The sequence below is a fragment of the Xiphophorus couchianus genome, chromosome 9 (genome assembly GCF_001444195.1).
Source record: "Xiphophorus couchianus chromosome 9, X_couchianus-1.0, whole genome shotgun sequence".
In the NCBI taxonomy this organism is placed as follows: domain Eukaryota; kingdom Metazoa; phylum Chordata; class Actinopteri; order Cyprinodontiformes; family Poeciliidae; genus Xiphophorus; species Xiphophorus couchianus.
The window spans coordinates 10,567,622-10,639,710 of record NC_040236.1 but is presented as its reverse complement, the minus strand read 5'-3'; the positions used below and the strand labels follow the sequence as shown (position 1 = coordinate 10,639,710).

Genomic DNA, 72,089 nt, shown 5'->3' with positions numbered 1-72,089 from the left:
AAAATAATAACATGATTAAAAACATAACATATTAAACAAGTATGAAACTAGCAACAAACATTACATTTTGTCAAATGCCATCATGAAGAATAATCATCATCAAATATAAAATATATTAATAGATGTTCCAATTATTAAATGAGGTTTTAGGCTTGATTTAAAGGAACTCAACGTTGTGGCTGGTATGCAGTTTTCTGGAGGTTTGCTCCAGATTTGTGGTCATCAAAAGGGAATGCTGATTCTCCATATTTAGTTTCGACTGTAGGAACACAGAGTAGACTTCATCCAGAAGAGTTGAGTCGTCTGAAAGGTTGACACAATGACAATCGATCTTTAGTGCATTTTGGTTCTAAACCATTCAGTGATTTATAAACAAAATATTACTTTCAAGTCTATTCTCTGAGCTACAAGTTACCAGTGGAAGGACTTATTTATATCTATGTGTGTGACATAAGGCAATATTTAAGGGGTTTTGCTCAATTTTGGATTAATGAACCAATTCACACATCCATGAGGAGCATTTCTCCCTGACATAAAATCTGATTACCAAACGTATACTTTCATAGAAAGCAAACTGCAATGTTTTGAATATGTACTTTCTATTAAAGATCCACACGCCGGGATGCGGCGGTGGTGCAGAGGTAAAGCGTCATGGCCTCAGTCACAGGTCCGAGTCTTGACCTATTGACCTTTGCCGCATGTCTTCCCCTTCTCTCACAACCCACTTTCCTGTCAATTCACTGTCAAAGGTCACAAGAGCCCGTAAAAAACATTTGCTGAAAAGAATGCTACGTTTTATTGTACATTATCATTCAATGCATTACATGCGAATATAAAAAATAGATTTTTTTACATTCTCTGAGGCAACCTTACAGCACCCAATTTTGCCATGATTAATAAAAAAGAAACGCCGATCACCTGCTCTTTTGAAGGGTGATCGGCACCCTTCAAAAGACTTAAAACACCCCAAACATTTTTCATAGAATAAAAAGTTAGGGTTATGGGAAGCCTTTATGCTTTTATTTTAAAAGATCAATTGCTTCAAGGTTGAAGACCATATCCTCTCCTTGAACTAATACTTTTTCACTGAATCTTTTTTTCTAAGAACAAACACGGTGTTTTAGAAATAGACAAAATGAGCCTGGCCTCAAGTAAAAATGAGATTCATGTTCCATAAGAGAACACAACAAGGGCTTGCATTTTTTTAATCGTCAGGTGGACTAATACTATTCAAGGCAGTAGAAATGGCAAGGTCACAAATATTATATGTGTTTTACCCAGAGAGTATAAAAAGAAAAAAAAAAATCCAATTCTGGGTCCTGAGCTGAACGAAGGGGGAAAAAACAAACAAAAAAAAGAAACGTGATAAAGCACCCTGACAATCCTGCTCTCTTTAAACACATAAATACATCAAGTAAGGAAAGAAAGCAACTAAATAAATAAAAAAAACTAAGAACAAAACAAGTGGCATTGTTTGCTTATGCATTTCCATTTTTCTAAATGCCCGCCCTCCTGTTGGTTGTGAGGGGCCGGGGCTCTTTGACCACCACCATAGCTGCAATTCCTCCCACACAGGAGAGAATGGAATGACATTTACCAGAGCTGCAAGGCGGTAATACATTTTTTGTGAAATGGCACGACTGAAATATGCAGGACTGAAAGGCCCCATGCTGGGCTTCACTGGGACTCCTTCACACTAGCCTGCTAAGCTCATTCAGATGGGAGCTGTAATTACAAGCATGGAGGCAAGGCTGAACTAATTCATGAAAGGTGTAAAACTCCGGCAGGCCAAACATTGGTGAGTTTTACTGTTAGAACCTCCTTTATTTATTTAACTGCAGGCAGCATGGCTCTGATCTTTGCAACAGCTTCAATAAGTTACTGGAACCGCAAATCATGTCTTTGTTTCAAATGATCAGTCTCAGTTGGACTTCACTGAGACGGAACTAATTTGGGAAAAATATACATGCACAAAAAATACAGATCACTGGGGGTTTTGATAAAAAAAAGGAGAAAAAAAAGCATAGACAGCCCATAATTCTCTGTGTGTATTTATAAGTTTTTCCATCGAAATGAAGGCTGGGAACATGAAACTATGTTTTTCACAGTTTCAGTGGTTTGTCTTCATTCTTTTTAAACTAGAGTATAGCAACATTCAAAAATATTTTCCCTAATTTTCTGTCTGCTTGTGTTGCCAAGGGAACATTTATGTAAGCATCTTTTGGGAAATATGATTATCTCAGTCATAAAAATGTATATACAAAGGTTCATAAATGTTCTCAAAATCAAGTCGATGGGTGGCAGGTTCCTACATTTTTTAAATGTGTTTAGTTTGACAGATTTCATTTGAAAAAATGCAGTTTTTCTGCAAAACTGAAAACAAAGCCATTAATGATTAGCACCATAATTTTAAGTGACTTGGCACACATTATCAACTTTTAAGTAATAATGTTATTAGAATGTCCCATTCCATCACATCCTAAAGGCACTCTCTTTGATTCAAACCCACTGGAAAATCAACACTTCATGTTTAGCAGTAATTTTCAAGCAACTCAACCCTCTTGGTTGACTTACCACAAATTTTGGTTGAAGAATGGAAGGTCAGGCTGTTTTGTTTGTGTTCAGTTCTGTCATGCATTGCTAAGACCCTGCTTACGAAATGAATAAACTGCTAATTTGCCCGTATGCCTTCAACCATCCAGTCTAGTAAATACCACCAAACACGAGTTCTTACCAATGTTGTCACAGTTTTATGCATGAAATAAATAGACTTTGTAACCACAACTAAGTGATCACCTCATCGCAAAGATTTGTGTCTATCTTTAATATGGCTGCTCTGGACTCTACCTCTGCTATCTGTCAGCTGTGTTTCCCTTGTAGTTCATTGTTTTACATTGATATTTTGTGTGTGCAGTTCTAAGTTTAGTCTTGTATGTCTAATCCTGTATGTGCTAGGTGTTAACATCATTCTGCAACTGGACAAGATGTTGGAAGGAGGCTGGAATATTTACAAATATCTGTGTATCAGTTCACTGATTTGCACTGTCCCTGTTTTAAATAAATACATCTCAATCTGAAAAATACTTTTGTGCAATGTTTAGCTTGAGATGATTTGAGATATGTGAACTGATTCATCATTCTGCTGGCAACCACCATCAGAATGAATACACTTTGATCATAAAGTATTCAGCAACAATATTCATGAAAGCTAGCCCATAAAAAATGCAACAATATTTTGGTATGTTGAAAAGTTACTCCACACCATTACACCACTACCACCACCAGCCTAAACCTTGGAGCCATGCTTTCATGGATTGATACAAAATTCTGACTCTGGATTGACACAAAATTCTGACCTTAACAACTGAATGTTTCAGCTGAACTTGCATTTTTCAGCTTGAATTGTAACTTCAGTTTGCTGTTCAAAACTTACAGAGTTTCACAAGATGTGATGTTCGGTTGCTGTAGCCCATTAGCTTCAAGGCTTGATGTGTTGTGTATGCTCACCTGTCTATTATCTTCAAAGTGTCTACCCATTCTTCACTGACCTCTGATATTAACAAGGTGTTTTCAACCATATTACTGTCCTTTTTCGGAACATTGTTTATAAGCCCAAGAGATGATTGTCCATAAAATTCCCAGCAGATCAACAGTTTCTGAAATAGTCAGAGCAGCCTGTGTGGCACGAAGGAACATGCCATTTTTCAAAATCCCTGAAATCTTTTAACCCCATCTTGAGACTCAGTTTGGGCCATGTTTTTCTGCCTACACACACTGTATTGCTGCTATATGATTGGCTAAATAAATGCATGTATTAAGGAGCAATATAACACATATAGCTAATAAAGTGGCTGATGAAGGGTTACATTATTATCTGTTAGCATTCCCAATATGCCTAGCAGAAACACCTAACAGTGAGAAATGTAGATTTGCATGGATTCAGACTCCTATCATTATTGGGAGGCACATACACATACATACAGACACACACACACACATAAAGTGAAGTATATTTATTTCGATCTAAAGACATTTGTCCATGAAAATATTGTTAGCAGAACACCAGTGGGAACAGTAACCTCCAACTCAAAGGCCATATTTTCTGATTTTAATTGGATGTCTTCACAGTAGCATTGAGGCAAGTCTCTGTTGCATTACAAAGGCAAAAACTAAGAACACCACTGCCCTTTCATTACTCCCATAAACACTCCAATTGCTCTACTGTGACATTTTTTATGTAAACTCTGTATACATACAATAGAAGGCCTTTTCATCTCGAGCTTCAATTGAAAGGTAACTAATCATGGACTTAGTTTAACTTCTTTGTTTGCTCTCTGGAGTTCCAGCCCGTCTGTCAGTTTATATTGTTGTTAAAGCAATTTCAAATATCAAAAACATAATCTCGGTAGGGTGGCAGTGAAGCAGTCACAATCAAAATCACATCACAGCATCTCTGATATGAAAGCTGACCCCCCTGTGAACATGGAAATCAATCTCTTTGACTGGCACAGGGATGCTTTCACACCCACCCCAATTACATCAGTGCAAAAACATTGCTCTATTTTCCCAGGGGCTCCTTTTTCTTTCTCATCCATTTTTCTTTAAATGAACCATGAGAACTATTTAAAATGTGTTTATGTCTGTGACCAGTGTATATTTGTTCTTTTTCAGATAAAGTTTTGTGCAGTCAATCTTTGATCAATAGTCAAAGTTTTTTTTGAAGGATTTAACAGCTGCAGATAATGTTTTTTTTTTTTTTTTTCATGAACAGAATGGGCAGCTTTCTGATTTATTAGGACCAATGACCAGAGGTGGGTAGTAAATGGTTAAATTAGCTCAGTTACATTTACTTCAGTAACTTTATGGATAAAAATACTTTTACTTTTACTCAATCGTCTTTGTGTATTTTAGTTTAAAATTAACACCACCTTGAGAAACATCAGTAAATTGTTCAGATGTCGCCAACGTGCCCAGTGGTCTGCTTACCACAAAAATGAGACAATGTCAAGATTATTTCCCAGGATAGCAATGCTTTAAAGTATTTTTCCAATCCCTACAACTCCAGCACCATTCCACCTTGAGCTCATTCTTTATACTAATGGCAGAAGTCAAGCATTTAGGCATTTGTGTGAAACAAAGCATGAGAAGAAATAAAATTATCCAAACGAACACTAAGAAGAGAGACATGTCAATATAAATCATGGCATGTGGATATAATATACCTGAAACAATAATTTTCCACTTTAATGAAATTGAAGTGTCATGCTGTGCTAGATGGAAAAAGTCTGAATGTGTTAACTTTATTGTAACTTTGTTCAAAGCATCAGAACTATAATTTTAAACTCCTTTGTTATAATAAAAGAGTTCTCTAAGATTTATGAACTAGATACTTCATTCGGCCAATCAGTAGTAACAAAGTTCACCCACCTGCTTTCTCTCCTTTGGAATATAGAATAGAATAATGTTTGATTTCTCTCTCTGTGGGGGACATATTTAAAGTTGTACAATATACTGAAAGATATATAGCCTAATCATGCTATTTGATTCATTTGTAAAAGTAGGGATATATATGTTAGGATCCCGAGGTGATGAGTTGTTTTGAAGTTTGACTTGATTTTAGTTTCATTATTGTTCTGTGTTAGTCTTAGTGATTCCAGTTTATTTCTTTTGTCTAATTATTTTTAGTGTTATATTTAATTTTTAGTCCCCTGTATATTCTCTCTCTCTCATCCCCTGTACCACTTTTTCTCCATCTCTCCCTCTCCTCAGTCTGTCTTCTGCTCTCACCCCTCACACCTACAATCAATTAGCTCATCAGCCCAGGACTTCTGTTCATCATTCAACCTCCCAGCACTTCAGGACCTTATGCTCTGTAGTTCTTGCTGGTTCCTCCTGTTTCTTCATATTTATTTCCATGTTTCTACGCCATGTTCTCCTCCTGTTACTGTGCTGTTTTTCCCATTGGATTTATTGTTTGTGTTCTGGCCTGGCTCCCTGTGATTTTTGTAAGTTTCTTTATTTGTTCATTAATTAACAAAACATCTACTCAACATTTCCTCTTGGCTAACATGCAACATGATAATGTTCAAGAGTATAGAGGACTTAAGACGAGAAGAACAGACAAACTTAACTGTAAATTATGTTATATGGTTTATCCAGTTAATGTCACAAACAGTTGCATGGAAGTTAAAAAACTATCTTGCTTGTATCTGCTTAGGATTAAAACTAAACTTTCAGAAAAGTGGTTCATTGAAAATATTGTGCTGTTAAAAAAACACCAATGTTTTATGCTTTCTTTTTTTGATAGTGTAGAATACAGTAGGAGTTGTAAATAGCTCCTTAACTTTTATGACAATAAACTAGGATTTCTCAATACCAAGACTTTTGAGCAAAAGTATTCGCTGATACCAAGTCCTAGTCCAAAATTTCAATCAAATCAATGGCATGAGAAACTCAATAACTGCAAACATGCAATAAATTAACACAATATATCAGAATTGTAATTCTGCAACTTAACATTAATGCTATGGGTGCTTCAGTATCCATTTTTAATGAGGCAAAATGTATTTTACCAAAGCATGTTATCTCTAGGGGCTATTGGGCAAAAGGTAGTCCATCACAGGGCATCAAAGAGGCACACAGGACAGACAACCATGTACACACACAAACACACATCTAAAGACAATTTAGAATAACCACTTAACTAAATAGTCATGTTTTTTTGGAACATAGGAGGAAGTCAGAGTACATATTGAGAGCTATAATTTGAGTTCATTTATATGTGGCCAGTTGGCAAAGATTTCAAGTTTGAGAGTCCAAGGCTCAAAAACATCAGACTTCAGACTTGACTAAGGCAAAGGCATTACAAGGACTCCTCTAGCTGGAAATATCTAAATAAAATCACTTCTGGTCTTGTTCTTTTAGACCACTTTGAATTTCTACATTTTGCATCATGTTCATTCATTATGTTGTAAATTCTACTGCACATTTAAACACTTTTACTAATTAAGAGCAAGCATTATTTATTTGGATACAGAAAGTATGAAGTGGTTTCTCAATATTAGTAAAAAGTGTCTAGAATGAGGAGAAGAAAACAAACCTAACCAACAGTGATGCAGGGTTCTAGGTGCAGTAAATGCCATGGATTTAAAGTGAAGATATTTTTTCAGTCATTGTAACCTTGACTCTCACTGGGAGCAAAAGACCTTGGACTTGACTTGGACCTCAGTGACTCTGGACATGACATGAAAATATTGACTTCTCTGCCAATTACTAAACAGATTAATCATCAAGCTATGTTAAAAGAAACTAAAAAAAACTAACATGTCCACTTCAGATACCACGTTATTTAATTCAGCTCACTCCATGTTCAGTTTGTATCAATACAGTTAATTCAAATCCATCCATCAAAATTAGGCCCAATTACACAAGATCCAATTTGACCCTAAGTGTAATATTTTAGAGTTAAATTCATCTCATTATATATTTTGCCAGTTGATGTGAAGTTTTTAGGAATACTCAGTCCAATGTGTCGAGCCATTGTCTTAATTTGTCGTTTAAATCTGTTAAAATTTGATAACATGTTATGGGAAAGATTTAATCATCAAAAGATGTTGGATGACAGAAAGTGATGCCCCTGCTAATCCAGTTTGTGAAAACACAGATGGAAAAGTCCAATTTGTTCAGAGCAGCAGTTTAATATGATTATTTTAAGATTTTTCTACTTTAATAAAAGAGAAGTTCACAGTTACCTCATTGTAAGATAATTCTGTCCTCTCTTCTATTTAAAAAGTTAGCATTATTAGTTAGCAGAACTACTTAAAAAGTAATGGGCAGATTTTGTGCACATTTATACAAAAGGTGGCCTCACTTGGAATTTATTTCTACTTATGTGAATATAAAACTGGATGCTATTTGGCTTTTTATCAATAATTATCTTGAGTATAAAATGTAGGTATGGCAACTCTTAGGGGTGATTGTCTGAGTGGAAATCCTGTTTAGGAATTGTCTACTTTAATACAGAAACTGAATTATATCTATATCTAACTCTGACACTGATCCTATGCTGACAAATATAATCCTATCAAGTTCGTCAGTGGAGTTGTTGTCCATGCTAAGTTATATGCTTAATGGATATGGTATTAAGTTTCAGGTTCCTGTGGCTGCAGAGGTTGGAGGCCCTTAAAAGCCACCACAAGCTAGTTATTCAGCACTGATCTCCTTCCTGGCTGTAATTAATCTTACCATGGGGTTTCTGAGGAAAGTAACTCAAAGACTGACAGGTTCAGAAGGAGGAAGGACAAAAGGTCTTTAAGTAAAATGCATTAAAGCATGTTGTTAATTTGGACTGCCCAGAATTGACAAATGTAGTTGATGCATTACTGTGTCCCATCTTTTATTTTTGCTGTATTTGCCACATTTAAATGTTTCATACGATCAAACAATTAACAAGAAGTATAGCCTGCATAAATTAAAAATGTAGTTTTTAAATGGTGATGCAATTTATCAAGTGGGAAAACTATCTATAAAAATCAGCCTGGCCCAGTCTGAAAACGTAGCTGTATCCTAAACATAACTTTTGATAATATTGGCTGCAACAGCTGCCAAATAGTATTTGCAGTAACTCGGATTATGTTTTTTTCCATAATGGTGAAAAAAATCCTGCACAAATTTCTTAGTGCGGTTTTTTTTTTTTCAGATTTCTTTTTAACAAAATCTGTGTTAAGACCACAGCATGTCAATATTTTTAAAGTCCAGAATTTGACCTGTGAAGTCAAGAACCTCTGTCTTCCTTTTATTGATTGTGCTTCAGATCCTTGTCTTTTTGCAAATTGATTGCATTTTCCAATAAAGTGTAACTAGTCCCCTTGTGAAACGATTCCCCCGAATTTTGAGAAATTCCTAAAAAGTGGCCATAGCCAAGAGACACTAAAGAAAACGGTCAAGATTGGGAACGAGCAGAGCGGGTTAAGTGGAGCTGTGGTTGAGAGAAGCACAGTTGCCAACTTATCCACTTAATTGGTTTATTTTGCAACTTTAACAACTGTTGACTAAACTAGTGACTTTCTTCTGTGTTATTGGAAACTTTTATGGTGATGTGAAAGTGCTGCCATTAACCCGTTCAACGTCCTATTGCATAGCATGTATGTTGTATGTGTTACTGCCTCTTGGCCACGACTTCCTTGGAAAAAGAGGTTTTTAATTTTTATGTGTTTTTTATCATAGTAAAATAAAGGTTAAGAAAAAAAGTATTGCAGTCAGTCTTACATAGTCATCTGTCCTGAAGCATAAAGCTAGTAGTTTATGAATCAATGCTTGTCATGCTCGTTATTCCGAGTTGTGATTTGCCACTTGTTTTTTAGTTTTCTGGAAATTTGCATCCTGGATCAGCTGCAGATGTCTCATTGATTTTTGCATAGACACAGAAATATAAAGGTGGAACCCTCATTAATCTATTTAGACAGTTTATCAGTTGAGGGTTACTTACACTTTAATTTTCCATGTCTCAAAGCACCGAAGATGCCCCAGACAATCACAATCACCACAATCATGGACACAGATCTTAACTAATCTGAAATATTTTCTAAACTCTAAAATGAGCCGTTAAGGTGCTCTTGGAGTATTTTTGATAGCCTCATCATTCTAAGTAAGCTTCCCCACTGCTCCATGTTTTCTCAAACTGATTCTCACTGTGATTTGCAGAAGTCTAGAAGCCTTAGAAATGGATTTGTTACACTTACCATGCAAATAACTTTTTCTTACTTGTTCTTGCGTTTCTTTATTCCTCTCAATTATCTGTATTGTACCCAAACATCAGTAATTAGCTTATTTTTGTTTCTGCAAAAAACTTTCACATGAAATACTGACATAGAATCAAGTATAATAAGCTGTAAAATTTTTATTCTTTCAGAAAATCTTTGAGCATTAAACTGAGTCTACAGCATAAAATCCTTCATAAAGAAACACATGAAATGTTAATAGATTTTAATGATTGATACGGAGATAATTGGACTGTCAGAAATGAAGAAGTGTGGAAGAACAGAGGTGTTTTGGAGCTTAATACTTGAGCTACTGACAGAGGTTCAATCAAATCATAGCAGTTTCAAAACTTGATTCATAAATGACTCTCCTTGATAACACAGAATGATGAAAACCTGAGAAATCAAACTGATGTTGAATTATTTTCTCTTCCATTCTTCACCCTGAAGCAGTTACATAAAAAAGTGAAAGATTGATGGATGGAGCCCATATCTCTCCCTATGCAGTAAATGCCACAAGAAACCAATGATGGCAAGTCTCAGTTAAGTTCAAGTGAGTTCAGGACTTAAAAGAGATGCATTGCTCATAATAAATAAATGAAAATTCATTTTAGAACATTTAGTGAAGAAAGGGGCATTCTTTAAATAATACAAAACATCTAGTCAAAATGAACAAACTGCACCCTTTCCTGAATTATGTTACAGCACTATTATTGACATGGAAATTCTATTTGCAGAAAGTCTGTGTAAGTCTATATATCAATGTTTCAGCAAAATAAAAAACACATTGTAAAGTGCTGATTTAAATTATATATTGAAAATAACAGGAGCATTTTGATTCTGCCATGGCCACTGACCATGAACATAGTTCCTTGCCCCCAAATTGTCTACTCCAAGCAAGACTGCATAAACTGAGGCTCATTACACTTAGGGGTGAAACAAACATTTGTTCTGCATCTAAATCAGTAAAGGTAGCTAATCATTTAAATGCTAGAAGCGGATTTAGTAAATAAGCAAGAAACCACCTTGAGTTTTTGAAAGATCCTCATCTGAACCTTTGATCTGTATGTATGCTAAACAAATGTGATGAGTATGAGGAATTTTGTGTTATTGGATAACTCTTGGAAAAATAATTTTGTTTAAAAAAATCATTCTAAAGACACGAACAAGACTGATTTATAAAAACTGTACCTTAGAATCATTTCAAAATGCAAAACATAGTCTTTGTTATTTGATTCAAAGCTATACATAATGAGTAAAAATAATTATTTATTGAAGATATGAGGCCTAAACTAAAACTAAACAACTAAAACACCTTAATACTAATTTCATCAGTTCTAAGTTCTTTAAGAACTAGTTCCAAGTTTAGTTCAGCCAGGTTAAAACAAATTTATTCATGTTCAGAGTTTACCACTAAACATTTGAATAAAAGTTCAGTTTCATGACAGCCTCTGCTGATGGGGAGAAGCTGAAATATAGCAGAGATCAAGAGGGAGGGCATGAGCAGCTCAAACACCAGGGTTAAGACAAGATTGTTGTTTTCAAAATGTATTTTTATTCCCGCAAACAAGTCTAATTATCTCACATATTATAAATTATTAAATGTAACTTTAGTTGTATCATTTCTGCCTCTTTACTCCTCAGATTAGTCAATTTTTAATGTGAGGTAATCATTGTAATTGTGGCATGGTTTTGCAATTTTATTTTCAGTTTACATGGGAAAAATAAATACATTCTATACACATTAATAAAGAATGTCAGGAATATGTATTTATGGTTACTGATTATTTGCTACTTTTATTATTTTATTTTGGAAAACATATAAATCTAAGGTGATATGAAAATGTTGGAACTTTCTGCATAAGCATTTTTAATACTATTGTTCCAGAACACATAAGGTAACAGTTGAGCAAATACTCTGACACACTGACAAAAAGGTTGACAAATAAACTCTTATTTTGAAATCTAATACACTCTAATGTTTTGACTTTCTCTCAGAAGCCATCTTTGTTTTCAGTTTATTTCAGGTTAAGTCAACTTTGGCTTTCAATTTTTTAACATGAAGACTTTTAAGAAATCTTTTTTTGTTTGTTTTCTTTTTTTAATGCGTTAGATTTCTCCTGGAATTTCAGTTTTTTTCTTCTCTTAGTTTACTTTTCGTTTTTACCACTACCAGACAGGGAACATCAATTTTGCAATAAAGACAAACATACAGTCGGAGGCAAGATACTTTTTACGACAAATTTTTCTAAAACTTAAAATTAAGGTAGGATGTGATTTATTTATTTTTTTTCTTTTGCTCTGTGCTTCTCCGCAAATTTAAATATACCTGATTCCACTGATTCTATTTCTGGTCTTATTGTTAGTTGAGGTAACTTTCACACTAAAGTGGTGTGAATATAATTAAGATTTCATGGCAAGGCCCCTGTGAAATGCAGTTTGATGTTGAAAAATTATAAAGTCTTCAGAATACAATAAAAGTCGGTGGCAATAGGCTTGTATGTAGCAGGCAGTTCGTTATCATTTACCATATGTTTTACATTTAATTAAGAAAGAACCCTTGAAGACAAAATCCGAGGTGTAGGATTTTTTTCAACAGGAGGATTCAGAAATATTCAGCAACATATGATGCCTGAATGATTCCTGTCAATAATAGACCAGAGGTGTCTCCTTGAACAAAGTGTTCTTCTTGTCATGTCACACTTTTTTTGGCTCTCTATAGCAATATAGCAAAGCAGAGCAGCGGATTGCAGTCAGTTTCATAATGAGTTGAAGCTCATCTACTTCTCAAGAAATTTTCAGAGCAGATAAACAACCTATCTTTCGTTGGAACAATAGTTCCAATATTATAGATATAATTGCAAGTGTAAGGTATTATTAATCTGTGTTTTGAAATCAATTTGTCATCTGTGAAGATTCACAGAAAGATCTAGTAGGTGTTTTCAATAATTCTGTAAACAGTGGTTTGACAAAAATCATGCAATTCATTTGATGCAGCCAAGTTTTTCAGACACAATACGAGACAGGGATTGAAAGAGAAAACTGTTTTTTAAGGCTTTGATATGTGTGACAGTTTGCACTGCTAGTTGAAAAACTCACATTGTATGATCAGTGCTGGTTGTTGAGCAGTATTTTCACATCCTGAAACAGTCATTAGTGGCCCTGTTGCAGCACAATCTTCAGTCTATCCGCAGGGTGACCATTTTGAAATTGCAGGAACACCATTAAGCTGTAAAATCACATTACATATATTTGCTTAGGATCTAGATTCCAAGTTGAATTGCTTTGTGGAAGAATTTCCTCCTCCAATAACAATTAGTATTTACAGTTGAGCTGCTCAGAGATTTGTTGTTATGTTTCCTTGACTGTTTTAAAGTCTTCACTTGATGTTATGGCTCCATTAGACATTTTGTTGAGGGACTTTATGGCCCACTAAGCAAACAATCATTTAAATTCAATTAAGACTTTAAAATAGCGCAGTTGAAAACAGTACTTTAAGAGGTTTGTTATTGTGTAGTCCTGACCCATGTGCAATGACTTTATCCGGCACAGTATGGACTGTATGTTACAGATTACAGCAGATAAACTCTTCAATGTAAGTGCAATGGATTAACTGGAATCATTTCCACAAACCTCAACCTAATGTGAAATGAACAATAATGGGATGGACTCAGTGAGTCTCTGCTTCTCAGATCATTATACAATTAGCAATTAGCAGTCAGTGTGTTACAGTAGGTGCAAATCAAAGCTGTCTGAACTTGCCAACCTATCCTTGGGCGGTGCAAACAAAAATCTTTCATTGCATTCAGACATGATTAATGTCTCTCACAAGATTGTCTGCAATGGCAGATTAGGCATGATTATGAGTGGGCTCATTTATTTTCAACATGTCATTATCCCCTACGACATCAACTAAGCAAATGACCAATGTGTTTATAAGCACATCCGTAAGCAGGGCTTTCCTGATCATTAATGCCGTAGCTTGATTTCCATAAATAAAAAAAAAAGGTTTATAAACTAAATCACTAACATTTATAGATGAACCTCAATAAACATAAATGCTTTGGCTATAAATAATAGTTCTACATTTGTACACAGTGCCCTACATATTTATTATACTGTTGGTAGAGATTTGTAAATTAAAAAAAAAAATAGAAACAGGAAAGAAAGAAAACCCTAACAGAAATGCACATTTTGTTGCAATGATATAGTGTCACACTAAATAACTTAATAATTCACCATTTCAAAGTTTATTGGTTTTGATGAAATAACTTACCACACTGGAAAATAATTGTTTTACTTTATCCCTGATAAGCCTACAAATCCATTTAAGAAAATTGACCAAAGCTCTTTTTTTCTTGCATCCGACCTTTACCTAGGAATCCATGATTTTACAAATTATAAAATACAATGTGACAAAGAGGCCAATTACTTTTAGCAACTCTTCGAAATGGGAAGGACAAAAGGACATGTTGTTTAATTAAGTCAGAATTCTGTGCAGATCAGGAAACAGCTGCTCTTCTAAATTTGCTCACATTTACAGTGAGAGCAAGCATTGAAAAGTTTAAAACGTCTAATACAAATAAAGCTGATTGAGGAGCCAAGTTTAAATTGAAACCACACACATCCAGGAGGGTCATATGTTTTTATATGTATCTATATATATAGGTTTTATTTTAAACCTTCTTATTCTATAAGTGGTGCCAATAAATGTGGTCTGTGTCTTACTTAGCTGTGATTTAATGCAAGTTTTTATCAACATAATTTAAAAGAAACATGTTAACATTTAATTATATTAAACCTAAATTACTTGATAGTTACAGGCCCCCTTCCTATTCTGGAAAAATTCAGATATTGCTCAAAATCAAGAGAAAATGTTCTGTGTTTACTTCACACTATGGATACCTCAGATTAAAAATAGTTAACAAATCAATTAGATCAATTAAATCTCTTAAATGTCCAGTATGCCAGAATTTCTTCCCTGTTTTTTCCTTGTTTAAGACACCCCCGTATTTATTGCTGTCATGTGGAAAAAAGGTTTTCTCATTTGAAGTCAAATCTTAAATTTCCTACAATAATTTACTTTTTTATCTCTTTTTTTCATTTTATAAATGATTGGGGGTTAACTGTAGAGAACAGACCAAGCACTTTATAAAGTTCTGTAGCCATTGTTCAGTTTTATCTTTTAGGATTATCAAACACAAAACATAGTATGTAACAACACCAAACATGTCCAAGAACACACAGCTGAGCAAACAAAATCAAGTCTTACATGAAAAGAAATCTTTATCTTTTTGAGAGCATAAAGAATACACATCCTTTTGGTGACTTAAGTTGATTGTTCATTTCAGTTGCTGGTGTGCAACCCTCATCCTGTGACTTCTGATGTGAAGAGTTATATATTTTTTACTTTTCTATTGGTTTCCTGGCAAATATAGCAAAAAATAGGATGCTGCAATTGTGACTCTTTAAACACTCGTCACCCTGGTTTTGTGATACAGGTTAATCGTATTATTCAAACTCAAGAGTTGAATAAATTGTGTCTTGTAGTTTGTCAATTACTAACGTCTCAATACTGTCCTCATAACTTTAATTATGGAAACAGAAATGTTAAACAACTTTTTTTCTTGTATTATTAGGTGTATTGCCTTTAAACAGATCTGATTAATTTTGATGAGCCTGTTGAGCAAACATGAATATTTGATAAGTGTTTTCAATGGCTTGATTGTCCCAAAAAACCAAGACAAACATAGTGAAATAGAGTCATGAAATATTCACTGGAGTGTAGGTGTGAAAATGATTAACTCCAAAGTCATCGTTTTCATGGATGCATGTGTCCTTGTCTTGTCTAGCTAACTTGACCATGAACTATGAGGGAAAGACGCAACAAACAGGTGCACTGGAGAAATATGCTGTAGATTTTTCTCTTTTATCGCAACTTAAAAAATGGCATCACAACCGAAGAATGTCGACGAGATACAATCAAGGCATTCAGGCCTCTTAAAGTACAGCTTGTCATCGCAGCAGAGAAAGCTTTGGGTCAGGGCTCATGGAGAGCTATCTCCAGCAAACACAAAGCTTCACTCCATTCCTGACATTTCTTTTGGTAAATGCAGCAACATGTTTTGCAGCCTTTGTGTTTTCAAATTGCTCTAAACAGTCCTGCAGTCGCTTTTGTGAAAGTCTCAGCCCTCAACCTCCAAACGCTCACAAATAGCCACAAATAATGAAAAAACATAAATAAAAAAATCATTGTCAATAAGTCACATCATAACAGTATAAGTTCGGCTTCTTTGACTCTGTAAGCCTTAAGACTTGCACAATGTTTTCATTATTTTAAACATATCTACTATGTATGTAGATAATTTTATAAACACAAAAATGGGGGTGAAATCTGGCAAATAATCCAGGGATTTGGAATACCAGTTATATTTTTCCTTTTCCTTTTCCAAATCCATTAGGAAATGGATTTTAAAAAAATATATAAAACAAACTAATGGTTGAGCTAAGGCTTATTCTTTGCATCATGATGAGTTGGTGCCACCTACTGTTAAGAGAGGGATCATATTGCCTGGACCTTCCTGCAAACTTCAGAAAATAAAAAAGAAAAACTAATGAGAAGGCAACAAGAATTTCAAATGAAACTTCTGTATTTATTCATATCTAATTTATTTAATCTTATCTCACAATGGTCTAAAAATGATCCCCATATATTTAAATCAACCAGGTAGCAGACATATAAACTGTATTTCTAAATGAAGTTGAATGAAAATTTGGTAGCATATGATGGATTTTACAAAAAAGAAAATACAGAATAGTGATTATGCAGTAACAGGAATTATGTTAGGACAAATTAATATGGTTATATTTTATATATTCGTACTAATGATCATTTTCTAAGTAATTCACAATGAAGTTCAGGTTTGTGTCATAAACAAAACAATTTGTACAGACCATTCCTGAAGACTTCAACACCTTTGTCAATCAGTCTGGGACTGCCATCATAGACTATGCTGGATTCCAGGAGAGGTTATTTATTAGCATATCAGTGACACAGATTAACATACATTAACATACATTATGCCTGAATTAAGCATGGCATGAAATAGAACTTGGAGAGGCTTCTGAAAACAGTTTGCTCTGAAGTCGATTCAAGGAAAAGCTTGCTGTTCCTTGCATAATAATCTCCAGTATCTCAAATAAACATGTACAGAATGTATACTGATAGCTTTTATTATCTGTACAGTGCTCATTCACTCATTCTCTATAATATGCATTATCCATGCTGTTGACATGGCTGCTGCACTAATTAATAAAGGATTTAGATGTAACAGGTTTTTTTTGTGAATTTTAGACTGACTTACACATCTAGCATTAACACAGGTGGTTGTCTGGTGATCTGCCTTGGGATGATGTTTGTTCCAAATTGGTACTTTGTGGATAAAACTCATTGAAAATACAAGGAGAAAACTCTAGTTTCCTCAGTAACTGTTATAGATTTGTGATTAATTTCTTCTCTATTGAAGATTCAAGATTTATCTGGATGCATGCTGAGATCAAGAAGCGGTCAATGGAGAAACCTGGAATCAATGATGAGGCTTAACAAGAATAGTACTAAAACCTATGCTGTCTAGTGATAATATAAATTTAGATAATATAAATTATCACAAAAAGATAATTACTGTACAACTGAGCGTATGCTGGCATCTTATTTATTGTTATTTTGTTGTTTACTTACATTTACTTACAGCAAACAACTTTTTGACCTCAGCCAGCATTCAGCTGTGATAAAGAAAGATAAAACACAGTAAAACCTTGTTTGCTGGTGGTTGTGAAAAGAGACTATTAAGTCCTTAAAGATTTCTCTGGTTTAGCCTTTAGCCTCATTTAGCTTCACCTTTGTAGCGACCAAATAACTCTGTTTACAGTCTGAGTGTGGGACCTTGCAAGATTCTCAATTCATGAATGATTTCAGCAACAACTTCACATGAGAGTTCAGTAATGAACTAGGGTTAAATTAACAAAATATGAAATTATTTATTTTATTTATTTAAAGAACTTATTAAATTAACTAATGTACTGTGAATACGTAAACAACATCACCTACCCTCAATTTACTCTGAGATTCCAGTGTGATTATTTATTATTCTTTGGCCGTGTGGTGTAAGGAGGATGAGTATGGTACAAACTTCTCTTTTGAATGTACCTGCCAGGGCCTTATGAGTCAAGTAAACCTTTGCATGCCAGAGACCTTGAAAATTTTCACACAAGAGCTTTACGTTGAATTTTACCTCTTATTCAGACATTCACAGCAGTTCCTATTTTAAACAGTAGATGTTGCTGCAGATGAAATCTGTCTGTAAGTATTTAAGTATTGGCAACAGAAGAAGAATTTGCAAAGGCGCTAGTTTCATAGCTGCAAAGTTTGGTCCCTGCAAGTATGACCTTTAAGCATATTTTTAAGAGTATGTAATTTTTTGCAGTCAGCATTTCCTCTGTCTTTACCTTAAACTGTTTAGAAGCAACTTCTCTCTCAAAGCTTATTTTGAGAGAACAGAAAATGTATTTTGTAACTCAGGTGTTAGATATCAACATCTGTGTTTGTGTGGACAGTTTTTCACCTTTCACTTTCCATATACATTTACATGTTTTTTGGATAAAAATCAGTTTTCTTTTCAACGTTATTTTTTTAGCTAGCTATTGCTCAGGGGATGTGATAGTCATTTTTCTCTTTAAACATCTAACTCAGTCTAACCTGCAGCCACACATCTAAGGCCGTCTTAGTCCCAAATAGAGCAAATCCATGAATGAATTGATAAAGTGAAAGAGTCTTATAGAGGAGGGCCTGAAATAACTCATGAAATGTCACTGATTCTTCTATCAGTTGGTCAGAGCAACTTTTGAGCTTTGCTATCTGGGTGAGGCACACAGCTAGAGTCCTATCTTGGCATGAACACACATTCAGGCTTGAGCTCAGGTAGCATCTTATGTGGTGGCACTCTTGGAGATGAACTCTTAAGTAAGTAGATATTGCTGTTGCTTTCTATCATTATTAGCTTCTGACTGCCAGCCATATTGCCATGCCCTCACTGTTGCAAGGCCATAACATTGGAGGTGTTACTCAGATCCTGACCGCCTGTGCAACTCAGTTAAGAGTTCCTCGAATAGCACCATTCAAACATGATTTAAACGTCTGTCAAAGTCCTCTACAAGTAATGGAATGACGGCATCATGCAGAAAATTAGAAAGCAAATGCCTAAGTTAAGTAGATCCCTTGAAAAGAAGTAATACAATGATGGACAGCAGCATCTTGTGGACAGTTACTTTTCTATGTTACAAGGAAACTGACTGACAGCATGAATTATATAGAAATTACAGAGTCCAATCTGGTTCAATGTGACCCCTAATAACACAGCCGTAAACATGACCATCGCACAGCAAGTTTTTCCCAGTAAAAAGCCTAAATTGAGAGCTTAGAAAAAAGCAAAAGCAACTCCTCCTCTCTGACGATACTAGTGCATTTTCAAGGCCTATGTTGTTGTGTCTCTCACAAGGAAAAAGAAGTAGAAAAAAATCAGTGTACAAACAAATCAAGAGTGACATCTTGCTTCAAGACAGGTATTCTTAAGATGAAAAAGGTGAACATTAGTCAAAGTTGATTGCCCATTGAAATTCTTTTCTTCACAATAATGAAAACCTATTTTCAAAGGGGGTGGAGATGACTTGGGGCCCTTTGTTGGTCTAACAGATATAATAGCATAAATAATAATTAAATAACATTTTGTAAAAGCTCTGAAGCACAGATTGCCAACATATCTAAAAATGCTTATTAGCAAGTAAACCTCTGGACATCTAGGCAAGGCAGTTTCTATGGGTTGACAAAACTAAATTAAAAATTGTCTAGGAATTGCAGTTCTTTGCAGCTATTATAGCTTTCATCCACATAAAGTTGAAGTAAATACTTTAAAGAACAGATTTTTTTACCCTTATTTAATAAAGATATTATTTAAAATCTGCATTTTATATTTACTCAGGGGTTTTTTGACAAATTAAAATTTGTTAAACCATTGAGGACATGCAAACACCATTGAGGACATGCAAACACAGAAAGAACCTAAAATAATTTAGCTGTGGAAACATGTGACAATAGTAACCACACTGGACACCAAAAGTTAACAAACTTACTTTTGCCAAAATCAGATAAAGACACTTCTTTTTGCAGTAAATATCGTAAATCCTCAAAAATAAACATCTTTAGTTCCAGTCTACTGTCTAGCTTTCCTACGGCATTACTGTATTTGTTTTAACTCCCACACAACTCACATATTGAGTTGAAAAAGAAAGGGAAAAAAAACTTCCAAGAAAAGCACTTTGCTTGATGACATGGGAAGGACATGAGAGGACAACGTCCCTTTAATCCTTCTTACACTGACTAAATAATTCATGACACCATCCAAGTGTAACTGTGGGTTTAAAAAGCATTCATTTATAGTAATTGATGACCTGAAGGACCCTGTCTCACACTGTTAGCCAGGCCAATTCAAACTCCTTGGTACCTGTGCTGTGATGTTAAGAACAATATTTCTTTCTGCTTTCCCTCTTTTCATCCATAACCTGCAGAGAGGAATTCATGCCAAGGGCATGACTCATGTTCTTTTAACCTTGTACACAACTCAGAATTTTTATTTTTTTTACTTTTTCTGTTCGACAATGTCATGAATGCACATTCAATGTTTGCAGCATGTCAGACAACTTAAGTCGTTAACTGAACAGCTCTTTCATAAAAACAGGAGTCATTATGCTAGACTGCTTTTTGAATGAATGGCCCTGAGGGGCAGTTTAGTTTTTTTACTTAGACCAAATATTTGATGCAAAGTAGTTTCAATGGAAATGAGGAAAAGCTAATCCAGTGTGAAACACAAATGAACACATCTGTGAAAATGTACAATTTGGTAGGTCTCCTTACTAAATGGACTTTAAAATCATGTGCCCTTTTGATTGCTCTGCTTGGTCTGAGGTAAAGCAGTGTATTTGAATTCTCTCTGAGCCAATTATGCAGAAAACAATGCATTAACAATGAATGAGTTTGGAACGATAAAACAAAGACTCACTATTTTGAAATATAGAATTTAAAAATGCATTTTTAAATTTATTCTTCTAAGCCAGAATACAGCATTTCTCTGGAGACATTTTGGTGGATAGTAACTGCAAAATGTGACAGCTTTGACCGCTTTACTTTTACTGCTGATATTAGGAATGGATGGCTGCTCTTCTGAGATAGTGCGTTAGCCCTTCCAAAGCAGTGCACCTCAATGACTTTGAACAGATCTTTTTCAAAGATGTTGTATAATATACCCTTCTTGGTATAGCTTGACATGTTTCCATCTAATATGGACGATGCTGTAAGTGGAACTCCCTTACTTCCTTAGGGGAACGATTTATACAACACACATTTCCAGAACTGGAATAAGACCTGACAACCCCATAAATGGAAACATCTGATATCTGACTTAAATTCTTAGCCAGCTTTCTGGTTTTATGGAATTTTGCAGCTTGGACCTCGTATAGTCAAGGCCACAGAGAGGTGCTTCATTTGACATTTTGACACAAGCACTAGAAGAATTGTTCATTTCTATGAACAGCATGTCAGTTAGTCTGAAGAACACTTGAATCTCAAAGAAGAAAATATAAAAAAAGGTTGCGTAATCGCGTGTAAAGGTCTGTCAGTTAATTTTCAGACCACAGAGATTCACTAAACAGCCACTCTAACAAAGTAGCAGGATCTTAGCAAGTTTTTATTGCTTTGATGCTGTTTTAACGGTTTGAAAAAACAGAAAGATTAAAATTAAGTAAAAATGAAACTTTATTGATTTATTTATGGCAACTTTATGATTAAATTGGAAAGAAAGAAGTGGATAACTTAAATAAAACGGAATAATATATTTTTTTTCTAATTGTGAATTGCAACTTTAAGAATAAATTAGTTGGAGCCTAAGTGAAAAAAAAAGAAAGTTTCTCATCCATACTTGAGGGGGGAACAGCACAATATTTTTAAACACTTATCGAATTTTTATTCCCAGATGAGCTTGTTGAATTCTGCCTCCACCAAACATCCGTCTGCTTCCCGTCCCTCCAGACTCTAAGAGCTAGAGCAAGGAAACAGATGAAATTCACGCTGACCGAAATTACATGCAAGCCCCCCATTGTGAAGCATTTAACAAAAGGACCAATCAGTGATTTAGCATATCATCAAGATGACAACCCTGTCCTCACATTGTTTGGCAGGACACAATATGGCAACAGTATGTCTCCGTAGCTTCTGCAGGTCATGAAGGTTGGCCGCGCAGCAAATCTCTGACAGTCACCCTGTGCTCGAAGGGGAAAATCTGCGCAAACTGCTTCTTTGGACAACTTTACTATCCGCCTTCATTCTCAAGCCTAAGAAATCTCTGGCTGCACTCTGCTCTGACGATCAAATCCTTTACAGTTCTCTCTGGCGTCAGACAGAAGGAAAAATAGTCTACCCCATGAGGATGAATCCTGAACTAGAAAAAAAAACATACATTAATCTGGCATTGTCTCTTTATTGTTCAGGGAATCATAGCAGGGGGCAGCAATGACTGATCCTGTGGACTTGTAAGACTTTTATTTTGTTGGATTTGTTATAGATGTGGATGTTTCTCCAGAGGGCAGAGTCTCATAAATCTAAGGAACAAAAGTTTTGAAGCACAAAACTTCTTAAGAGTGTCTCTTACAGTTACGGGAAATACCAAAAAGTGGTACTACTTTTATTTAACATAATTGTAAATGATTTGAGAAACAACACTATTTTGCACACTTTGATATTTTACAATACGTCTTCATCAATAAAATATATTTTGGGCTGCAGGAATATCACTTCAACATCCTTTACTCATGCTACCTCAGCATTTCAACTTAGTTTTGGTATTTGTAAATCTTAGAAATATGTCTTTAAATGGCCATATTCACACCCCAAAAATATCTCCAGTATGAGCTCTGGCAGAGAGATAAATCCTGACCAGACCGGATCTGCTGCTGTACTCTGAGAAGGGATTCTATCAGGGAAGTTTGTGGTTTCATTGATTTCAAGACTCCAATCAGCTCCATCTGATGTAGTGGGCTGAGTGAGAATCTACAAGGCTAAACAGTCTGCAGACTATCACACTGTTTGAAAACACAACTTTGAAATGTTTGTTCTGTGATAACGGCAGTCAATTAAAGGAAGTCTAGGGTTATTGATTCATGTCTGAGCTACATTATTTTTAATACTCTATTATTCCCTTTCTTTATTCATTTTATCCATTTTTTATGTTACTCCTTTTCACTCTTCCCATAATTAAGGGTTTATTTTGTGAACTCAGAAATGAACTTATAAAGATGACATTGTTTTAGTGTGCATACCCCCTCACTAGCAAAAACACAAACACACACGCATACATACAAAATAAATTAATGGAAAAATAAAAGCACAAAAGATAAAGGACAATATTTCCAAAGGGCAGACAGCAAAAGATTTTATCGCGACAACTTACAAAGCATTTTTAAAAGCTTTAATCGGTTTGTGGTAAACTAGGGTAAACGGCAATGAATTGAATTTTCTGTGGACATTTTTCACACAAATGTCAGTTATAAAAGTAATTATTGCATGGATGAACATGCTCAATTAAATAAAGTTCACCTTTTTTTTACTTTGTTTAAATAAAAAAAAAATACATCATCACGTTTTGTTTAAATAAAGGTGATGGATTATTCTTAAAAACAACACCAAAAGTCTTTAAGTTCATGTGAAAATATATAAAAATGAAAGAATCAATTTTCCCCCTTTGTCCTTCATTCATCATTTGCTTCAGAAGAAAATAACTTTAACCTCTTTTTAACCTCCTTTGCTCTAATTACGCAAATAACCAGCATTAACAAATTGGAAAGTGAAAAATATTAAGCAATGATTTGTGTTTCAATGTCTCCATTTTTGTGGAAATGTAAAGAACCAAACCAAATACAAATATCATTAAAACTATTTTAAGAATGTACTTAAATAATATATTATTATTATTATTATTAAGAAAAAAATATTGTGATATGTTAGAAAATAAGACACAATAAAAGTGTATAAAGATTGTCAAATATTGAATATGTTTATCTACATAAACAACAACAATAATACTTGTATATATTATACACACAAATATAATGATTTGATTTGTATGTAATTCAATGTAGACCGAAGTAAATATTATAATATATATTTTTTAAAATCATATCCCTGTTTGAATTCTCCACTTTAGAACATTTCAAAATCTAGTCAGCATAATATCGATATTATATATAGCTGAAAAAAATATTTTATATTTCTCCGTGATTAAAATCCAAATTTCTTTTTCCCAAATTAATACAAATAGTATTTTTAAACCAATAATTTTTATTAAAAAAAAATTCTAGTTATTTTTATGGCTAAAAAATATGTTAAAAAGCATGAAGGTTTCCGTCGTGTAGTAAAAACCATGTCATTGCAATATTTAGCAGAACAGCACAATTTAAGCCACAGTCACTGAGAATAAGCATTTAATGTATAAATTATTTATTTCTTACCTAAATGAACTCTAAAATACTTAAATGCTAAAATATTTGGTTAGGAGACTTGGTTTTAAGTGACTGTATCTGTAAAGTTCTTATAAGCACAAAGGCTTTGCAAACATCTCTTTAGCAGCAATAAACTTCCATAACCAACAGCAGTCATCCACCTAGGTGACGAGTCAACAGAAGCAATCAATCGTGTCTGTTGCAATAACTGTGAAAGGAAGTGCCTCCAATTTATCTTTATTAAATCAATAGGGATTTGATAGCCTTACCTGCAGTGGAGTGCTTTGCCCAGTGTTGGAGCTGTAAGTGTCTTGTGCTTTGGGACAGGGGGGAGATCTCTGGTTCACTTGTTGTTTGTCGGGGATAGGGTAGTTTGCTGTGTGGCTGGAAGCGACACTCCTAAGGGTCCACTGTGAATAGAGGTCAGGATAATAGACACAGGCACACAACAAAGACTGATAATCCTGTCTCGCCCCACAGCTCCCATGTTGCAATCAGACATTTTCAGGGCAGTTAATTTGCAGTGAGGGGCACCTGAATGAACTGCGGTTGGGAAAGACTCCCAAGCTCCCATTATAGGCAGTAACCGGTGTCAATTCACAGCAATTAGACCACTCAGATGTGTCAGTAGACAGGCCTCAAATTAATAAATAAATAACGTCAACCACAAGTGCTTGCTGATATAGCCTTTTGAGTCATTTGAGTCTCCCAGTGGTCTATTTCAGAGCAGAACGCTTAGCCCTTTAAAAAGTGACGAGGTGTGCTCTCCTCCCTGGGTGTCCGGGATGACCTCTGTGTGAAAATTGCTCTTAGCAACATGGTTGCTTAAATCAGTTTTCAGTGATCTGCACTAAACAAATCGCTATTTAGAGAAGCATTTATAATATGATGAATGTATGACTTTGAAAAATGAACACCGATATTGTTTTCTCTGACAAGCTAAATATACCAAATTTTTGCTGCTAATTCTTCACTGTGCTATTTTAAAACCTGTACCCCATGCAGCATGGGGTAACACTAACACTGCACATCCATCCAAACAAACCTAAAACAAGGTGGTGGCAGCATCATGCAATGTTTTTCTTGTGTAGGTACAAGAACAGAGGCTTATAATAATCTTAGAATCGGGGCAGAAGTTTGCCTTTCAGCAAGACAACTACCCTAAAGGCAGAAATATATAATACGTGTAATTTTTAATATAATTTGTTGCTCAGTTTTAATTAAGGCATCTTAACAGTCACATGGCGTTTGAACATTAAGAAGTACAAGAAAACAATGTAATATAACAATGTTAAATGAGGACGCAGAATACATACATACCAGATATTAAAAGCTGTGAAATGTTAGAATCAAGGTCATTGCCTTAGGCCTTACAGGAGAAAAAGAGTAGCCCCAGGCTCGCCACTCTTTTAGTATAAAAGGTTAATCAGAGGCTGTAGGACCTAACTTTCTGGTTAATCCTTCATATACAGTATGCGACCATTCATTTATTTCAAAGCTAAGTAAAATCATTTTCAAAATGTTTTCTATTTGTCTTTAAAGAGCGGTCCACTCGACGTAACTGTAAAAAGGAGATGCGGAAAATTTTCAAAAATAATCTGTGGGAACAGCCATATCACAAAGAATTGTACGAAAGCATACGAAAAAGAATACATATTAATTTGCATAAATGCTTGCAAAGAGGAGAACAAAAATGTCTTGACATTTCACCAGCAACACTCAATCAAGAGGAAGTCATTACTCCAGAATAAAGGATAGCTATGCTCTGCCGCTTGACTTCAACTGAATACCACACCTTTCAGCAATGCATAAATAATGTGCCAGCTGCCTTTGATCTGTTGAAGGTGATAACTTCACAAGCATGGACACGTTCCTCTGATAGAAGAGGCCCTGCCTTGTCCAAAAATGTGTCAGTAAGCATCACGCTCACAGAAATCTACTGAAGGGGAGACAGTGAACAAAGAGAATCCCCCAGTGGAGAATACAATGCTGCAGGAGACAAACATGGTTATTGATTCACAAAAAAAGATAAGACATTGCCTCTGGACGACACCTTTCCATTCCACTCCCACCTCGGCTTGGACTCCCATCATGAATATGCATTGCTGTTTATAATGACAAGAATAACAATTGGTGCAATCCAAATATTACTTTCTACAAGGCCGAAAGTATAAAAGTATTTTCTTAGTAATAATGCAAACCTAGGAACCCAGTTGCAGGCTAAAATGTTGTATGCCTATGAAAATCGAACAGATTGCTTAAAGGGACAGTTCAGAATATTTTAGCTGAGTTTGGTTCACAGAATTATAGGCGGCTGGTATCTCACCTTCCATAGACTACTTTCTTGGCTTCATTTGGTATAAATTTAGAATATTTAAATTTCAAAATGCTAATGGGTATTCTGAAAGGAGCAAATACAAAATTATAACTCCAGTCTCCAAAATCTCTCAACAGTTTATACAACTGATTTTTTACTAACATTCTAAGCATTGTCATTTGCATTAGGTTGTTATTTATAGGGAAGTTGATGACTTATTTAAACAGGAAATGGAAGAAGGAGACATGCACCATGTAAATTTTGCTGTGTGAAAAATGTGCTAAGAGTGAACAGTGCTGCCAAATCCGAAGTGAAGAAAGTAGCTATTGGCTATCCTAAAGGTCATTATCCAATTTTCATACTTACGCATTTGCATGTGTTGAGAGTGGATGCCAGTGGAGGAGGAAATAAACAGAGAAACAAATGGGGTGAGACGGAGAAAAAAACTGAAGATGTTTAGAACTACAACACAATGTTCTTGAACAAATTGTTTGTTTTCTTAATGTCACAGTTTTGGCCCTGGTTTCATTGCCTGGGTTTGTGAAAACCAAAAGTGACCAAAAAAAGAATTTCTATTTGTTACAGTTTTGTGGCATTTCTTCCCTGTTATAATTTTTCTTTTAGCTTTTAAAGTCAATTTAGTCTCCTAATTTTATAGTGCACTTACGAGCCTTCAACACATCAAAACAAAACACTTTTAGCCCTAACATTTGAATTCCGTTTTTACACATTACCAAATTTAAACAGACCAGGAGAGAATGATGCATGCAATTATCATCTGCAACCATTAATAACTTGTAGTTTGGATGCAGTAGAATAAGAAACAACATTTATGCTTTACTGGAGCAGCTCCTGCACAAGCAGTTGAGTAGAGTAGGAGTTAAATGTCATGTCAGAGTCTCTAAAAGTCTCCAATTTTACTTGTAAAATTTGCTAGAATTTCTGCTTATCACATTTTGAAAAAACACTGTCATGGTCTGAATTGTCACAAAATATAGTGACAGTAAGAATTAAGCACTGCTTCTTCGGTTTAATTGAATGCTGGTATTGAATTCCATGTGACTTTATTTTTTCATCATGCGTCAAATGTTTAATCTATTCTGTTAGCTTGTGTTTGACTGGAGTGCACCACACCCTGGCTCAATTTCCTGTGTAAATTCTAATAAATATTTTTGTAAATAACTGTCCGATGCAAGCAAAAAAACACTGGATAAAGCTTGATAAAATAGTGTTTCCACAAATTACTGTGTAGTTTATAATGGCAGGACTCTGCTATGGTCAGATCCACTTCAGGCCTAGCTATTAGCTTCAGCCTTTGGAACAAAGTAACCTAGATTTACCTGAAATAGATAGGAAAATAATTAACTACAGCTAATAAGATATCGAGTGCTCATAACCCCTACCAGAACTTGCATTCTAGAAAATCAGGCCTTTTAAAGTTGTTTAAGTCATGTACCAAACATGCGGTTTATTTAACAAAATCTGAAATAGCAACAAGAAGGCAGATGTAGTAATATCAAGAAGCAAAAAATGATTACAAAAACCAATCCAGTAATGGTGGTTAAGTTAGTGGTTTTAAGATGGTAAAATATATATATATATTTTTTCTCTCAGGAGAAAGAAAATCTCATTTATGACAGCTGTCAGCAGTATTTTTAGGCCCCATGGTAAATTCTTTAGATTCAAGCTCCCCAAGAAATCACAGAGGTCTGTAAAAGCTCTCTTGTGTGTCAGCGTGGCAGACTGAGTGACTGTTCACGGACAGTCTGAAACCCTGATACAGCTGAAGAGGGAAGAGAGAGTAAAAAAAGAGAAAGAAAAACACATGGTAAAGTGAGCACACAAAGCACTCTTCAGAGAGGTCAAAGTGAACACAAGTCCCCCTTTCAGACAGAAAGAAAAATAAAATCCCATGTGACTTTTAGCACACCTGCTTTGACCAGAGTGCCTAAGCTGTGTGAAATGAAGGCTCTCTGTGTAATAATGGTGATATTAGACATTGTTATAATTGCTTCACGTTTCCATTTCAGATTTAAGCTGTGAAAATATAACCAGAAATGGCCCGGGCCTCACAGAAGCAATTTATTTAATCATTATTAATTTGAAGTGGTGAGGGACCTGAACAAACACTCTGGGAGAAGTATGATTAAACTCTGCTTTCACTTCATCCATTCATTTATTTTTAATTACACAAATAGAACAGAATATTCATGCTTCTTTTAAAAGTTGTTAGGGAAAGCAAACGCATGCTTAGTTCATTTTATCCAACAAGGAATGAGGCCGAAAGCAGGTTGGGGTTAGCCCTGGGAACTTATTAGCAGAGCCTCCCCGGTGGGTGAGCTTCCTAGCAAAAGGTAAGAGAGGCTCTTCCTCTTCAGAATTGCCTATAATGCCACAAGCATCTTGTCTTGGTGTGGAAATACTTCAAACAGCGAACCGTTAATGAAACATACCAGCGAGGCACTACACTGATTCACATAGAACATGAATAACCTCTATGAGTGGACCCAGTGCTCAGTCTCACATTATAATCACATCTTACATAGCAGAATTCAATAATGAAGACATGCATTTAAAACGTAACCCAATCACTCAGGAGTGTATCCAGAAGGACATGTGTCTATAATAGATGGAAGAGACTGAAAGAGATTGTTCCCCTTGAAATAAACAGAAAGCTTTAGTGCATTTTTTATTTCTTCAGAAAGAAAGACAGACTGATCATAGGCGCAAAATGACTAAATAATTTTTATAAATCATTTAGAAGAAACATAAAAAGAACCATTTGCAAGGCATATTTTTCACTTTACAATTTTATTTATAAAGAATTTACTTTTTGCAGTACCATCCATCAATAAATTCCTTTTTTTTTAAAAACTAAATCAATGCTTATCACTGTGGGCAGTGTTTATTGCCTATCTGAATCACTCATTGGGTAAGAGGTGACCTAAACCTTTAAAATGGCACAAATTCATCACAGTTTTTCAGTACCACTTCTTTAACCTTAATTGCTTTTGACATGCAAGAAACTTGTAAAAGCTTATGGGACAAGCAGGTTTTGATATAGTGTTTTACTTTGAATTGTAAGCTAGTTAATTGCAAATCTCTAAGATTTCTAGTAATCTACTTTGTGGCAGAGTAGATATTGTTTATTTTAAAGATAAACCACTTTTAGTCAAGTTACTCATAAACTGTAGCTGGATTTTGCATCAAAATGTAACTGAACATGTGTTCTTCAAAAATTGCAACATGTACGTCTTACCTTTTGTCTAGAATAAATGGATGTTTATCACGATTTACTTTAACTCATCTATATGCATGAAGTTTATTCCTGAGGTAAGAAAAATACCTGTTTGAGTTGGTATTGAGTGTTGAGTTTTCTTGAACCATTGACAATGGATTTAAATTTTTTCTGTTGTGTGCTTTAAAATACTGTTCACCAAGGCAAGTTGGGTGTAAGCAGTGGTGCCCTTTCAACATTAAAGCAACCACAAAATCTCCTCAAATTCAAGATAACATAGCAAGAGTGAGACATTACAAATTGAGTTTATTTTAACTTATTTATTAAAATAAATTTTATTTATTTATTTATTTATTTTTAACCCATTAACTGGCGGCAAAAAAGGCAGCATAGTCAAACAAACTAGATTTATCCCATGGATGGGATACCACCAGTTAAGGGGTTAAAAAAATGGCAGGACAGAAACTCAGTATTAGTAGCCAACTCAAAACCTCTCAGCAGCAATATATAGTCACCCGGCGAGCTAAATGGGTTGAAAGAAATCCACCACCAGTCACTGAGTAAGTTGTTGGAGCCACCAAAACAGATATCTGACAAAGTTGTGCTATTTTGGCTAAAACCTCTTAATCCAGGCGCCTCACAGCTGCACAAGCAGCATGTAGACTGTGATCTGATGAATGATACTTTTAGAGAAGTTCAGCTCAACCCTCAAAAACACATGTAAATAAACTCCTGCAGCAAAGCTCACCTTATCACAGTGTGTTAAAAATGCAAAATGTCAGGTAATAAATAAATATCAGTATAGAAATTTAACATTAGCTAATTAATCACAAACAACCATCATTCCATCAGGACTAAACAATTTATTTACAGAAATACATTGTTACAAACCGATATCACATATTTTAACTCATTCTACAGTCAAAACACATGTGTATGATGGTGGTGTAGCCATTTATGTGGCAACTTTTCAAACCCTGCAGCAGTCTCTCCTGAAACTGAAATTGATTTTTATCTTCATGAAGATTATTTTCCTGACTCTCACTTATGCTTATGTGACACTGGATGGTGTAAGAATGACATTGAGTATTGTCCAAATACTTAGGAATCTGGCCAGGTAAGTTATGCTTAGATGTTTATGTTAATATTTGTTTAATTGTGATGTAATTCAATTTTATTTTATTTTTTGTTGTATAATTCACCTACCTCCATTGTAAACATTTTGTTTGTTTGTTTTGTTGTTAACATGTTATGCTAATGGTTTTATGTGGCTTATATTTTGAGTTGAATTTTAGTTGGCATGAAATTATTTATTTTTTGTTATATCTAATATTAAATTAATTTCTGGAATTGTTTTACTTTTGTTAATGTTTTCACTTGAAACAATTTCACAGGATGTTTATGCAACCGTCTTGTCCAGAAAAGATTTTTTTTTTTTTTTTTTTGCAAAAAAAGTGTTTTACTTTTTCTGGCAAAACAAAAACGTCATTGTTATTATAAACTGTTTAGTTGACTTGTATTTATTACTTAAAAATTATAAATTCTGCTGGGAAAAAAAACAAAAAACAAATATTACATCAGGGCTACTAAAAAAGATGTGATAGGGTTGCAATAATTGTTAATTGTCCACATATACATGCACTGTGACACTAATCTTCAGATCCTCCAATAGGAGATATATAGATATGTATGTGAGAGCGCTGAATGGATTAGGCAGGGTTATCTACCTCCTGTTGGGTACATGGCCTGAGTCATGCTGAGAGCTCCAGCAATTCTCTGGAAGTCTGTTAAGGATGGAGAGGATTTGGCTTTACTTGTTGCATTGTTCTGACAGGATCCAAACAAAGCCACCAGCATGAGGCACGTCCAAGTGGTACAGTCCATTCACTTGTGACCCCCCCCCAATATTACTCATTTGTTTTTAATCAGGACAATTTAGCAACAGTTTGATTCAAAGCAGCTCGGTTTCTGCTATGAATAAAAAGAGTGGCAAAAGACAGCGAGGAAATGTACATTTTTAATTAACATTGTACTAAAAGTACCAAATGTAAAATGTTTCTTTACTTTTTGTATGCTTTGAAAAAAACATTAATGAAAGCAATTATACTTAAAATACCGCTGATACAATGATACTTTGGTCAGGCACCTAACCTAGTTAAGAAACTATGTTAAAAATATTTATTTTACCGACATTTCCAAAATTATATATTCTCTCTGTTGCATGTTTTTACACATTTATCAAGATAATTTGTTCAAAGGAAATGATTTTTGTACTAAACACTCACCCTTTAGCATATAATTTATATACACCTTGCCCATTTGTTTTATTGATTTTGCTATAACCTGCGTACCATTAGCTCAGTTCTTTTGTGTATGTTTTTACATTTTTTTCAACAATGTATATATGTATATTTTTTAAATGCAACATTTTAATCTTACTTTTAAATAAATGAAAAGGAGAATAGGTATAAATATTATAAATGTCTTATTAAGGACTAACTTGAGAATTTTCTGTTTATTTGTGTTTGCAGTACTAATATAAATACTTTACAAATTGATTTCAAAGTAAACTACATTATCTCCAGATGATGAGGGGGAAGTTGTTTTCTTGCCAGCAACAAATATGTCCTTTAGTTCATCGTTTGTTTGTAATGCCCTTAGAAGTCCAGTGTGTGGTGGCAAAAGCTTAGAGCATGTCTCTATCTGACATATTGAGGGTATCTAAGACAGCAGCATTTAAGGTTTCATAAAAAATGAGAATTTGATTACATTTTCATTTCTTATAGCAGATGCCAATAATCTCTTCTTTAGAAAATGAGTGAAACAACATGGCCCAAACAAACAAATACTCACTGAGCCAGATATATACAGTATGTACATCTATATTTACATTTATAGTCACATGTGTAGTCTTCCTAACACATTGAATAGTAAAAGTTGTTTCAATAATTTTATTAGTTTCTGGTTCTGAATTTATCATACAAAATATGTCTTTGTTTATCGTAAAAGGAATATTTTACCACAGTGTTTTAAATGACAATGTAAAATGTTTTCAATGACTATTGTCTTGAGTAAGTAGCATATTATTCTAGCAATAGCATCCCTTCCTATACATATCCTAATGCTGGCAATAATATGCAATTATAAATCAAGCAATATTATCAGAATTTATAAACTCATGTTAATCTTTTTAAGCAAATGTGATGTTGCAGATATCTTAAGATGTAAAATAAATCATGGATGTAGATATCTCACACTATTTAAAGAAGCTCAGTTAGTTTCTGATTCTCTCTCCAAGTGTTAGTTTTTTCATAATGTAATTTTACATATATTTTTTCTTGATTTAAAGTGGGCTGGGAGAATGATAGATGTACTTTTAACTGGCATTTTGAAAAATCTCATGTTAAAGAGACTTCACAATCAATTCTCTATTTACTGTCTCTTCTGATCCTTCGTCTTTGAGAATTACCATCAAATCCTCTGCATGCTTATGCTTTGATATGTTTGCATTTGATTTCTGAGTGGGCCTCTCTTTTTGTTCATCTTCATCACAGGAGACCAGCTCCGTTGGATCATGACTCTGTCTCATCCTTTCCGACATAAATCTCCATCTCATCCTCCAGAAGCACAGCATCTGTCAGAATGATCAATGCTTTGGTTTCTGAGTCAAGGAACTGTTTCCACTGAGCAAGATATGGGGACCATACATTGATATTCTTTCCAGTGAGCCTCCTTTTATATTTTGTACCACTTTATTTTATATGTTGTTTTTTTTTTACCATACCATGTCAGTCAAACAGATCCTTGTGCACCCTGGGCTTGTAATCATGTCTAATCTATGTGTGTGCATTCTTTTAAGACGTTAAAAAGGTTTGAGATTTTTATCAGTCATTTCAGAAAGTAGAACTCTCATTATCAACAGTATTACACTGAGTGAATTATTAAAGTTTTTGTTTTTTCTAATTTTAATGATTATAACTTACAGTTAATGAAAGTCCAAAATTATGCTTCCAAAAATAACATGAAAAGTTCTTTACATTTAGACTCATGTGACAATATTTTTAAACTGGCAGCTATTAAGAAATATTACCATCTGAAGAATTTTACCACTCCTGATCAACCAATCAGAGGCAGGAGGAGTGTCTTAGTGCTGTCTGTCACCTCATGCATACGTTGCTAAAAGTGCTAATGTCAGGGAAACAACTTCCTGTTTAAGGAAAACAATTTATCCGCTATGATCAGTGGCCATGCTAACTAGACTGACATTCATGACAGATTCTGTTGTGGTGAACCAGTAGCATAGCAAAGAGGTTGTGGAGGTTGTGACCAGCATGGACACGAAATGATTGACAGCACTAAGATCCTCTTCCTGACTCTGACTGGTTGTACATAGGGAGAAGGCAGAGGATCTCTATTTTTTATTTTTTACTGATTATTTGTTTATATATATATATATATATATATATATATATATATATATATATATATATTTCAGCAGCTAAAACATGGACGTGGGAAGTGTAGGGAATACGGTGAAAACAAAATAAATATGTAAATGGAGGGGGGATTACTTTTTTCACAGCACTGTATTTACACCATGTTTGGGCAACTTGATAAATACATTTTTTAAAGGGATTTAATCTACACAAAACCTGTGATAAAACCACCTTCCACACATTCTTCCTCACCGTGAAAGTAAAATTACATTATAAAACAGATAAATGCTTGTCATATAAAGTATTTATTTGCTCTCAGCACAGCTTCCCTGATGCTACATGTGCTGACACAAACTTACTGGAAAGGCACGTTAATTTAAAAGCAAGCAATATTTCAAAAACGCACAACAGTCCTCAGAACAGCCTTTTTGAAAACCTATTAGTTCACACTGCTGATGTACACCAGCAGCTATTAACCCTCTCAGTGATTCTCCAGAGTTAATTCCTAATGAAAAATAAATTGAGTTGCTCCCTACACTTTCATAATATTTCCCCCTCAAAATAAATGGGTTCCTTTATGAGAAAAGACACACTGTTGTTAATGATTTTATAAGCAGGGAGCCCACCTGACATGCTATTTTCTATTACTCTTCTTTATTCAATTTGCAGGGCTCGCTGCAGGTGACCTAACCTATAAAAGGGCACTCCAAATTAAATTATCAGAGCTCCTTGAAATTTTATAAATTCAGAACCGGTCTCACAGAGGGGTCTCGAAGCAGAAACTAATGGCTTCACCTTTAGCTCTGAATAAATCAATTGCACCAAAGGTTAGATCATAACATCATGCCAGGGCCTATCAATGCCGTTTTTAACATCATAACACACAGTCATTTTGGGAGTGTGAATGGCAGATGTATGAGGTCATCTGTGAGAAAATATGTTTTTGTGTAATTACATCTGTTTCAGTCCATATTCGTGGTGCAAAACATGTTGCAATAACTATAAAATTTTAACATTCTCACTTATTTTATTTACAATCTGATAAGTTTAACAGACTTTTCAGGGTCAGCTATGTACAACCCTATGCAAAGCAAATTTCAATAATCTATTACATCAACATCAGATGTCATTGTCAATGTCATTTGGTTAAGCTGAATTGATTTCAGACAGCTTGTTTGTAATTGAGGCATTTAACTCTTATGTGTGTATGGTTATAGTATGAATTTGTAAGAAATTAAATATTTCATAAGTTATGTAATGGCTAATGATGGTTGCAGTTGGTCCTGAAAGCAGAGACAGTTTAAGTCAAAGTTTTAAAGAAAATCAATACAAACTCAAAAAGAAGTGAGGAGGGAAACAAAGTTACAAGCAGGGCATAATGGGAACCAAACAGCAGAATCCAGCAGGAAGTGAATGAAAGTGATGTACTTATATCCAGGGAACTTGATCACAGGATGAGAAACAGGCGGCTGATTGGGAACAAGCTGCAGCTGAAAGTGTGGAACAGGTAGGCAGACTGAGGGAGAGAGAGTAATGGCATGGGAGGAGCAGAGAAGAAGAAAAAACTTACCAGGAAAATAAGAAATAACCAAGGAAAAAACCCTGACCTAATAATGTGAGCAACAAGAACTAAGTTATGTACAAGAAATGAATTAATGAGAATTAACTACTTGGAAAACAAGAGTGAATTAATGAGAACTAGGCTAAGCATAAATAAAAATACAAATACAAGAAAAACCAAAACAACAGGAACACTTGGAGGAAAAATTGAACCAATCAAAGTCAAAATCATGCACTTTATATTTTCACTTCCAAATGTAGTAGCAAATAGCATATATCATGGCTCCTTGCTTCATGCACCCAAATAACCCAGAATTAACCTTTCAACTATAACAAGTCTTCATGTTACTTCAAAATATTCTTGCTTGACCGTAGGTTTAGTCAAAATAATCTTTACAAAACCCATTGTCTAAAAAAAGGTTTCTCTGAATGCTTGTAAATAAAAGTACTTTCTATAAGTATTCAAATTTTAAAGATCTTAAATTTCACATTAAAGTAATAATAAAATAATTTAAATCTTTAATCTTGTCAGATGTGTTTTGTGTCCTTGTCTTTTATTTAATTAAATACTTATTTCACATGTTTGAAACATCCACAACTGTCAGTGTGGCTACACAAATAGATTGTTTATATTTTAGGTTTCTTAAATGACTACACTTGTCGGTGTTGAAAGACTTTATTTTGTTTTTGTTTTTAAGCGTTTACTCCATGAAAATGACGAGCATTCGTCATAGAAAATTGTGTTGAGTTTATAACACTGACGGATTTAATAACACTAAAATATTTTTTGAAACTTAATCAAGCTACAGTACCTCTTTTGATTTAAAAAGTACATCCACACTTCCTTCAAGTAGGTTTCTGTTTGGCAATAATTTGAGTTGAATTTAGAATGAATGCTTCATGTAATAGCAAAATTCCTAATTGTATTTTTCTGCAATGCTGAAAAAATGGTAGTCCAAAGCTTTGTCACCTCTGTAGGATCCCCTTTATCCTTGAAAGAGCACAAGCTCTTTCCAGTGTCACTTTGTTCCAGTTGGTAACCTAACAAGAGGTTGGTGGCAGAAAAAAAAGCTCCAATCAGTAACACTTGTTGCACCTGAGAACATGGAAATGTCCTACTTCTTTCTCTCTGAAAATGGAAAACATTGTCTGGTAAAGAAGTCGGGAATATGGATAGGATCACTCAAGTGTGTTCAATCTGAGTCAGGACAAATGCTTTTATGAAGCAGTCAAGCATGAAGGAAATTCATTTGTAAATTGCACCCCATCTTTGGAGGAATTGCCCTTTTTTTTCCAAAGTCAAGACTTGACACAGAATTGACACAAAACAAAGCCTGTTTCACTCATGCCATTTGAGTGAAGTGTATTTTGGTATTTGTCATTTGTGCAATAAATTAAATATCAAAAACATTTTTGACAAATGAGTCTTATAGGGGTGAAATTCATACATTTAAAGGAAAAACCTTTGGTGGTTTTCCCACAGTTTTAATTTTGTGGGCCAGATAATTGTTGTTCAATTGCTTTTAGAGCTATAAGTTTTCAATATTTCAATAGCATTAAATATTACTCTCTGCTTTTACTTGATCATTGCTGAGCATCCACTTTAACTTGAGAGCTGCGGAAAAAGTTCAAGGGCCTTCCATCCTGTTTTTTCTTTTGCACACAGGGGCTTTTTAAAATTAAGTTGACCTGATCATGGATGTAGTAAGGCAACAACTGACAACAAATATGCAAAATTATCCCAATCCCCAGAAGCAAATGTAATTGTGTGACTAATTGGGATGAGTATATAACGCCCAAGGATACAGCTCTTTATTAGCTTTATTGATATTTCATTAGAAAACAAATGGCCAACAAAGCAGTAAAAATTAATAAAAGTGGTCTTGATATTCTCATTACTGGCTGTAGTTAACCTAAAGGACCTTCTTCCTGATAAGCATTGTATTTAACAATATTTGTTCACCTATGTTTTTTCTCCTCCAGATTCAAAATGGCCCTCTATCCAAAAGTGCTCATCTCAGGTGAGTATGGCTAGATTTTGAGCTTAAATCATTTCCTATTAAAAAGTTTTACATATTGATGGTGAATCATAGGAAGAAAGATGTAAAGCACTGATTCCTTTCCCACAGGTAACAAAAGGAATATTTGCTCCGTTTCTTTCGAGCCCAGCAGCATGGCATCTAAAATCACAAATATTTATTTCAACATTCCCAATGGCCACAGTTCTTATCCCATGGAAAGAATATTTTAACAATGAAAATAGCATTTTTTATTTATTTTTTTGCAAGAGCTTCAAATTACACTGTTTGAAATGCCCTGATGAAATGGAGTAGCAAATGTAAAAGGCAATCTGCAGCCTTTACTTTGTTGTTTAAATTCAAAAGTGACCCTTTGACGCTGTGTTTGTGTTTTAAAACTGATAACAGCTAATTGCAAAAGCAGAACAATGAAGTGTGTGTTCCATTCTCAGGAAGTGATTTTAGAATTAATGCAGGAATAAACACCACCTTTAACTTTAAAATATTCTTCTAGCCATACATGTAAGAAAAACCTTAAAATGCATTTTAGTCCAGCTATTGAGATTTCAAAATTTAAAGAGCAATAAAAGTTAAGCTTCCAATATTTCCCACATCATTGTGTATTTATTTTAGAAGTTAAACCTCCACAGACATTTGTGGAAATAAACATAAAGTCAAATTTCTTCTCTTCTGACATCATTTATCCTTTTTTAATTAACATTAGTATTTTTTTTGTTTTGTTTTTTTCTTTTAAAATTTTTGCAAAAAATTATAGCTCCATGCAATTAAAAAGGCCATGAGGGGGAAAAAAAGCAACATGAAATAACTGCCTGTTCCTCTAATATTTTGTTCAGATATTAGAAAATCAGATCTTGAAAACTGGCTGGCTGCTTGAACTGAGAACCCTGTGTATTTTCCTTATTTGTATACATTTGCTAGAAAACACACTATTACATAACATACTCAAAATCACGGACCATTAAAAACTATTAGTATTCTGAACAAAATTTCAAAGCAACAAAAAAATATACTCTTAAAAAGAAATCAAACTTTGTTGCCAACAGTGTGGTGGAAGAGATGAAATCCTAAAGCTTCAAATGTGGAGCACATCACTGCTTCATGTAAACGTAGCACAGATAAAGTATATGGTATTCATCTGACAGACACTTTGACTTTGTTTTATTTTTGTTTTATTTTTTAATGCTACTGGTAATTTTCATGGTGCATTGTTTATGCTTGTTTTGCTTCACGCTTATCTCTGTGTGAATGTGTGTGCTGTCTGGATTCCCAGTTCATTCTGGCCTTTTTTTTTTTTTGGCATTCAAACCTAAATGTGCCTAAACTATTTATAATCTGATGCATCTGTCAGCTTCATGTTGATGTGTCTGTAAACTCAAGTTGCTTTAAAATCTCAAATCCTGATATCACTATCCTCTGTGCAAAACACAGGGTAGTTTGGTACAGAAGAACAAAACTCTTAAGTTTTATTCTAACTCTACATTATGAGTCACCTGTAGAATACAAATGATTCCTCCTGAAAAATCTGGAGTTTTAATATTAAATACATAAAAAACTGAGTACATTTAAGGGGGCAATAATTTGTAAAACTGACTTTTTTGAGCTCTAACTCATGTTAGAATGTTAATGTTATATTAGCAAAGTAAAAAATTTGCATTTATTTATATATGTTATATTTATACACAGTAAGAGTGCTCATAATCTGGAGTTTCTACTGTGGATGCTTTTAATTTTTTTGTACTGTTTTTGTACACCCATTGTTTTGAAACAAAAAGAATATATCCTGCTGCATTGATATATTTCATGAGTATTTGGTGCCCAAAAGTACAGTCTTGTGAACATCTAAACTGACGAAAAAATGACTTTACTTACACGAGGTCAACCACATGGCCTTTAAATGCCAAAGTAAATGTGGACATCTATGAGAGAATATTCTTTATTCTATTGTCTTTCAATGAAAAAAACACAGGCAAAGATAAATGTATGAATCCCAGTATTAATTCAAATCACAGTCACCCTCTTTTAGTAATCCAAGGCAGAGGTTGCAGGCTCTATACTTGAAGTGACTGTTACTAGATTCCGCTCTTCCTACACACACGAACACGCCTGCACAGCAATTGGCATGTGTGTGAACCCGAGCAGGAAGGATAGTTTGTTTCTCCAAGCTTGTGTATTGAAATATTCAAGAGTTGGTTGTTTATGAGACAGTTGCTGCCATCTGCGCCCCTGAGTTCAGTCCTCCGATCATGGCAGCGCATAAGGCCAACATCAGAACAAATATGTGTGAAAAGTGTCAAAATAGATACTCCGCTCTACTCTGTATGGCAAATCTCAATATTGCCTGAATAGCATAAACAACTCTTCTCCTTTGCTTAAACACTCGCAAACGCAGGAAGGCCTGCACCTGTAGGATCCAAAATTTCCATATCCATGAGAGAGGAAAGGAAAAGAGGAAACATTTACACAAGGCTGCTAGCAGACTTTTGAAGCAATCTTTTCTGTTAGATGTCTTACAATGTTATTGTGGAATGAGCATGCTCCTGTAGGCTTCACAGATTCCTCGCTAAATGAGAGATTTTCTGAGACAAAAAAAGCGGAGGAGGAAGGGTGCAATCAGTCCAGGTTTGTTCTAGGCAGCATCACTTCCTTCCTTACCGCCAGGAGTGTGTCAGAGCGAGACATTCAAATGTGGTTTTCACCCAGCACTTTCCCAGGACACTAATGTGGAGCAATTCTAATGGTGCCATTCAAAGCAGCTGCCTTTCTCAGCAATAAACTGAACGCCTTGCCTAAGCAATTCAAACCACCTCCAGAGATTGCAATACAGTCAGTAAAGAACTTATCTTTGAAGTGAAACTATTCATCAATGAATGTGTTTGTATGCCAAAGAGAAGAAGGTGCTTTGAAAAGACCCTCAGCTAGACCTGAATGGCTACTCTTCCTATTTGATGGCTGTCACTTTCTCACATTTTGTTAATTTTTACCTGTTTTGTATCTGCTGTGCCGGTTGGATTCTCCACTGAAACAGCAATTTATAGTATTAATGGATTGACTAGAATTACAGAATTGGAAATATTTGCTGTAGAAATAACCTTTTACTGTTGAGGAAAAAAACTTTGTTTTGATGGGTCAGAAGTCTACCAGAACTAAATAGCACAGAGCCCTGCTCATTTTCTTGACAGAGAAAAGAGTCATTAGTCCATGACAGATGTCAAAGAACCAAAAATAGAAAGCAGTGCTTTATCACTTATCTTCAAAGACACACTCTGAATGTGACCACAGCACAAAGGGTCTGAAAATTCTGTTTATATTGCCATTTTATTCAATCCCACAATTACTCGGGCCTTGGTCATAGGAATAAATCATGTTTTAAGGCAGTGTGTTTGTAAATGTGAATGCGGCACACAGCATAGTCGTCAAATGGCTTCATTAATAGAACACAGCTTCTTCAATGAATTGCTGTTTTAAAGAGAAATGCGTTAAAAGGCCAGACCTTATAAAAGAAAAACCGTCAAAGAAAAGTCTTTGAATATAAATTAGAATTTGACCAGCGATAAGTCCAGACCTGCCCCAATCAGTATCTCCTTTTCAATTTGTTTTCTTTTTATCAGCCCAACAATAACCCTAACACAAACATGAAACTGAAAATAGAAGCTGAAAATTGGTTGCTGTTTTTTTTATTTTTTTTTTATAGCTTGCTTCAGCAGTTAGAGGCTAACGGAAAGGCAGATGTCCAATCCTTTGTCTAAGAAACACTGAAACAGACACTGAAAGACTCTGGACACGCTGGAATGTGTGCGTGTGTAAATTTGTAAACCGTCTTTTTGCGGAAGGGAGGGGGTCGTCCTTCGGTGAACCCAGTCTGTGTTGTTTTGACCCATGTTTACTTAGCCTTCTGTATGTGTTCCAATGAGAACAATGAGAAGGAAGGCACCAAAATGGCAATGCAAAGTCGAGCTGCAAATAACTCCACAAAAATGGGATTAAGTGTCAGGAGAATGTTTTCTGCTTATTTATTGGGTAACATAAAGTCATAAAACAGTCTTTGTAGTCAACCGGTTGGTAAAAGGGGTCAGGATGCTAGTTTTTGAAAGCAGATTAAAGATCAGGACAGGAAGGGCCAGGTTTAGGGAAACAGGAAAACTGATGCAAGGAAATGGTCTACGTCACCAGGCAGGCCACTGCCTTCTGGACTGAAAGAATAATCCAGTCCCAAAGTCAAGTATGGAGTCTCTGCTCAAGTCACCAATGAAACTTCTACTTTTCGCAGGTAAGGGAGCTTCCTTGTTTTGTAGTATAACATAGATCTAAAACAAAGCTTCAATAACTGAGTCATAATGTTAATCATAAGTTGTTTTAGTAGTGACTTGTACTTGAGCTTACTTTTAAGACAATAACTTTTAGCATTTTTCTTTCAAATTTATGATAAATGTTTATGTTTCCATATAAACTGATAATCTATGCCACACTGAAGACATTAGAAATTAATTTCTGTTACACTGGAGATAAACATCTTTAGATAAAAACCATCCTCCTTTATTGCTAAAGGATTAGGAATCTTGTGAGTTTAAATTGTTAATTGTATTTTATCCATTTCTCTTCACAGCATGGCTCTGGAGTCTAATGGACACTGGAAGCCTTTCAGTCTTGAGTGACAAGATTTGTGAATCTTGTCACTCAAAAGCGACATGTAAACCTCAGAATGGATCAAGCAACGTCTGCTTATGTAACTATGGATACACAGGAGATGGAATAAGAACTTGCAAAGGTGAACACAGTCACACACATTCACCCATTTATTTGAGGGGGTTTAAAATGTTGTTTTCAAGGAAATCTGATGTGGATATGTGGATCAGAAGTCAACACTGAATTTGTTTGTTCATACCAGAAAAGTCTTTCAGTTTGCACACATGTGATTTAATTTAACTATTCTTTTTCATCACAGTTGCTGAAACTGAAGTTGAGGATTAATTTTAAACTGTAAAAATGTACATAAATCTGCATTCATTATTTATTAAATAATCTTAAGCATCTTAAACCAGAAAAGAATCGACACTTTTTTATACTAACATCTATAGTTAAAATTTTTTATTTGCATAAATTTCATAAAAGGACACAACATATATATTTTCTTACTGTCTGTTAGACAAGGCTAAACATTTTCTGTTTTGTGTCAGTTAAGATGAACAAAGTTATTTATACTTGCTAAATGTCAGAATTTCTGAGAATTATTTTATTACTTTCTTTGTAGTCAGAGCTTTACACAGATTTCTTTAGTATAATTGCCTGTTAAACTGTATAATTTAGCTCAAATGTTTTTCTGTCCTTCGACAAGCTGCTAATGCAAGTTTTTGGTCTATTCTTTGACAGAACTGGTAACTTACTCAGCTTTGTAGACTTCCTGTCTCACATAACGCCCACAAATTATCAGAGCTTCATAATGGCCTCTCCAAAATGTCAACTTTGCTGCCCTGCAGCTGAATTCTGACTCATTTTCATGGTGTGCTTAGAAAGAATGTCCATTTGAATTAAAATTCAATTCAAATTCTTTAGAAATCTTAAAGGGAAAATTGTAACTCATGTTATCCAAGGTTCTTCAAAGGGTTGTTGTTGAATCTTATGGCTAGAGGCAGGAAGGACCTCCTGTAGCTGTCTGTATTACAGTGACTCTCAAGCAGCCTCTGACTGAAGTCAGTTTGTTGTTATAAAGCAGTCTCATAAAGATGATGCTCATGGTTGTCCATAATGGCCTTGATTTTGTGTTTGCACCATAACCTCCAGTGCTTCCACAGTCATTCCCAGAACAGAACCTGCCTTCTTTATCAGGTTGTTGAGTCTTTTTAAGTTCCTGGCTCTGATGCTGCTCTGCCAACAAATGATTTCTGAAGAGATTAAACGTAGATGGACTTACAGACCTGAGAAGTACAGTCTGCTCTGTGCCTTCTTGTAGATAGCTTTGCTGTTGCATCTCCAGTTCATACTGTTGTCCAGATGAACACCAATGTATTTATATTCCTGAACCACTTCCTCCCATGATAGAAATATAGTTTAACCAAACCCTCTTTCTTTTGAAATCTATAATCATCCTCTTTTGTTTGTTTACATTTAAGATAAGATGATTGTTTCCACACCATTCCACAAACTGGTCCACCACGACTGGAAAGTTATCTGACTCTTTCTGCAAATGTCTGGAGTCTGACCTGTACTGGAAATCTGAAGTGTACAGAGTGAACAGAAATGGTCAGAGTACCGTCCCCTGTGGTGCTCCTGCACTGCTGGTCACCTGGTTAGACACACAGTCTATCTGCCTCACAAACTGTGGTCTGTTTGTCAAGTAGTCAGTGACCCAGGTGATTGTTGAGACCTCCAGCTATGTCCACTGGAGTTTTCTTTACAAAGCAACTCGGTCTGAATTATGATACATGCACTACAGAAATAAAAAAAACGTGATCTTGACATTGTAAAGAACAAAAAAGACAAGTCAACAACTTAACTTCCTAGCTGACCTATTAAAATGATATTTAAAAATTCTCACAATTGTGCTTTCTACATGTTATTTCCATTTGAAGTCCAGTAGACCACACAATGTTGTATTTTAGAATGGTGTTCTCATATTTGCAAGTTCTCTAATTTCCCTCCAAATGTGGCAATAATCAGTATGGTGAACACTTACATTTCAGTATGATCAGACCCTGAGTGTATTTACAAGTTGTCATTTGGCTTGTTATTCTGGTTTTGCAGTAATGATTTCTTCTTCTTCACTAAGTGGCCTTATAGCACTTGTCCTGTGGGGTTTGTTTCATTTTAGACAAGGACAATTTCCTGTCAGGTTCTGCCAAAAATATTCACAAGGTCTTCTACTGTTATTTTGGGATCAATACAAATTGTAATCAAAGATGAACCAAGATTGTGCTGGTACAGAATTCTCTTGTTCGGCTTATTGGCAAAAGTTGTTTTGGTGTCACACCAAGAAGCAGTGTGTTTGAGATGTGGTTTACAAGGGTGTTTCTATTTAAATTAAACATTATAAAATAACCCAACATAAGCTTAAAGAAGAAATGGTTTCATCATCATCATCATTAAATCATTTAAAGGTATCTAAAAACCATTGTGTGTAAACTGATATTGTGGAAAGCGATACACAAAATCTGTAAAACAATCCCAATTAATATTCTGGTATTTAGCAAATACAAAAAAAGAAAAGAAAAAAATGATAATTTTAATTAATTGTCAGACAATATGGAAAAAAGGTTGTTATAACTCCATATATTTCTATTAAGGTGGTAATTATAATTATAATTAGAATATATATAGAATATAAATGTAGCATAGCAAACCTTCAGAATGTGTTACATTCTATTATATTGTATGCATTTTGATGCCATATGTAAAGTTTGAGAGACTGGGCACAGTTAGGAGAGACATAATCTCCATGAAGCAGCTTTATTGGTAAAATATTTATCGCTGTCTCTGCCTTTTGGTTGACATTGTTCTTCCTGTTATGTTTCGGAGCTGTTTATAATTGCTGGAACATTTTCCGCCCCGTTTCCTGACCAAATCAAAAGCACAAGCACAGTGTATGTACTGTATTTTGAGAGATGGGCTTCCGAATTCTTTACCAACCAGGCAATTCACGATTTATATTTCCTCTGGGAACAAATTTTAAAACTAAGATCAAGCTGCCAGTGCAGTTCTCCTTTTCCAGATGATAGAGGAATTTATGAAAAATTAACAGGATGTATTGAAAATGAATCCAAACAAAGTGTGTTTTGGGGGATTCTATGTGATAGACTCACATAAAATATGGTGCACAGTGGAAGGGAATGGTTTTCATATTTTATGAAAAGAAAACTTTTCAGATTTTTATTTGCCAATTTCTTTGAAAACCACGTATCCCTTTCCTTAAATTCCATAATTATGTATCACTCTTTCGCAATTTACAACACAACATCCCAATAGAGTACATTGAAGATTCAGGTTCATATTCTGACTAAATGCTAAAAAGTTGAAGGAATAAGAACACAGGTCACATCGGGGTGATCACATCAGGGGGAGTTAAAAAACATGTGACATCTTTGTATTGGTCACCTCCTGTATAGGAATAGAGGATTTCCTTTACCGGACATGTTTTGTGCAAAAGGTACAGGAAAGTGGAAGAGCAAAGTGTTCATCACATCCAGGCGAAGCCAAAGTCCCTGTAGGTCATTTTACAGTAAACTGTGGAGCGCAACAAGGATGATGTGTTTGGAAATAAGGCTGAAACAGCATTTTCTCTAATGAGTGAGCAGCCACCACATCCACAGCAAGCTGCCCATTGGCTGCTTTTTACACCTGAACAGAAATACAAGTGCTTGGAAGTCATTTGAATAAACTGGAATTAAACATATCATAACATTCCACATATAAAAATTGCAAATATTGATGCCAGCCCAAAGTTCATTTCAAAGTAACACTGATTGAACGTTCAAGATTCTTTAAAAGGCTAAATACTTGTGTAGGACAACTCTTTGCTTGTTGTAATTTATGGGACTATTTTTGGACTCAAACAATAATCTCAACATGAGCTGCTTTTTGTGAGTTACTAATGATTACCATCACTTTTTTGTTGTCAAAAAGCAGGCACACTGTAATAGGCTGGTCATGTTGCATTAAAGCTCAGCAGTCAGTAAGATATTAATTTACTGAGGAAGAGGCAGAGCCAAGATTTTGATATCTCAGCAGAGTAAAATGCAAATCCTATGTCAAAACAAACTGCTTCTTAATGAGGAAAAAGACAAGTGCGATAAGGCTGCATATTGGCCATATTATTACTGGTTACAATATGAAGCCGAGAAAAACTTAGCAGAGATGCCACATGTACAGATGTTGACACGTCCAGGGGGAAATAAAACAGTTTATTACTGATACTTGATTTTCTTTTTGTTTTACAAATCTGTTTTACGTTTGTGTTCAACCATCCTGAGTAAATCATTTGTCAAGCTGCCTCCCACTCTTGATCTTTTCAGAATGTGTCGCTATCAGTTTGATTTGAAATTTTGCCCTTTACACTGAAGCTCGGATTATTTTTAGAGTCATTGTCCTGCTATAACATTCTTGCTGCCTCTTATAGATTTTATTTCTTAAAATCCAGGACGCAGGAATTTCATAATTATTAATGGGTGACAGAATAAAGGGGTGCTGTTTACTCGTTTTAGATTTTAATTTTCGAAAAATAACTTTGAAAACCCTATACTTTTTTTAATTTCAAAATTGTGCACCTCTTTGTGCTAATATGTGTTGTAAGCATGCAATGCAATACTTGAAAATTAGACATTATGATATGAAAAAATGCAAAAAAGAAAAAAAAGCACTTGGAACTTAAACTGTTTCAAACTGCTTTGTATAACTTACCAAAATATTTCACTGCCATCCCTCCTACAAATTTGCTGTGTAATTGTAAATTATTCTAATTGTACAATTGTCTACTCTGTCTTCTCACCTCAGATGACAATGAATGTCAGAATGTGACTAACATCTGCGGGGACAGAGCCCAGTGCACAAACACAGAGGGTAGCTACTACTGTACATGTGTCCCTGGATACACATCGACTGGAGATGACCAGTTCCAGCCCAATGATGGCAGTGGATGCACAGGTAATCTCAGGGGAAGTTTGTAAATATGTAAAAAGAAAAATCCCACACAGGGATCTGTAGCTTAAACTAAACCGTACTCTCGGAGGACCTCAGTACAAGTACCCAACACGAATGTGTTTTAATGCAGTTACCTCACAGCTGCGAGGACGTGAGGTCTGCATGAATGTGTGAACTGTTTTCTTTCTCACTGGAGAGAGGAAGATAAATATGCTGAAGGAGATTTTTTTTTCCTCTTCAGCCTCTTGCTACTTCTTTCCCATCTGCTGCCCTGAGAAACCATCTGAGATGTTTTGTTTATTTTGCACCAGGAAAAAATCAGCACCTTTATTGTTAAGCTGCAGACTGAAGAATTCCTGCAGAAATCCAACCGGATGTCAGGGAAACATGCAACAGACGAGTTCTGAATATCTAGCTGCAAAAGATGCTTACAAGAGTTTACTGCTTCGAGGTTTATCGGTCACTGACATAGATAATGTGAAATAAATGATGTAGAAGCAAGTTTTATTCTACGTTGGTGTTGCTTATATTATAGTGCAAGCATTTAATTAAAGCTCTCTGTCTTATTTGCATCCTTTAGATGTTGATGAATGTGAATCAAAACTGGTCTGTGGCCCAAACTCACGCTGCCATAATACAAATGGATCTTTCTATTGCTCCTGTAACCATGATTACATCTCAACTTCAGGCGATAAACACTTTCATCCAGCGAGAGGTGCAAGATGTAAAGGTCGGTATGAGAATTCAAGAACTCGCACAAAAGCACGCAGCAGCAGTCCTTTGATATGTATCTTCTTTCATCCTATTTTTTAGTTTCTTCAACACAATTTTAACTTTCTTTGAGGATTTGCTGTGTAACATGTTGACGCATTGTGAAAATTTCAGGTTTTATGAGTGCAAACCGGAGAACGTTATACCATGCTCTCTGAAACCTTATTTTTTCATAAATGAAATTGTTTTTCAGAACATCCTCAAAAAGATTGCCATGACAACATTGAATGCATGACACAGGCTGTTAACAAAACACTCGAAAATGTAAGTACCCCTCAGTTGAGGGACAGTAAAACTAGACATGATAAAGCTGCCCCCTGTTGGAGAGAGTGAAGAGTAACATAAGGCAGAACAAGTTAAAGCCACATTACGTACAGCAATGTGCATCATCAGACTCTGTGATGTAAAAATGATCTGTGATTCCAACCTGCAGCCCTGAACTCTTGGTTGTGCATGAGAAATAACACTGAATCCATTTGGAAACATTAAATCACATTCCAAAAACAGCTTCAGTTGAATTGTGGCTGGCTGCAAGTACAATAAACGGAACAAATTAGCTGTTTTGCTAGAAATAGGGCTTATATATGGCTAATTAATCATTGAAATTGAAAGTTGGTTTTAAAAATGAACATAAAGAAATTCTCACATTTAGATCAGATTTCAGCTGTACTAGATGTCTATATGGAGAAAGTGTCTTTATATGGACATACTGCAGGACTACTGGCTATGTGATCAATAACTTTAGTATGTATGATTATTATAATTTATACAATCTACATTTGAATCAGTAAATATGTTAATTACAGATATATGTGTATGTTTGTTTTATGTGTATTAATTCATATATTTTAAATCAATGTGGTGTATACACATTCATCACAAATAATGCAAAGATAAGCTGCTTCTTGTTCCCAGAAACCAACCAAGCTATTTTATAGATAACAAAAATAAGTTTAAAATTCTTTTAAGTTCAAATCACACTTTACCCACCAGTGCAACATAATTTAAAGATTTTCACGAAGAAGCCTTCGGCAGAAATTTGTGTATATATTACCGAGCTATCCGCAAGTTTCAATATACTGAAAAGATTTGAAGTCACTTTAAAAGAGTCATTGAAAGTTTAACAGCATTCAGACGTCAAAAAGTACCTCTCTCCCACTTTAGATGAGCAACCTCATGGAGCCACAAAGCCTGCTGAGAGAAATTGCCAACAGGACGTCTGGTGAACTTACCTCAGTGGAAGTGATCGCATATGTTGAGGCCTTGAGTCGATCCGCATCAACACTGGCTGCTGTGGAGAAGGATTACACTGTCAAGCCATCTGCCGTCAACTCCACTCTTTCAGTAGGCTCTGTTTACCATTGTTGTTTCTCAGTCAACACTTGGAGCTATGCCGAAACAGCAGCCATGTTTTGAACTGGTTTAAAAGAACTACTTCTGCTACATGTGCCCTCTATAAAGACTTGCAGTCTCAAATCATTGAATGCCATCATGAGATATATGTGAGGCGTCGCAAAGGTGTTTATAACCCCTTGAACTTTCACATTTTGTTGTGCTACAGCCACAAACATCAACATATTTTTTGTGGTAGTTATCTTTACTGACAATAATCATGAAGGAAACCAGCACATTTGTGTGAAAAATGAGCTAAATGTAGTGCCTAATTTTGGTGTAGAAGGTAAAAGTTCCATAGTTTTCAGTATTTCTGTTTTTGGGAAGAAAATCTTAATTGTGAAATATGCATTTGCATTCAGCCCCCTTTGCTCTAATCCAGTTAAGCCAATTGCCTTCAGAAGTCACATGTATTTTAAATGGGTTGTCAGTCGCTTGTGCTGTTTACCAGAAGCCAAGTTAGGGACACAGCAAATGTGGAAGAGGGCGCTTTCAGACCAAGATTCTACTTTCTGATCTATATGAAAATTGCTCGTTATTGGGGAAAACCAGCATTGCACATCACCTTAAACACACTATTTTCACCCTAATACATGGTAGTGGCAGTATAATACTGTAAGGTTATTTTTCTTCAGCAGGTGGTTAGAGCTGACAGGAATACGAAGGGAGCGCCACAGAAGAGTTATGATGAAGGTTGTAGTAATATAATGGCCCGGTGTGGCAAGACCTGGAGAAATATGTTTACAAGTTTTCTCCCTCCAATTTTACTGATCTTGAAAATATTGCAAAGGATAGGCCACAAACTTCAGTCTTTATTATATGCAAACCTGTAGAGACATATGTCAAATGATCTGCATGGGTACAATTCCCAAAAGATGCTTGGTTTGGCCATGTTTGGACACACAGGCATTTGATGCAAATACATGCCACACTTTCCAGACTTTCATTTTGAAAACCATGCATCCATTTTCTTCCACTTCACATTGTTATGTTTGTGTCACTAACATGAAAGAATGTGGAAAATCTAAGGAATACCTTTGCATTGCAGAACGTAATACATAAACACCCGGAGGCCCCATTTTTTAAACTGGTTTTTATTGCCTCTCTTTATAACTATAATCAAAATAAAGATGGTTGTTACGTTTAAACCACAGCAAAAATCACAGTGCAGTACAAATAAACATCACATCCACATATCATAAAAATTCTTGTCAAACAGAAATTAGTGAAAGCAGTGAGCAATCTGGTGGAGAAGGATGAACTAGTGGCTTGGAACAGAATGAAAGAGGAGCGGCGTGAACACACCATCACCAAGCTGCTGCATGTTGTTGAAGAAAGTGCTCTGTCATTGGGCTCCAACCACAAAACTCCAACTGAGCTCCAAATCAAAGCGTCTGAATTGGGTGAGGCAACTGTGACAAAGTCTCAAAATTCTCTCTTATATGAAACTATTCATCCTCGGGTGTATATTTAGATATTACTGACTCTTTTTTTTAATTTTTGTTCTCTGCAGAACTGAGACTCTTCACCTTTGATGCTTCTCAAACAAAGGCTACACTTTCTGTTTCAATGGGAGGGGATCGCATAACCCTAAACCAAAAGACGAAACCAGAGAAAATAAGCGGTAAAGATGCTAACTTTCATCGTATGAAGCGGAAAGTCACTCTGTCATGAAAAATACTTTCCCTCTTAAAAGCTTCTTCTGTTTTTGTTTTTTGTCACCATCATTCTTGTTAAATGTTTTGCTCATTTGTGGATAATGGCTCTCAGTGTGATTTGCCGTAGTCTAAAAGCCTAAAATTTAATTTGTTACAATTTCCAGATTGATAAGTGGTAAATGAACTGAACATATAACGTTTCTTACTACTTAGATCTATACTTAGAGTGCCTTTACACTAGAGCCACATTTACTGACAAGAAAACACTCCCATGCAGATCAGAAGGTCCCTGTCCCAGGAATTAATTGGAATGTGGCAACTAAAATCAAAATATTCAAAATATTATTGAAAAGACATGATGATTATGAGATTTTGGATCCGCATTAAAAAGGCATTTTCACAGTTTATCCCAGAGAGCCTTGAGTAATGTGAGCCAATTTTCTATTATAAAACTATAGGTGCTGACTGGCTTTCTTCACGTAGCTAAAAGTTTGACAAGCAGTACAGTAAGTTTCACTCCGTCTTGTCTTTTTTCTGCCTGTTTTGTCCATCAGGAAGTGTGTCAGTGGTGTTTGTGCGATATGACAGCGTCAGTGACATCCTGAAGCCGAGCAGCGACCCAGGTGTCACTGACTACTCGCGCTACGCAGGAACTGGGGAAATCACTGTCAACTCCCAAGTCATGGCAGCAGCAGTCAAACCTGCTGACGTTTACCAACTTGACCATGTCACCTTCACTCTAAGGCACAATGAGGTAAAAACGAGCAGAGTGCTGATGCCAGTTACATTGTTATTTCCGTCCTCTCATATCCTGCTGTCCTTTTAAAATGAACTCCAGTGGAGTCTGTTAGTAATGAAGAGAATGCCACAGAGGACTCTCTTTACCTAAAAATGTTGACTTGCTGGTTTTTGTTATTGTTCATGAAAAAGACTTTGAGACAAACTTGTTCAAGACCACATGAATTACCTAAAATAAAACCTATAATGTGTTAAAGATTCGGGGCTGTATTAAAATATAAACTAAAACAATCAAAGCATTAAAACCTGCCATAATAATAAAAATGAAACATAATGTAAAAACTCTAACGCGGTGTGGTAAAACACTAAGAAACAGAGACTACATCTACAAAGGCAAATACTACAGAGGCAAGAAAGCGTTACGAGCTACATCAACAAAGGTTACAGTGCTGCATCTTGAAATGAAACAAAAACTAAAAATGGATGTGAAATGTTGAAACAAGATGACAAAAATACTAGAAATCAAAGTGAAACATTTACAAAAAAAGACCACAAAAGTGCTACAGAATAATACAAAATGACAATAACAAACGGCAACAAAAAGATGAACCACTACCACAAAGAAAATCAAAATCGGCTGCAAAGGAAATCAAAAGAAGAACAAAAAGAGACAAAGAAAGCAAGGAGAGACACAGCAAATGATTGACTGTGGCAAATAATTAAGATATAGCAAACAACCAGAAACACATACAAAATGAGAAAAGAATTGATAATACAAGGAAGGCAAAGTGTAACTTTTTTCAGACTTGCCACTCTGTCAGAGGGGCTGTCCTTCATTTTTATTTAAGTGGTTCTAGGCTTGTCACGTGTTAGTTTATCTGTGAAAAAAAAGATCATTACATTTCACTTCTGCAACTTGAAACCATCATTTTTGGGTCAGTTGGACATTTTTGAAAGGCCATTTAATCTTGTTTAGTCAGTTCTTATCTCACATTAATATTGGGCTTGAGAGATATTTGCATTTCTCTTGTTGCACAAATTCTCATCCTCCAGTTTTGTCCTCAAGATTTACATTAAAGTGAAATTTTACCCCTACTTAACATCTTAGAACATCTTTCTTGTAAAACACAAACAAAGGTGAAAAAACTGAGTGTACTGAGATAAATTACCCTGAAAGTTAATGTTCTGCTATTTTCTTTTTAGATAATTAAAATGTATGAAAATGTAATATCATTATTTTTGTTGCCCCCTAGAGTTTTAAACCCAATGAAGGTGGTGTTGATTTATACTGAAGAGGGAAAATTATCTTTAAATTGCCTTTAAAGACGAACAACCAATAATTTCAGTGACATTCCTTCCTTGTTTGGTATTTTACACAGAATTTTTTTTTTAAATTAACGTGTTCCAGATTTTTACTCATTTACATTTTTTTTATTAGATATTAATCTAACAAAATGTATATTATTGAGAGAAAATAAAAGAGGTAATATTTAAAATAAAATCATTGAAGCCAAAGCTATGCATTGAAATTATCAGTAGAACTTGTCATAAAACTGAGTCACTCAATCAAATGACTGAAGCAGTCATTTGCAATGCCATTTTGATGAGACCCGCACAATCAGTTTTTATGTGGCATCACCACGCACCGCAGTGGTAAAACTAATAAAAACGGCCTCTTCCAGAGTGATAACACTTGCTCTGCTTCTCCTCTGTCCCCAAAGCCCATCAACACTAAAGTTGATGTGACGAAGTGTGCGTTCTGGGAGTATGAAGTGGCCAGCCTGCAGGGTCACTGGTCCACTGAAGGCTGCAAGACTCTCCACGTCAGCAGCAACTCAACCGACTGCTCCTGCAATCATCTCACACACTTTGCAATCCTCATGTCATCTGGAAGAGCTAATGTGAGTAATTTTGTTTTTAAATACATGACTAAAGGTTTCCCTGTTTAACTTGTCCTCACAGTGTTACGTTTAATGCAGCTGGAGTTTGATGATGTTTCTCATACTGACTTTGTTGCACCATAAATGTTTGAAACATTCTTTGCATACTTGAAGAGGCAGTTCCTTTCCTTTAAGAAGCCTGATTTACACGCACACATGTATATGTATGTGTATGTATATATATATATATATATATATAAGGGGTTTCTCAGACTCATAGGGTTAGGGTTTTTTAATTACTTTTGTTATGAAACATGAAAAAATTGAGAAATTTAACTAAAAAGGAAGATGCTTGCTGTTTTTCCAAAGGCAATACTGTTTTACTGCACTCTGTGGAGTCTTAGACCCGTAAGGGGTTTAATAATTATTATAACTGTAATTTTAATTGCAGATGTGAACAAAAATTTGTGACAAGGTACATTCTTTTAAAACATGGACTAAGCAAAATCAGGGCATTTAAACTCAAAAGAGTAATTCAACAGAGCATTTGTCTGATATTTTAAAACAAATACAAACCCAATATGTCTACAAGCTGGCATATTGGGGTAACCTCTGTCTACATCTATGTTATATGAAGCGATTCCAAGCAGAAAATGCAACAAATTACAACTCCAACATACCATGAAACTGCGAATGAAACACCTCCCTTTCCATTTGCTTCCCAGCTGGCAGCCCACAATACCATCCTGACCCGGATCACCCAGCTGGGGATGATCATCTCCCTCATCTGTTTGTCCTTGTGCATCTTCACCTTCTGGTTCTTCAGCGAGATCCAGAGCACCAGAACCACCATACACAAGAACCTGTGCTGCAGCCTGTTTATGGCTGAGTTCATCTTCCTTGTGGGGATCAACATGAACTCACACAAGGTGTGAAGGCACTTAAAGAGCAGATATAATCATCTGTCTGACAATCGTGCAATAACATCTGCATTTTATTTATTTATTTATTTTTTATCTACACATAAAAACACAAATTAGATGTTGAAAGTGTGTTGCAGATTTATAAATCTCCCCCATGCAGTACTTGTAAAATCTCTCTCTGTCTCTTGTCTCTTTTCCTTGCAGCTGTTCTGTTCTGTGATTGCAGGGATGCTGCACTATTTCTTTCTTGCAGCCTTTGCCTGGATGTGCATTGAGGGCATTCATCTGTATTTAATAGTCGTCGGTGTCATCTACAACAAAGGCTTTCTGCACCGGAACTTTTACATTTTTGGTTATGGGAGCCCTGCAGTCGTGGTGGCAATTTCAGCGACACTCGGCTCAAAGTATTATGGCACAGACAGAGTGTAAGCAGCAATATTTATATATATTTTTTTTTCATCAAATTTGTAGGACAAAAAAAATAAACTTGCAATTTGTTTTTTGTAAATAATGTAGATTTTTTTAAAGCACGGTAAATACATAAAAATCTGGCAATAAGGAGTAAGTTACAATGTCTCACAGAATATAAAGTATCTTACTACCTTTTATTTGAAAAAGGTAGATATGATTAACATTAGACATTAGTCGTTTCCAATGTACAAGTATGCAAATCACAATTAAGAGACTTAAAAATAAAAGCAGATTTTTTTAATTTTAGAAGTTGCTCTTTCTGTACAGTTTTTTTTTTAACCTTAATACTAATAATTTAAAAAAAAAATACAAACAGTAATTAATTTGTTGTTGCTATTTTTAAATAGCACCAACATCATTTTCTCAAACCTTGTTTTTCAGGTGTTGGCTGAGTACAGAAAATCACTTTGTGTGGAGCTTCATTGGTCCTGCATGTTTAATTATTCTGGTAAAAAAAAGAGATGTATCAGCAATAAACTGAATATGTTGAAACATTCATTCCACAAACAGAAGTCTGATAAATATTCATTAGACTCATTTCTTGTTTGTTGTGTTTGCCTTGTTTCAAACTAAAGGTTAATCTTTTGGCCTTTGGAGTAATCATCTACAAGGTGTACCGGCACACCGCTGTGAAAAAGCCTGAAATCAGCCACTATGAAAACATCAGGTAGGAATATTTATTTTTATGTAGGTCAAAAACAACAATAACAAAAAAATAACTTGAATAGAGTTCTTATCTAATGGATTAGTAGGTGGCACTGCCCTGTTAGAATGATGTTGTATTATAAATAGGTTCTTTTTCACATTCAAAAAGAAAGCTTTCATTTCTGTGTGCAGTGTAGTTAAATCAGTAATGTTCCCGTCAGGTCCTGTGCCCGTGGTGCTATGGCTCTGCTGTTTGTGCTCGGCGCCACCTGGACTTTTGGAGTACTGCATATTCTCCATGAAACCACACTGACAGCTTATCTGTTTACCATAACCAACGCTTTCCAAGGAATGTTTATCTTCATCTTTCTGTGTGTGCTGTCTAGAAAGGTAAGGTTCTTCCCTCCTTTCTTAGTTTTTTTCATTTCTTCTTTCTTTCTTTTTCAATGAGATTCATATCAAAATTCTGGGTTTAAGTCAGCATATTGTATTTATGTAAACCTTTTCCCGCTTTTCTTTCAGATTCAGGAGGAATACTACAGACTTTTCAAAAATGTACCCTGCTGTTTTGAATGCCTAAGATGAAACCTATCAGCTAAAGCTCAAGCATCTGAACTTTAACAATAATATTTGACAGTACAGCTCAGTGATACCTTGTGATTATTATTATTTTTTTTATTTTTTTATTTTTATTAAATCATTGGGAAGAAAATACAAATGTCTGATGAATGTAGCATTTGCAGATTTAAAATATTCTTGGTTTTGTCTAAATACTAATGCTTTTATCTGACCACATCACAATCTTTATTCAGTACAGTTGCACAAGTTGTTTTTTTTTACTTTTTCCCCCGCATAAACATGTTTTAAAAGAGTAGTGATTGTACTTTTGTATTATGTTGTTTCTTACACATCATGTTTTTACCTTTATTTCTGAAAAGAATTTCTTTATTTCTAATCGCCTTTATAATTAATTAGTAAATCATATAGAGAAATGTGTCAACGCGTACACATTGCTGATAAACGCTGTCAAAGGATAGCATTGTTCTGATTTTATTGGCCAAGAGCTCCCTCTCCTGGACACGATGAGAAACCTCGAATGGATTATAACTCGTGCTTTTATTTCACAAATTCTTTGCATTGTTTGTTCACTATCATAAGCTGTATGCTTGAGAATAATATTTTTTATAAAACCATAATTTTTTTTCCTCCAAATTACAAATAAATAAAAACGTTTAAAAAGCAGTCTTATGATAAATGATGTTTTATGAATACAGTGCCTGAAGCATTGGAAGTTTTATCTTTTTAGTGATTTTACAAGTCAGTCATGATCAACATAATCTTTCTTCTTAAAAAAGAAAATGTTGAATCAAACACATTGAACATAATGTATATTCTGGGTTCTCAGTCCACATGTATCATAAAACTGCTCACATCGCCCTCTTCTGGCTAATGTTAAAATAAAACGTCAGATAAGTTGACGACTTCAAATGATGCTCGAGAAAGAAAAGGCTCTGATAACCCAGGTAGTTGCCTGAGCATGGTTACACAATAACATATACTGTATGTTACTTTGACAATGTCATTCTGAAAGTCAGCAAGACTAAACATTTGATGTGATTGCTGCTTGATTTCATCACCCTGAAAGTAAATTTTAGTGAGGAGCATTTTTTGGGAGCTCTTGAAACCAAGGCAGATTTTCAGAGCTGGTATTAAGAGAGAGTCACAGCGTTGCTTGTTTGATGAAATAATTTTGAAAGAGGACTTTTGATTGAGACATGTACTAAAAGTGGGTGGAAGGTATTTTTTTCATTTTCTGTAAAGCATGTGGTCACTGCATTAATCTAACAAAAGATTTTTACTTTATGAAATAGGAAGGTATTGCCTTTTGAAAATTTTTACAGTTTTGCAGAGAGGGCTTTGCATAGGAAACCTTGTGATGGGTTGAGTGCTAGCTGCTGTTAATTCCCTCCTGATGTGTAATTTATTTAATTCTTTGTTGCCTTTGGAATAGTTACCTTATAAAAAAAAAAGTTCAGTGAACACTGTCTTTCATCTGTTGTTCGTGTCACTCTGACAATGTCACAGGCTGATGTGACCTAACATCAGAAAACAAATGTTTACCCAGAGTAAGTCAGTTATCCATGCATGTGATCCGTTCTCAAGGCTGAATGTGAAATGAAACTGCTGCACTTATTTAAAGGGCCAGGTGAAACAGTCGCCACTACTCTCTCACCATGCGGGGACTACTTCTCTGCTGCCTTGTGGCTTTGGCTAGTAGGTTTTCATTCACTAATTTAAACAATGTGGCCAGATTATCAGATAATTTATGTGTTGGTGTTAAAGCTAAAATATAGTCAATTTTTCATGTAATTCCTATGCTTAGTATAAATTCAGAATTTCCTAATTTAAATGATAATTTCAAATGTCTAAAAAATATGCATTTGTAGAAGATGAAGTAAGGAAGGGCATTTAAAGCAAAGAAATCTTTAATATTGATTTTACTTTAAGGCATATGCATTTAGATATTTACTATTATATGTATTTATTCAAGGTGTTTTTTGCATCCTTTTGAAAATACTTTGACAAATCTACAACACTTCACTCTTCAGGCTCTTTCATTGTACACAGCAGGCTAGCCTAAAATCAGCGTTATGTGACAGTTTTCTTTACAAAAATTTTAATTTTGTTTGTTTCATTTTTAACCTTTCAGCAAGCCAAAACCTACGATACGGTGAGTCTTTTTTTGTATCAAATTGTATTATAAAAATTTCACAAAGTGTTTTACAAGTAAGAATGTTAAGTTTAATGTTGAACATATCTTCCAGATAACTCCCTGGACCAAAAGAATACCTACGAGTACAAATATGAAGGAGAGGTAAACTTTGGACTTGGGAAGCCAAACCTGGCAGAGTCTGGGGTGCGAATTACCTGCAAGATCTCAATCGTCGGTATAGGCGAACAATTATTCCTACTTCAGGTGAGAGAGAAAGACAACATAGGTAATGGTCTTGTATTGGATAAGTGGGGTGATACAATATATGGATGGATATGTTAAGTTAAATATATTAAATTCACAATAGTTCAAATAATTTGTCTTCCATTGGACTTTGGCTACTTTTTTACATTTATTTTGCTTATTTTGATGCTTATAGCAGAGCCAACTTATACAAGAATAGAGCAGTGCAGTTAATAATAAAGCATGTAATAGGCTACTGGTGCTAGGAGAGCTTTTCAGACATTTATGTTCTCTGAAAAGTAGTAGTTAGTTGACTAATTAAGGATGATGCATGTCTATTGTTAGGTTGCTGGTCTTCCCATTTTCCATACCTGTTTAGTAACCCAATAGTTATTTTAGAAATTGATTTTCCATTTTATGTTTAAATCAGCAATATGTATGGTGTGATGATCGTGGACATGGAGTAGAAAGATATTCAGGTTTATTCTTGTATTAATACAGGATGCCATTTCACATTTTAGGCTACAAATTTCTCATAACTGTTATCATAGTGGCACTTTTCTTGTTGCAGTGTCTCATGCATGTGATCCAAGCATGACAGACTTTTTTGTTTGATTTTGGTTCAAAGGTCTCCGAAATGGCATTTGCTGAGTATAATGGCTTTGAAGACAAAAATGACTATGAATTCTCCCCAAAAGTTACCAAACGTCTTGCTTCTGAGCTTGCAGAACCTTTCGTGTTTGAGTATGCCAACGGACACGTTGGTGCCATCTTTGGATCTCCTAAGGTTTCCACTACTGTTGTCAACATTATTAGAGGTATACTTAGTTTTTTCCAGGTAACTGTGAAGACTACACAGACCGTCTATGAGCTGAGAGAGGTAAACCATTTTAAAATGAACAACTCTATTCCACTGGTGATAGGTAATGGTCTAATTGATGTCAGAGATTTTGATTTTGTGTGCAGACTGGAATCCATGGCCAGTGTCAGAGTAACTATGCTATTGAAGAAAATGAGGAGACAAAGGATTGGATTGTCACTCAGGTTGTGGATGTGACAAACTGCTGGCAAAGGGCAGCAATGTACAGAGGAATGGCAACTGCTGTGTGGGACAGACTATCCAAAGAGGTTTTTATTCTTTTCTCATTTTAGCCTTCTTTGCACTTGTAAGTCAAATGGATCTGTGTCAGCTCTGCTTGTGTCTCTTTGTTCCATCAATCTAGAGAGGAGAATCTGTCATTTCAGCCATGAAGTATAATTATACCATCAAGCCAACAGCAAATGGAGGTGTCATAACCAGAGCTCAGGGGTTTGAGCGACAGCACTTCAGTGCTTTCAATGTGAAGGGTGGCAGTTTTAAGATGGAAGCAACGTAGGTGCAGAGAAATTATTATTTTTTTAAATATCTGCAATATAAATATTATGTATTAAAAATTTACTCTGGCAGGAAGAACTTGGTGCTGCTTAGCATGAACAACACAGCCAGAGGAAGAACATATGGACCAATAGAAACGAAAGGCAACATTATCTACAAATTTGAGGATGTGGACATTAATATTCCAATTATGATGCAGAACCTAGATAACCCAGTACCAAAGGTGATATGCCTGGTTCTGTATTATGAAATCTTATAGTCAATAAAGTTGCATTTTACAACTTTTTTGAATTAACTGTACAAAATATAACTTTTATGCCCCTTTACAGGCTATTGAATTGATCAAGCGCTTGAGTGAGGCTAATAGTGGCACTATTAATAGTGCCACCACTGAGGACTCTATGAAGCTGTACCATCTCCTGCGAGTGACACCCTATGAAGAACTAGAAAACATGTGGAAGCAATTAGCTGAAAATCCCAAGTATAGGTGAGCATGTTGTAAAAACACAAGATTAATGTTTTATAGAACAGCAATGGACAAAGTCAGAGTATGGTGCCAACAATCAACAAGCTTAGGCCCATGCCTGCCACCAAACCCACATGACACTCAGTCATGATCCTTCTTTCCTGGATGGTGAGCCCACCTAGAAGGAACTTCCCTCATGTATCTTGAATCTGGCTGCACCTCAGGAGCCATGGCTCAATCATCACTTGCTCTCTAGTAAATTCTCCCACTAGGCCTCAGGAGGGCATCCCGGTCTTCCTAATCCCAGCAAGATCTGTCTGCCTTTATGGCCTTCTATTTATCAAGATTATTGAACCTCAAAGCCTCGAGCTGTAGAGTTCAAGTGTATGGGTGTCTTGTACATTTGCAATGGCAAGGAGGATCAGGAGATGGATTATCCTTTAGAACTTGTCTGGAATAATCCAGAACGGTTTAGCTAAATATCAACTCTCCTAATTTATCAGTCAATTCACATTCTAACCCTCATCTATGGTCTAGAAACTGGGATCATGACCAAAACAATTAGACCTTGGATATAAGGATTAGAAATTAGCTTCCTCCATGAGGAGGTTTCTCTCTGCATTAGAGATAGGATCAGCTCCGTCAGAGGGGGGCTTGTAGTAGAATTCCTGTTTCTCTGTATCAAAGGAAAGGGACATGAGATAGTTCATGGTTCTAATTAGGATGTGTATATAGTGCATGTTGCACTCAAGGCCAAATAACCAATAGATGGTCCTTAAATTCTTGCTGGCAGAACCTTGGGATAATCCACTTTCTCTGGGGAGAGGATGTTTAGGTTTCTCTATTGAATCAGTTTTTTTCTGCTAACCAGTTATGGATATAGAGTCAAACAGGGAAAAGATAGGTGAATAGTTAATGGACAATGACATTTTATAACATCACACTCACATCACAGCCACTTTCCTTTGAAGCCCAAAGTGGCTTCAAAGTAAACTTTCTGTCCTACGTCATTTTTATGATCATAGTATGCTTCCAGTCAGTATGCACTTTTCTTTTCATCCAAACAAAATATCAGTATCATATCAGTACAAAAAAAATTAAGTTGGACAGTAGTATTCTCCATTCATGAATTAATGCAAAAATTCTCAATTTTAAGGCAAACTTCGCTGTAAGTATTGACTTGTTCAAATTATTATAATTCTCTTTTTCAGGCGTTGGTTTTTGGACTCAATCGTTGAAATTGCCGATGTCAAAGTTCTGAATTTCATGGAGACGAGATTTAAAGCAAATGATTGGACGCCTTCTGAAGCTTTGCAAACCATCTTAATTGCTTTTCATCATCTTGATCCCACACCTGACAATGTTGGAATGGCTAAAGTGAGTTAGGCTATTAAACTTTTCTTAGAACTTATTACTCTTAAAATCAACTGTAAACATTCTGGAAAAGATAATGTAAAAATTTCCTTCTTTCTACATTTTGCAGGTTTTCCTCAAGCTGCCATTCAGTAAATCTAACACCTATCTGTGGCAGACTGTGGCACTTTCCTATGGCTCTTTGGTGAACAAGTACTGTGTACATTATTTGCCATGTCCAGTTAACCCTCTTCAGGTACAAAATTCATAAGGAATCAAAATTCATTTGGAAATAAACATCATAAGTAGATACAAATATTTATCCTATGATAACTGAAGAGAGTTTCACTAAGGCTTAGCAACATTAGTACCTTTTCTTTTTCTGAAATTTGAAAGTGATAACCATCTGAAAACCATAAGCCAAATGTGTGTTATATTTGCACTAGCCCCTGCTGGAAATGGCCACAGAGGCTCTGAGGAGTGGCAACAAAGAAGAAATGGTTATCGCTCTGAAAGCGCTGGGAAATGCAGGGCATCCTAAGAGCATGAAAACCATCATGCGTTTCCTTCCTGGAATGGCTGCCTCTCCTGTGGATCTGCCTCTTCGGGTGCAGAGTGCAGCTGTCCAGGCGATGAGACTCATCACGACCAGAGACCCTCACAGTGTAAGAACATAACATAACATATCTGGTGAAATCCAAATGCCTTAGAAAGTCAGCTGAGTGACATAGAATAGAATAAAATGCCTTAATCTTCAATCTAGACAACAAATCTTGCTGCACGCCAAAGGAAATTACAAAATGGAATCAAAGTGTAATCTAATCTTACTGTGAATACGCTTCTTTAGTGAAGTCTTCAGCGCAAGGGACAAATCAAATGCGACAAAAATTATGTTTGGTAATGAAACAAAATTCTAAACGTTGAGTATCTCATGGAATGCTTTTCAATCTATCATCTGAAAATGGAAAGAGTATCGTACACAAAAATCATGCTAAAAAAGTTTTCTTATGACAGCTATGAACTGTATTGACCAACCCATAATGCCTTGTTTCCATTAAGCTCATGGTGGTTTGGTATGCTTTCTCTTCTGTTTCCATACCACCGACCTGTATCGCATCATACCAGGGCCTCCATCAGTTCTCCACAAGATAAAGGCACAATATACAGTAGTTAGGGTGGAGCTACTGCAGTGACATCACACAGTCCATTTATTGGGGAATGGAAAAACGTCACCACTTGCAACAAGCATGAGAGATACCAGTGCGTCACATTTGTCATCGTAGTATGTTGCCGCAATAGGTGTTTTATTTTATTCCCACCTTCTCAGTGAGAGTCCATATGCCTCTGGAAATGCTCTGGACCATAAAACAGCATGTCAAATCGTACCGACCCCTGATGTACCACTCAATGGAAATGAAACTAAAAGTTTCTCTAACACAACAATGGAAGAAAAACTCTCTGTTTTAATAAGTTTGTGGTAGTTTTGTCATTAAGTAATTAATTTTAAAAGTAATTTTGCTTACAGGTCCTAGAGGTCACCCTGACCATGTTTCTGCATAAGCACATTCCAGCTGAGGTTCGCATGCTTGCCTTCAAGATTCTTATTGCGTCTAAGCCTTCAATGGCTCTTGTGTCCATCGTGACAGCTCATCTGCAGGACGAAACTGACCTTCAGGTTGCAAGTTTTGTGTACTCTTACTTGCATGATCTTGCCAGCTCCAGGACTCCAAACAATCACTATCTGTGAGTTAATCAAGAAATCAAACTTGTGTTTAACTGGAAATTTAATGTTAAATGTTAATTTTTAAAATTCTTTCCAATAGTTCGATTGCCTCCAGTTTGGCTGTGAAAATCCTTGCACCCAGATTTGGCCGTCTCTGTCATTACTACAGCAAAGCAAAGCATGCAGACTGGTTCGATGGTATGTTGGAAAAGGACAGTGACACTTTTGTTGAAAAGCCATTTCAAAAACCTTTCCTGAAGATGTATAATTTTTCAATCCAGAGAGGTGGCTAACTGGGATAACATCTGAATTCTTCATGCTAAGAAATGCAAGCAACATCATTCCCTCAGAGATTGTGTCAAGTGGTAAATTCCACATCATTGGTCGAATTATTGAGTTACTGGAGGTAAAGTATTAAGCATAACTGCATACACATGCATTATGTTTGGATATTTCTCTCAAAAGAAAAAAGCAATCCTCTGTCTTTCCTGTCACGTAGTTGGGTGTCCGTGCAGATGGAATAAAGGATCTGATTGGAGCTGGCATTCCTGGATTTAAAGGAGACTTTAGTATGAGTGACCTTATGGCTATTTTCAATGTGGTGAGTGATATATTAGGCAGTTCCCCACAAAACACACATTAGCTAGCATAGTGAAGCTGAACAACATAGTAAATGTATACTATTGTTTACAAATCAATCTCAGTATGGTACTTTTTTTTATGTCATTCTGAAAGCTAAAAACTTCCTTGTCATGTAGAGATCTGTACCAGACTGTAACAGAAGCAGCATGATATCTGTAAAAATTCACATGTAAAAGAACAGCTAAAGTACTTATTCAACTGAATTTAGGTGTGAAAATGAGTAGGAACCTGGAGGCACAAATATATTCTAAGTTCTAACATTTAACTTGAATGTAAGAGGGAAATAAAAAGTTATAATGAAAATCAGAATCATGGGTTGTTGCTGGTACCAAACAGCCTCAGAGCACCTTAGTTTTAGCCTGAATACTGCTGATTTGTTTCCCCAGAACCTGGCAAGGTCAGGAGGTTTTCTACGAAGGTTTTTCTTCTGCAATCAGAAAACCTCTTCTGAACTTCCCAGATAATGAAAATAACAGCAGTCACACAAGACATAATTATTATCTAGTTAATTAAGTTGTTACCACATTTATCCATTCTCCTGTAATTTTAAGCATGTCGTTACTTTGGTAGGTAAAACACAGCAATCCCATTCAAGTTTGACACAATTAATAATAAATATTCAAATATATGGCTGCATATAATTTTTTGACCAAGCTTTCTTGTTGTTTAAATCTACAAATCTACAATTTTTGGCAGCAGATAGTTCAAAAATCATATTTGAGGTGTGTGCGTGGGCGTGTTTTTACGTGTGGTAATCAATACACTTTTTCATTTTCAGCTTCAAAAGTGGGAGAGTTTGGACAATGATAAACCAGTCCTTTCAGTTTATTCACGTATTACAGGGCAAGAGTGGTTCTTCGCTGACATGAGCAAAGACACCCTCCGAAATATCATCACTGTAAGAAACAGAGCTGACCCATAGTTTGTCTCACTGTAGTTTATGAAAAAAATGTAATAGATGGTGAAGTCGACAAGTCTTGCAATTCTTTTTGTTGTTTCAGGCCTTCAGTCCTGCTGCATGGAAATCAAGTCCTTTGAGGGCTATGATTGAGAGTTTACAGAAAGGAACCTCATGGGACTACACACGGGCATTTTTGGTCTTGGAGGCTCGTTACTTCCAAGCCACAACCCTGGGGCTCCCAGTGGAGATCAGCAAATATTATAATACAATCACTGCATTCAACATTAATGGTGAAAAAAAAAAAAACAACTATAAAATCATTATGTGATGTATGAATGACAAAAATAACTAGAATTTTAAAATAATCTAAACAATACCTATTTCTTTTCTAGCTAAAGTTGCAGTTAATCCCTCACCCACTGAAAGCATTGTACAGCTCTTGAATTCTGAAATTACAATGGAAACGGATGGATACGCTGGGTAATTATACTTAAAGTAAACAAACATGGCAGCACTTCATATGAGGTATGCTTGTATTGGTGTGTTGCCAATTTGTTTCTAAACAAGCACTTTCACATGGACAAAGAAAAATGCTCAAAATGTTTGTATGTTCCGCATGAATTCTGTTATAGCCTTCAGTTGCACAGGTTTGTAACTCTAGTTAATATTGAATGGATTGTCATTAATAAAGAAACATTTCTTTAGGTTAATTAACTGCTTTAGTGATCATAAATTTTACAGTCTTGGTCACATTAATGTCAGACATGTCAAGGTATACATACTTTGTTTTTACATTAAGCAATGCTATAATTGTTGACACTTATTCTTCCATTATGTTATGTTAAATGTCTCTTTTTTTCAGTTGCACCAAGGACTTTTGGGTTTTCTATGGGATCAACACAAAGCTCTTCCAGAGTGGCTCAGAGTTAAAAATTAAGAGACCCTTAGCGGTACCATGGAAGTTATCTGCCAAGATAAATGTGCCAGAAAGGAAATTTGAGCTTGATTTCCCCCCTAGCAAAAAGGAAATTGAACTTCTTTCGATTAGGTAATTTTGCATGATGATAAAATGATTGATTGAATTTAATAATGCAAGCAACATAAAAAAATGTTTTACACAGGGGCTATTGTGAACCATAATCATGACTTGGTTTACAAATTTTTGCATTATAATTGTCTTACGACGCAAAACTTGAAATTCAATCAACATTTGCTTATTCAAAACATTTTTTATCACCATTCTGATGTAAATCTTTTATGTTGTTTTAAACAGATCCGATTTGTATGCAGTGTCCAGGAACATTGAAGAGCCCGATTCAGCCAAAATGACTCCAATCATGTCCCCCTCTGCTGACCCCAATGATGACGTAGGGCTTGAGTCACAGCAGATACATTAATTGCTTTTGATATAATCATTCATATCAGTATAAACAGATTCATGTTGTGTGGATTTATTTATTTGTTTTTTGCTCTAGCAGGTAATAGAACCCTACACCTGGCATCCTTCTTCCAAAATGTGTTATGAATACAACATTTATGGAGTGGGTTTCTGCATGGAGTACGAGTTAAAGCGACAGTATTTCCATGAGGAGTACCCACTGTACTATTTCCTTGGATACAGCAACATGGCATTCAAAATAATTCCAGGTATGCAAGATTTTTGTTGTGTGTAAGTGCTTTTAAAAATACAAATATGGCTTGGGGGACATCATGGATGTTTAGCAATTGTTAGATAAAATGATGCACATTTTATGTTTGTCTGTTTTATCTCTCTATTCACGTTCCAATTATAATAAAATATTGTATCACATTAACGCAACTATGCTCCCTGTGGGTGGAGGAATGATGCAGAAACTTAAATCAACAGAAACATTTTACAAGAATTAATAAAGAACACTTGTTTGCAGAGGTTCTACCAATCAATTTTATTGAAGTAATTACATTATAGAGGAAACCTGAAATAAAATAATCTGCACTTGGTCTTGTTTAGACACAAGCAAGACTTAGAGAAGCTAGGTGCTCCAGGAAGTTAGAAATCAAGAAGTTTAAGATTTGAGTCGTTGTTTAATAAACAATTTACCACTTTTTGTCATGTGGTAGCCATCTGGCAATTATATAATTTAGCATGTACAGTATTTTTAAGTATAGGTCTTGCTGAGGACAAAAGACGAGCATGTCTTTGTAAAACTATATCAAAAGATTTTATGTAGTAATATACACTATGGGTCATTTTAGTGGACACATCTTTCCTGTACATATAAACCCCAATCTGCCCACAGAACTGCTTTATTTCTCTGTGGTATAAGTTCAACAAGAAGCTGCACAGTGGTAGAGTTGTTAGCACTGTTGTTTGTACCATGCTTCTCTCCGGTTTAGCACTGGAAGGAGCTTCTGGTACAACTCACAACCCTGTAAGGATTAAGTGGGCATAGAATGTGGATCAACTTAAAACAGTGTCTGTAACTTTGGTGAGCCTCTGTGAATTGACATTTCAGTCTTATGTTCTTAGCTGACAGGAAAGAAACCTGGTGTGGCCTTCTGCTGCTGCTTCAAGGTTCAATGTGTTGCCCATTCAGAAATGGTATTCCTTGTCCTTCATTGTAAGGAGTGGTTATTTCAATTTAGCTTTACAACTAAATTTGATGAAGTACCTAAAAAGTGACCTTACATTTCCTGAATGTAAAACTTTGAATTTGTTGGAAAAAATGTTATATCGTTCATTAGAGACTTTAGATTTGATACTGACTTGAGCAAAAGACTTAAGATTTGACCTGGGCTTGAAACAGAATACTTCTGAACATCTTCATCATCATTTTTTGCAAGAATACAACAGCAACTACATTCTTAGAACAAAATAAAGGATGTGGTAACATGGGTTCTTGGCGTCTTCCCTGGAAATCATTTCCTGGATTGAATATGAAAGAAATCCTGATATTCACAACAGCAAACGACCTATTCCTCTTCCTGTTAGTTTGGAACATGTCTCACCTTAGCAACCAAACTATATGTCAATCAAAACAATATTTTCCTTTTATTTTTAAAACAGCTTCTTAAAGAATTTGGCAAAGCTATCATTCAAACTATCATCTCCACGAAAACAAATCTAGTGCTACTATATTCATGTTATTTTGAGTCCATTTTTTAACCCTCCGTGCTAATAAAATCTCTGCACTTTTATTAGCTCAGACAACAAAAGCTGTTGAGAAAATCCACTTTGAGCTTGACGTTCTTCCCAGCAAGCATCCAGTGAGTGCACGCCAACTGCTTGGGACTATGAGGAGTCTTTCCAAGGTATTTGGCAACACGTGCAATGTTATTATCACAGCACCTGTTCTGGTGGGTGATCCCATCAAATTTTCAAACTGTTCTAAAATTGTGTTTACAGGAAGAAACACAGCAAATTAATCTATCTTCAGACTCATCTGAAAGAGACAGAGACTTTCCTCACAGACACCACACAATCCTTCTGGAAGTATGGCTTCTATAGTTTAAGCTGAGAAAGCTTATGAAGGAAAATATCTGAGCTGTTCTTTTGCCTCCTCCATAACTTAAAAAATAGTGACCCTGGTTGACCTTTTTTATTAGCATTTATATGACATGTGACAGCCTAGGTGACATACAGTATGCATTAATTTAATTTTACTATTTGCAGTGATGAATATTCTGCATCTATCAAGCAGCAGTTACATGTTTTTGTACTCATTTCTTATGCCCAGAACTCGACAACTGAAGCCATCTTCAACTTCAAAGCTTTTGCCATTTGTGAGAACCAGAAGCCTGAGGGTTATGATGCAGTTATGTACTATTCACCTGAGGCAAGCATTAAAAATGCCCAACTAATTGTGTCCCAAGTTGGAGCGAGCACCAACTGGAAGATGTGTGTTGAAACCAGTCTGGATGCTGAGGCAAAGGTTGGTAAGAAAAAAGGAAAAACAGATCCTTTTTACCATTTGATTTATCAACATTTTAAAATCTGCTCCCTAGTTTGTGCAGTTTTTTTTTTTTTTTATCATTATCACTTTCTTGTTGTAGGCACACGTCACATGGGGCGATGAAAGTCAGACCTATGACATGTCAATGGAAGCCACTGCTGCATATATTAATGGTTCCAAGCCAGAACTCAAGGCCAAAGTACAATGGAGCAGGATTTCAGTGTACATGACTGAGCTTGGCAAAAGGTGATTTTTAAAAGAATGCATCAGTAAAGAAAGAGAATATGTTGTGTACAGATGAATGCATAATCAGTATGACTCAGAGAAGGAAAAATAGTGAATTGAACAAATTGTGCTTCTCAGTAAATATATTTATAATGGGGACACTAACATTACACTACAATGTAATGTCAGTACCCTATAATAATGTAATGTACAGTAATGTCAGTACACACTATAAAAGTAAATAACCAAGCAGTCCACACAAAGAAGTCAAAACAAATGAAAACGTTATTTAGAATAATGTGGCAATAGGTATTTATTTTATATTTATGGGAAATTTGTATGAAGCTGAATTTCTTAGTGGCATCTGAGAAATATAGGAAACAACTACTAACACTTATTTTTCTAGTGTGATTTTTGGCCATTTTTCCAAACAAATGTTCTTTGAATCTTGACGGGTCTGGAACCATCTTCACTCTGACCTTTGTATTTGTCCACAGATCTTTGCTGAATTTAAGTTGTGTTAAGGACAAGGCCATTTTCACAGCTTTATTTTCTTCCTCTGAGTTGAGAGTTCATTGATTATGTACTTGATATCATTGTTCACATGTTCCATCTTCACATTCTCATCAAGTAATTCCTGGCACATTTCATCATTCCTCTTCATTCAGATATATGGAGACCAGTCCCTACCATATGCTAAGAAAATAACCTGACATTATGATGTTCCCATCTTGAAATTTCACTGCCAATATAGCACTTTTGTTAGAATTTATTATTTTCTTTTTCAAAATACAATTTCTAGCATAATATTTTCTGTGTGATTCTAATAATGAAGATATTCACGTCTTCATTATTAGTATAATTTGTTGTCATTTTTGGGGGTGAATTACTCTGATTACATGTGGTATAAATTTCACTTCAGTGGTTCCATTGTGATAATATTTATTGAGGAATATTGACTTTTCACATCTGAATAAGGGACCTCAGTATCTTATTCTTACTGCTTAATCTGCTTTTTCTAGAATTGAACGGTACATCCCTGGTGTGGCATTACTTTATGGCTTTTCTGAGAGAAATGAGAGAAATCCAGAGCAGGAAGTGTCTGCAACAGTTGTTGCTGCCTGGACAGACAGCGTTGATGTGGAGATTAAACTACCTGAGGTACCATTAAATATTTCAACTTAACTCTTTGTGTACATTAAACATATATCCTTATATCATATATACATATTTATTTGCATGGATTATGTTTTCTTCTGTTTGTAAAGTATACAGTGTACAACAAAGCTATGTCATTTCCGGTCCTATGGAGCAGCCAATGGCTTTATCAAAACATGACATGTTCAACAGAATATTAAATTGATATAAGCATGAAAACATGTAAGTACTCTTAGCTAACCGTCAGTGAAAGTGTTCACTGTGAAACCTTTTTTTTGCGTTTCTTTGAAGAAATTGTGCCTGTGCAATTGTATGTGTATCTCTGAGTTTCCTCTTAAAGGTAGATGAGAAAAGATTAATGCCAAGAATCTGTTTTGTTTTTCTCATAAAATCTGTTTTTCTTGCAGAAAAACTGCAGAGCCCAGATGGCAGCCAGATGCCTGATGTACCATTGTGGAAGAACAACTGAAGCCAAAACCAGCAATTTAAGCCTATTATCAGACTGTCATCAGTTTTCAAATCATCACTTTGTATTAAACAGCATGTTACTGAACATATTTTCTGAAGAATTGATTAATCAGACCATTAAATGTAGAGCAACAATTGTGTTTCTTTTGCAGTCATTTTGTGATTTGACTCTGCAATCGCTTGCATCTTCCCTACCATTTGTCAATGGAATAACGGTTAAGAAATCAGTGAAATCTGACTTTTATCCTGGCTGTACTACACTGCAGGCTGGTTAACAAGTGTCTTACAACAATATAGAGTTGAACAATGATCACTGAAGATGATGAAATGGTTGGAAATATCTAAGATGAAATCTTAAAATGTTGCATACGGTATGTGCTGCAGCCAGGGCCGGCCCAAGGCATAAGCAAACTAAGCAGCTGCTTAGGGTCCCAGGGCAACTAAGGGGGTCCTTCAGTGGAGATGATTTTGTTTTGTTTTTTTTAGTAATAATTTCTGTTCTTATATCAAAAACACAAAATTTTACTATGAAGTGATTTGTTTTTAAAATAATATATATTTGATAATGTATTTAGAAATCATTATTTTATGGATAAAAGGGGGGGAGAGGAAGCTCTTCGGGGCCCCTGGTGGCCGCAGTAGGTACCGCACGCTTTGCCTGTAACCTGAGCTGCAGTGCAGAGCATCCAAACGTCTAAAGCTCCTGTCAGAACTTAAGTAAGCAAAACAATGTCTCAAAAAAGGACTTATCCTTCAGGGAGGGAGAAAAGAAAGGGGAAGAATAGAAAAAAGCCAAGATATACAGAGCCATATACTGTACATTTACATATACATAT

General features: G+C 35.4%; 2 protein-coding genes and 1 long non-coding RNA gene across 4 annotated transcripts; all 3 read left to right on the top strand.

The window, feature by feature from the left end:
* Positions 1–33,465: 33,465 nt before the first annotated feature.
* Positions 33,466–38,525, top strand: LOC114150318 (uncharacterized). Its single transcript, XR_003596713.1, has 3 exons — positions 33,466–33,637; positions 37,894–37,931; positions 38,040–38,525. It is a non-coding gene; the product is annotated as an uncharacterized LOC114150318 (long non-coding RNA).
* Positions 38,526–42,085: 3,560 nt separating this feature from the next.
* Positions 42,086–57,296, top strand: adgrl4 (adhesion G protein-coupled receptor L4). Its single transcript, XM_028028515.1, has 16 exons — positions 42,086–42,216; positions 42,553–42,714; positions 47,430–47,579; positions 48,157–48,306; positions 48,541–48,611; positions 49,512–49,691; positions 50,959–51,142; positions 51,253–51,363; positions 51,952–52,151; positions 53,857–54,036; positions 54,741–54,944; positions 55,143–55,363; positions 55,791–55,857; positions 55,985–56,076; positions 56,276–56,444; positions 56,577–57,296. Exons 1-16 carry the CDS (start codon positions 42,171–42,173, stop codon positions 56,637–56,639), a joined length of 2,250 nt encoding a protein of 749 aa, XP_027884316.1. The 5' UTR covers positions 42,086–42,170; the 3' UTR covers positions 56,640–57,296.
* Positions 57,297–58,191: 895 nt separating this feature from the next.
* Positions 58,192–71,388, top strand: vtg3 (vitellogenin 3, phosvitinless). Of its 2 annotated transcripts, none has more exons than XM_028028514.1 (28): positions 58,192–58,328; positions 58,765–58,785; positions 58,880–59,031; positions 59,639–59,890; positions 59,977–60,138; positions 60,234–60,382; positions 60,458–60,608; positions 60,715–60,872; positions 62,063–62,228; positions 62,335–62,460; positions 62,651–62,869; positions 63,730–63,947; positions 64,028–64,125; positions 64,209–64,333; positions 64,427–64,528; positions 65,348–65,467; positions 65,571–65,760; positions 65,863–65,950; positions 66,333–66,518; positions 66,744–66,837; positions 66,949–67,117; positions 68,652–68,761; positions 68,856–68,942; positions 69,187–69,381; positions 69,503–69,648; positions 70,650–70,788; positions 70,896–71,007; positions 71,193–71,388. In XM_028028514.1, the coding sequence occupies exons 1-27, from the start codon at positions 58,289–58,291 to the stop codon at positions 70,983–70,985; spliced, it is 3,753 nt and encodes a 1,250-aa protein (XP_027884315.1). In that variant the 5' UTR covers positions 58,192–58,288; the 3' UTR covers positions 70,986–71,007; positions 71,193–71,388. The 2 variants fall into 2 exon arrangements, with proteins under 2 accessions (XP_027884315.1, XP_027884314.1); XM_028028513.1 differs by having other exon boundaries at positions 66,946–67,117.
* The last annotated feature ends 701 nt before the right edge of the window (positions 71,389–72,089 follow it).

What these genes read in the sequence shown, in the direction of transcription:
- vtg3 (XM_028028513.1), top strand. Translation starts at nt 58,289, where the DNA reads ATGCGGGGACTACTTCTCTGCTGCCTTGTGGCTTTGGCTA. An exon ending in CACTGCATTCAACATTAATG is followed by an intron (nt 65,761 to 65,862) that starts GTGAAAAAAAAA and finishes TTTCTTTTCTAG; the next exon opens with CTAAAGTTGCAGTTAATCCC. An exon ending in TGGAGATTAAACTACCTGAG is followed by an intron (nt 70,789 to 70,895) that starts GTACCATTAAAT and finishes CTGTTTGTAAAG; the next exon opens with TATACAGTGTACAACAAAGC.
- adgrl4 (XM_028028515.1), top strand. Translation starts at nt 42,171, where the DNA reads ATGGAGTCTCTGCTCAAGTCACCAATGAAACTTCTACTTTTCGCAG. An exon ending in TGTCATCTGGAAGAGCTAAT is followed by an intron (nt 54,037 to 54,740) that starts GTGAGTAATTTT and finishes TTTGCTTCCCAG; the next exon opens with CTGGCAGCCCACAATACCAT. An exon ending in CTGCATGTTTAATTATTCTG is followed by an intron (nt 55,858 to 55,984) that starts GTAAAAAAAAGA and finishes TTCAAACTAAAG; the next exon opens with GTTAATCTTTTGGCCTTTGG.